The 71533-nt window shown below is 39.8% G+C and overlaps 5 protein-coding genes and 1 pseudogene across 8 annotated transcripts; 2 read left to right on the forward strand and 4 right to left on the reverse strand.

The window, feature by feature from the left end:
- Positions 1 to 7750: 7750 nt before the first annotated feature.
- On the reverse strand, positions 7751 to 10231 carry LOC144037753 (uncharacterized). The gene is made up of 2 exons (XM_077549509.1): positions 9753 to 10231; positions 7751 to 9348 (listed from the first exon to the last, which is right to left on the reverse strand). The coding sequence occupies exons 1-2, from the start codon at positions 9874 to 9876 to the stop codon at positions 7988 to 7990; spliced, it is 1485 nt and encodes a 494-aa protein (XP_077405635.1). The 5' UTR covers positions 9877 to 10231; the 3' UTR covers positions 7751 to 7987.
- Positions 10232 to 15557: 5326 nt separating this feature from the next.
- Positions 15558 to 19303, reverse strand: LOC144037752 (uncharacterized). The gene is made up of 2 exons (XM_077549508.1): positions 18698 to 19303; positions 15558 to 17734 (listed from the first exon to the last, which is right to left on the reverse strand). The coding sequence occupies exons 1-2, from the start codon at positions 18819 to 18821 to the stop codon at positions 15792 to 15794; spliced, it is 2067 nt and encodes a 688-aa protein (XP_077405634.1). The 5' UTR covers positions 18822 to 19303; the 3' UTR covers positions 15558 to 15791.
- A 481-nt stretch (positions 19304 to 19784) lies between these two features.
- On the reverse strand, positions 19785 to 39128 carry LOC144037754 (uncharacterized; annotated as a pseudogene). The gene is made up of 2 exons (XR_013289031.1): positions 38985 to 39128; positions 19785 to 21686 (listed from the first exon to the last, which is right to left on the reverse strand). The product of XR_013289031.1 is annotated as an uncharacterized LOC144037754 (transcript).
- On the reverse strand, positions 33438 to 38212 carry LOC144037751 (uncharacterized). Its single transcript, XM_077549506.1, has 2 exons — positions 37593 to 38212; positions 33438 to 35793 (listed from the first exon to the last, which is right to left on the reverse strand). Exons 1-2 carry the CDS (start codon positions 37714 to 37716, stop codon positions 33674 to 33676), a joined length of 2244 nt encoding a protein of 747 aa, XP_077405632.1. The 5' UTR covers positions 37717 to 38212; the 3' UTR covers positions 33438 to 33673.
- A 2432-nt stretch (positions 39129 to 41560) lies between the features above and the next one.
- LOC144037527 (transmembrane protein 106B-like) lies at positions 41561 to 44373 on the forward strand. The gene is made up of 4 exons (XM_077549064.1): positions 41561 to 41571; positions 41728 to 41907; positions 44100 to 44153; positions 44238 to 44373. Exons 1-4 carry the CDS (start codon positions 41561 to 41563, stop codon positions 44371 to 44373), a joined length of 381 nt encoding a protein of 126 aa, XP_077405190.1.
- A 2566-nt stretch (positions 44374 to 46939) lies between these two features.
- On the forward strand, positions 46940 to 51377 carry arl4ab (ADP-ribosylation factor-like 4ab). Of its 3 annotated transcripts, none has more exons than XM_077549412.1 (2): positions 46940 to 47036; positions 50426 to 51377. In XM_077549412.1, the coding sequence occupies exon 2, from the start codon at positions 50494 to 50496 to the stop codon at positions 51094 to 51096; it is 603 nt and encodes a 200-aa protein (XP_077405538.1). In that variant the 5' UTR covers positions 46940 to 47036; positions 50426 to 50493; the 3' UTR covers positions 51097 to 51377. The 3 variants fall into 3 exon arrangements, with proteins under 3 accessions (XP_077405538.1, XP_077405537.1, XP_077405539.1); XM_077549411.1 differs by lacking the exon at positions 46940 to 47036 and adding an exon at positions 49357 to 49523; XM_077549413.1 differs by lacking the exon at positions 46940 to 47036 and adding an exon at positions 49382 to 49517.
- The last annotated feature ends 20156 nt before the right edge of the window (positions 51378 to 71533 follow it).

A 71533-nucleotide genomic window follows, 5' to 3' on the forward strand; every position in this document is an offset into this window, starting at 1 on the left:
TGTGTTTTGCTGGACTTCAGGGGGAGGCAATAATCTCCGATACACACCCACCCGACATGTTGTTTTCTCGCCCGCTCTCCTCTTTGACTTTGTCCCAGATTCTGCAAACGTTAGTACTCTAAATTGTTCAAAGTCAAACTCACCAGCAACAAGCGCTATCGAGCAGAAAGTTGTCTAAACGTTGAGAAAAAGGAAGTGCTTAGACAAGCTAAAGAAAGTACACGGACAACATACCCAGCAAACATGTACAGTTGGGGCCCATATGGGCGGCACTTGGTCCAGTTGGGTTTTGGCTTGGCATGGGCTTGGAGTGGGCTTTGTTGTTGGGCCCCACATGGGCAGTAAATGGGTGAAACTAAGTATGGGCAATAAGTGGGCTCTGGCTGGGCTTCACTCCAAAATATTCCAATTTTGCACAATAACAGCATGCGCGATAGAGCATAAATGTCTTTACAATCTTACAATAAAGTAAGATTTAATGTTTGAAAACAAAAATCTATATTTCTATTTAATATTGACACCTTAAAATAATAGCCTGTCATTTTTTTCATATTTTTCAGGAAACACAAATGGAAGTATTTGCATCACAAAAAGATGATTTAGGCAAAAAAATATTGTTAATTTTTTGCAACAAAAAAAAATGACTAGGGCATTTCATACAAGTTTGATAGCACAAGATTAATATTCAAACCTAGAAGAAAGCGCTGCACAGCATTCCAAAAAGATATGGGGAAAACCCCTCCCCCTAAAAGCCAATTAAATGAAGTCTGCCAACTGGTAACATTTTGCCACCTCAACAACTACTTCAGGCTCCAGGTTGATTTGAGTTGGAAAATGAATAATTTTGTTTACGGTTTCATTCGAACAAAAGGAATTTGGCCACTGGAAGTAATTTGCACTTACAAAAGAGACTTCCCCAAAAACTGGACTATTAAAATTAGGATCTTAATGTGATCGGCCGATGTCACCTTAAATGTGTTTAAAACACCAACTTATTCATGTGGCTGTATAGCTCAGTGATTAGGGTATCTGGCTTTGGTTCCATGGTACTCTGGTTCAAATCCCTGTCATGGCACCCATCCCTTCGGAGTCAACTTTTGACTGGGACCCAGATGGGGCCCATTCACCAGCCATTCCAAACCCACGTGGTTTTTAGCTAGGGCCAATACGATGTCCACCTTTAAACCAATGTAGGCTTTAGCTAGGACCCATGTGAGGCCCACGTAGAACCACGTAGAACCCATCTTATCCTTGGCCAAAACTAACTCGGACCCAACTGGGCAGCCCAGATGGGATCCATTCACCAGCCCATATCCAACCCACATGGGGCCCACATGAGTGTCTTGACAGGGTAGGCTATTACCCTCAATTTCATAATGATAAAAAAATATATTGCTGTAGCTTTTAAGAAAGTTTGAAACCTTTGAAGACCACATAAAAAATGAAGACAGACAAACCACACACACACACACACAAAAAGCCAAAGAGCCATGTGAGTATCATCAGTTTTCGTATCCACTGTGTTAGCATCCAACTTTTGGGGCGCTGTTGCTAAAAGCTAAATAGCAAAGAACGATTTTAGCTAGCACTTAAACATTTGTATCATTCTTTAAAAAGTCACAGCAATAGCTTTTTTTCTATGATGTAAACTGAAGAAATGCGCACTGAATCATCAGATTTTGCATAACTTTTATCTATGTGTAATATTGACAGCACCCTGTCCAGACAAATCATTGTGTCGTTGGTAGCCAGTTCCAGGCAAAAGCAATACAATACGCCATTTGTCTTCACCGTGTAAAGGAAGCATTTGCATTGCGGAAATATCCGAAACGCCCGAATGTTTGGAATAGTCATAGCCTACTGCCAGCTTTTTTGTTCCTCTCCCTTTAGTCAAACATTTCCGTTCTTATAAATGTTCGTACTTAACCTATCATCTTCCAGGCCAATTGTTAACTCTTCCTATTCTTTTTATGTTGGTTTAATGATCGTTCATAACGCTGCCAGTTTGGTAATGATTGGAAAATTACTTAACTGGTTAGTCAAGGGTGAGCTGATTCGTTCGTCAGGCAAAATGACTCTGCGTTTTCAATCATTGTCAACGCCACAACACGATCTGAAGTGCTACCTTTGCCACTCTATATAGGTCATAGGTCGTAAAGTGCAGTATTGTATTGATGCACATTGTTTTCATCCTTAATGTAGCTTTTTTGTATTTGTTTGCAGGTTGTTTTTTTTTGTTTGCATTTGTATGACATTTCAAAGCGAATTGCACATTTTAAGTCTGTGTCCTACTGCAGCCTAATTCATGCCATCAATACCGGATTCCCAGATTGAACTTCAGCGGACAAAACTAATACTACAACCAGCTAAAAGCAAGTCTAAATTGCGGCATGGGTATCCTAACGCGATTTTGGCGGATTTGATCAATATCATATTTAATTTAGGAATATGACAACAGTACATCATGCGCTCTATCTCATTGAGCGTTTCGATCTTCTATATAGTCTATTTCTGCTTTCACAAAGAAATACTGTGCATGTCTCTCCTGTGCTGAATTTTAAGGGAAAAGTGGAGGCGCTTTCATTGGCTAGGAATTGAGTCTGCTGTATTCCCTCCCATGACGGCACAAGTACTAATAAAACGTCACCTACGTGCAAGGTTACTCTGCACTAAACTTGACTGGGCACAAAAATAACACAAATAAGCCACCAATTTCGAGCAAAATGCATTGTCCATGGATTTTTGTCTATATGCAACATGAATGACTAGTTCTGTATATGCAAGTTCTTGTGTGGTTATTTGAAAGTAAAAAAAAAAAAAAAGAAGGCAATAATAATAATGCGCCGAAAGCTCAACGGCTTAAACCAAATTACTTTGTCTGAGTCATTGAAATAACAAAAAAAATTAGTGACTTGTTAAATACTACTAGACAAGAAAACCACCATGCAATGACAAGAAAAAGTTTATATAAAATAATATAATCCCATGGGGCAACTATCTGCATTTAACTTGCATTGTAGGTCAATGACACAGCAGTGAAGTGAAGGCTTCGTCAACTCTGTATTTAGAACAGCCCCCTACTGGCAATAGAAAATGTTTATTTAGTAGTTACTGTATCTTTTATTCTACATTTGTGCAATTTTCATTGTTTAGTGATGAAATGATAATTTGATAAGAGTTGAATGATGAGATAGTTAAACAGAGAGGCAGCAGATGCTGGTGACAGGCCGATTTTCAATTAAACCAGCACCTTAATGTATTTTCACATAGGTTTTAGTTCTTGTGACACCACCGCCACCTGCTGGACAATTTAGATAGGTAAAGGCCTGTCAACAATTGTCACTGGTGTGATTTCAAATATGAATCATCCATCATCAATTTAAATCAGCAAATTCATCAATGGTTTAATCATGCCAAAACACCCATGAGTTAAGAAATTTTTATTTTTTAATTTTGGTGTTGGGTTATTACTTGTCAGGTCATATGAAGTTTGCTGTTAGCCATTTTGTTTATTAAAAAACAAAAACATCATTAAAGTCAATCTGCAGCATGAAAATTTTGAATTTAAGGGCAGAGCCTATTTATTTATTGATGTAAATCTATTTATGGATTGACTTGATTAATTATTCCACATCCATCCATCCATCAACTAACACTTATCCGGGGTCGGGTCGCGGGGGCAACAGCTTTTGCAGGGAAGCCCAGACTTCCCTCTCCCCAGCCACTTCAGACAGCTCCTCTTCCGGCTCAGCTCCTTCTTTACCACAACGGACCGATACAGAGTCCCACTGCATCACTGCAGACGCTGTACCGATCCGCCTGTCGATCTCCCGCTCCAACCTACCCTCACTTGTGAACAAGACCCCAAGATACTTGAACTCCTCCACCTGGGGCAGGATCTCATCCCCGACCCGGAGAGGGCACTACACCCTTTTCAAACTGAGGACAATGGTTTTGGATTTGGAGGTGCTGATCTTCATCCCAACCGCTTCACACTCGGCCACGAACCGCTCCTGTGAGAGCTGGAGATCACGGCTTGAAGAAGCCAGCACCACCACATCATCTGCAAAAAGCAGAGATGCAATGTTGAGGCCACCAAACCGGACCCCCTCAACGCCTCGGCTACGCCTAGAAATTCTGTCCATAAAAGTTATGAACAGAATCGGTGACAAAGGGCAACCTTGGCGGAGTCGAACCCTCACAGGAAAAAAATTGACTTACTGCCGGCAATGCGGACCAAACTCTGACATCGGTCGTACAGGGACCGAAGAGCCCGTATCAGGGGGCCCGGTACCCCGTACTCCCGAAGCACCCCCCACAGGACTCCCCGATGGACACGGTCAAACGCCTTCTCTAAGTCCACAAAGCACATGTGGACTGGTTGGGCAAACTCCCACGCACCCTCGAGGACCCTGCCGAGGGTGTAGAGCTGGTCCACTGTTCCACGGCCGGGACGAAAACCACACAGCTCCTCCTGAATCAGAAATTCGACTTCCCGACGGACCCTCCTCTCTAGCACCCCTGAATAGACCTTACCTGGGAGGCTGAGGAGTGTGATCCCTCTATAGTTGGAACACACCCTCCGGTCCCTTCTTAAAAAGGGGGACCACCACCCCGGTCTGCCAATCCAGAGGCACTGTCCCCGATGTCCACGCGATGTTGTAGAGGCGTGTCAACCACGAAAGCCCCACAACATCCAGAGCCCTTAGGAACTCCGGGTGGATCTCATCAGCCCTGCCACTGAGGAGCTTTTCAACCACCTCAGTGACTTCGACCCCAGATATAGGGGAGCCTACCTCAGAGTCCCCAGACCCTGCTTCCTCAAGGGAAAGCGTGTCGGTGGAATTGAGGAGGTCTTCGAAGTATTCTCCCCACCGATTCACGACGTCCCGAGTCGAGGTCAGCAGCACCCTATCTCCACTATACACAGTGTTAATGCACTAATATACTGTAATCATTCCACACTTATTTAAAATTTATTTGAGTGTCCTTTTTTAATGTTTTATTTATTTAGAGTAGACTCTAATGTATTTATTTGTATATTTGTTGAATGTACACTCATATTTATTTGTAGTATTAGAATTTAAAAATCTATTTAGATATAGATTTTTATTTTTGTAATAGTTTATTTAGGCATATTTATTCCTGTGATCTACTTTGAAAGGCAACAGTTTCTGCAGTAAGACCTGTCAATCATTAGGACAGGTCACCGGGTGGTGCTAACACGCAAAGCAGATTGGCGTCTGATCAGGCCTGCAGCTCAATGGGGTACCGCACAAATGCTAAAAAGTCATTAACCTTTTGTTAGCTTTGCCCTGGTGAATGACAAGCACTTATATATATAGATAGATAGATATTTTATTTACTGATCTGAATGGCATTCTTGGTTGATGCAGTGGGAACTTAATTTCCGTTGCATCTTTAAACAAAGAGCATCATTTAAAGGAGTAAAAAAAATATATATATAGCAAGGGCTTTGAGAAGCTATATAGTCAGTTAGAAAAGTTTTACGTGATTATTAGGAATTTATTAGGAAAACGGATGACAGAGAGGCATGGAGGGCCATGATCACTGATGTCTGTAGCAGACCTGGCACATGAAGAAATATACGCATATAACAGGGTTAAGTCAAGACACATACAATATACAATGCAAGTACACAGATCCTTCGTTCATTCAGCGGTAGACAGGATTTCTGCACCATTTTAAGTCAATCCATAAATGAGTTCATATCAAGCTTCATTAATCACGGCTATTCTCACCAGCACACCTGTGCCTCTTAGCATTCGCATTACTTGAATATAATTGACCACAAACGGAGCAGGCAAAAGGCTTCTCTCCAGTGTGGGTTCTTGTGTGCCTTTATAAGTTACTTTTTTGAGTAAAACTTTGACCACAAACCGAGCAAGCAAAAGGCTTCTCTCCGGTGTGTGTCCTTGTGTGTTGGCTAAAGTTTCTCTTGCTAGCAAAATTTTGACCACAAACCGAGCAAGCAAAAGGCTTCTCTCCAGCGTGTGTCCTTGTGTGTTGGCTTAAGTCTCCCTTGTGAGCAAAATTTTGACCACAAACCGAGCAAGCAAAAGGCTTCTCTCCACTGTGGGTTCTTGTGTGTCTGCTTAAGTCTCCCTTGTGAGCAAACTTGTGATCACAAATTGAGCAGGCCAGTGTGGGTTATTGTGTGCGTTTTTAAAATTCCTTTTCCTCCTCTTTAATATATAGTGGCAGCTGCCCCTCTTTATTTATGTTGGGAGGATGTGGCTGCTCCTCTTCTTTAACCTGCAGAGGCTCCAGGTTGTCCTCCTCTTTCACGCCAGGGAAGTCTGACTCCTGCCGCTCAGAACAAAGATATATTTCACAGACGTCTGCGGGACACAAGGTTTGGTAAAATCACTTTATTGTGAGGTTACATATTTTACATTTAAGATTATCACATGGGCCACGTGAGCGCAATAATAACAAAGCCGGGAAAACGTACGTGTGTGTATATGTGTATGTATGTACATGTATGTGTGTAGAAACAACTGATTTGCCTACGCTTGTTAAAAATAAAAATAAATTAAAAAAAGGCGCAATCGCTTAGTGCTGTGTACAAGTGACAGCGATGTGAAAATTTAAAAAGCAGTTCTGAGAAATTCAATTAAGATCTAAGTAAAGTACCAAAGCGACAGACAAAAACTGTAAACGCAAGGTAACAAAGTGGCCGGATGAAGATTCCTCTCAAAATAAATAAATACATATTGTTGAAAAATATTGATTAAGCAAGCGACAAACCTGCTCTGTTCAACACAACACGAGGCTGCTTGCACACAGCGTCCAGCAGGTGACGTTGTCGCTCGTTCGCCTCCTGTGCTCCACAAAGCGTTTTCGCACGTCACGTTCGTTGCAGCACACATATTCACGATATCCGCGACACTCTATGCTCACACTTGGCGTCTGCTGAGCCAATGAGTCGCTAACAAACGCGTCTCCTTTTTTTTGGGTAGCTAGCAAACTAAGCAAAGCTAAGCTAAACCGGGCCGAGAGATTTCGACGAGCACTGTCTGATCCGAATGTAACCAGACACGAAATGTAGTAAATATGTTTGACTTCTATAAAGTAGCAACGCACGCACAGTGTCGATGTTTAAGTCCATTCAGTCCGAAATCAATAAGACTCATATAGTGAAGCGCGACAGCGTGCGTGTAAAAGCGGCCTGGAAGGGGGTATCATCGTCACGTGAAACCTACTGCAATTCCAGTTGGACAAACCCCATGTCCGGGATAACCAAAATTTAATAATATACAAAAATAACACGCTGAACGATATATTTACCAGGAGAACAAAAGACACATAATAAATCTGCATTTGGACGAATAAGAAACACGTGTAGTAACTGTACAGCGGTAGGAGTGCCCAATCAGGAGGTCTGTCTCACTGTTGAGCCCACTGACCAGATGTATTTAATTGGCCTTTTACTTATTTACTGTTTTTTTGCAAATTATAACTTGTATCTATTTTTTAAAAGGTTTTATTGGGCAAAGTGCAATTTCAGAGTTTAGTGGCTGCCGTGAAGAAATTTTATTGTTTGCTGTGTGAATCATTTAAAGGAATTGTTTGCCCCTATACAAAGTAATTGCAGCCTACTATAGGTATATTTCTGCAAAGAATATCATGGCAAGACAAATTAAACGTGGCAAGATATGTGGAGTAAAAAAAGCAGAAGGCGGCAAAATATACAGACAACTTAAATAACTTTGCAACACGGAAGAAGAACCCCATTAGCGAATTTATTAGGTAAACGGATGACAGAGGCATATGGAGGGCCATGATCACTGATGTCTGTAGCAGACCTGGCACATAAAGAAGAAATATACGCATATAACAGGGTTAAGTCAAGACACATACAATATAAGGTGCAAGTACACAGATCCTTCGTTCATTCAGCGGTTGACAGGATTTCTGCACTATTTTAAAAGTCAATGCATAAATGAGGTCATATCAAGCTTCATTAATCACGGTTATTCTCACCAGCACACCTGTGCCTCTTAGCATTGGCATTACTTGAATATAATTGACCACAAACAGAGCAGGCAAAGGGCTTCCCTCCAGTGTGGGTTATTGTGTGCCTTTTTAATTTCCGCCTGTCAGAGAAACTTTGACCACAAACTGAGCATGCAAAAGGCTTCTCTCCAGTGTGGGTTCTTGTGTGTTTGCTTAAGTCTTCCTTGTGAGCAAACTTGTGACTACAAACTGAGCAGGCAAAAGGCTTCTCTCCAGTGTGGGTTCTTGTGTGCCTTTTTAAGTTTCTTTTTTGAGAAAACCGTTGACCACAAACCGAGCAAGCAAAAGGCTTCTCTCCAGTGTGGGTTCTTGTGTGCATTTTTAAGTATGACTTGTCAGAGAAACGTCGGCCACAAACCGAGCAAGCAGAAGGCTTCTCTCCAGTGTGGGTTCTTGTGTGCATTTTTAAAATTCCTTTTTGAGTAAAACATTGACCACAAACCGAGCATGCATAAGGCTTCTCTCCAGTGTGGATTCTTATGTGTCTGCTTAAGTCTCCCTTGTGAGCAAACTTGTGATCACAAACTGAGCACGCAAAAGGCTTCTCTCCAGTGTGGGTTCTTGTGTGCATTTTTAAAATTCCTTTTTGAGTAAAACATTGACCACAAACCGAGCATGCATAAGGCTTCTCTCCAGTGTGGGTTCTTGTGTGCATTTTTAAGAACCCTTTTTGAGTAAAACATTGACCACAAACCGAGCAAGCAAAAGGCTTCTCTCCAGTGTGGGTCCTTGTGTGCACTTTCAAGCTTGTTTTGTAAGAAAAACGTCGGCCACAAACTGAGCAGGGAAAAGGTTTTTCACCAGTATGGCTAATCATATGTCTTCTCAAATGAAAGCTGCAGCCAAAAAATTTTTTACATAGAGAACATTTCCAACGTTTGCTGCCAGTGTGACATGTCACGTCACCGTCAGACTGTTCGTCATCAGTGTGAGAAGAGTGTGACGCGTCTTCAGCATCTGACATTAGAGCTAACCGGCTGTCTGCTTGTGATCCTCCACGGTGGTCCTCCTCATCATCTTCAGTTGTTATCAGTTGTCTTGAGCTGCTGCTTGAAGGTTCCGCCCCTTTGTTGTTTTCAAATAGACATTCATCTTTAGTCTTCAGATGGACATCAGTCCCGGGCAACTCTGTGAACTCCTCTTCCTCCTCCTCTTTAATAAATAGTGGCAGCTGCCCCTCTTTATTTATGTTGGGAGGATGTGGCTGCTCCTCTTCTTTAACCTGCAGAGGCTCCAGGTTGTCCTCCTCTTTCACGCCAGGGAAGTCTGACTCCTGCCGCTCAGGACAAAGATATATTTCACAGACGTCTGCGGGACACAAGGTTTGGTAAAATCACTTTATTGTGAGGTTATATATTTTATATTTAAGATTATCACATGGGCCACGTGAGCGAAATAATAACAAAGCCGGGAAAACGTACGTGTGCGTATATGTGTATGTATGTATATGTATGTGTGTAGAAACAACTGATTTCCCTACGCTTGTTTAAAAAGAAAAAAGAAAAAGAAGCAATCGCTTAGTGCTGTGTACAAGTGACAGCGATGTGAAAATTTAAAAAGCAGTTCTGAGAAATTCAATTAAGATCTAAGTAATGTACCAAAGCGACAGACTAAAACTGTAAACGCAAGGTAACAAAGTGGCCGGATGAAGATTCCTCTCAAAATAAATAAATACATATTGTTGAAAAATATTGATTAAGCAAGCGACAAACCTGCTCTGTTCAACACAACACGAGGCTGCTTGCACACAGCGTCCAGCAGCTGACGTTGTCGCTGGTTCTCCTCCTGTGCTCCACAAAGCTCTTTTTCGCACGTCACGTTCGTTGCAGCACACATATTCACGATATCCGCGACACTCTATGCTCACACTTGGCGTCTGCTGAGCCAATGAGTCGCTAACAAACGCGTCTCCTCTTTTTTGGGTGGCTAACAAGCTAAGCAAAGCTAAGCTAAACCGGGCCGAGAGATTTCGACGAGCACTGTCTGATCCGAATGTAACCAGACACGAAATGTAGTAAATATGTTTGACTTCTATAAAGTAGCAACGCACGCACAGTGTCGATGTTTAAGTCCATTCAGTCCGAAATCAAGAAGAATCATATAGTGAAGCGCAACAGCGTGCGTGTCTAAGCAAAAGCGGCCTGGAAGGGGGTATCGTCGTCACGTGAAACCTACGGCAACTCCAGTTGGACAAACCCCATGTCCGGGGAAAACCAAAATTTAATAATATACAAAAATAACACGCAGAACGGTATATACACCAGGAGAACAAAATACATATTAAATTTGCATTTGGACGAATAAGAAACACGTGTAGTATCTGTACAGCGGTAGGAATGCCCGATAAGGAGCTCTGTGTCACTGTTGAGCCCCCTGACTAGATGTATTTAATTGGCCTTTTACTTATTTACTCTTTTTAGCAAATTATAACTTATCTATTTTTTAAAAGGTTTAATCGGGCAAAGTGCTATTTGGAAGTGGCCGGCTTCTAGTCTGGCTCTGTCAGAGTTTAGTGGCTGCCGTGAAGAAATATTATTGTTTGCTGTGTGAATCATTTAAAAGACTTGTTTGCCCCTATACAAAGTAATTGCAGCCTACTATAGGTATATTTCTGCAAAGAATATCATGGCAAGACAAATTAAACGTGGCAAGATATGTGGAGTAAAAAAACAGAAGGCGGCAAAATATACAGACAACTTAAATAACTTTGCAACACGGAAGAAGAACCCCATTAGCGAATTTATTAGGGAAATGGATGACAGAGAGGCATGGAGGGCCATGATCACTGATGTCTGTAGCAGACCTGGCACATAAAGAAGAAATATAGCCTATAACAGGGTTAAGTCAAGACACATACAATATACAATGCAAGTACACAGATCCTTCGTTCATTCAGCGGTAGACAGGATTTCTGCACCATTTTAAGTCGATCCATAAATGAGTTCATATCAAGCTTCATTAATCACAGCTATTCTCACCAGCACACCTGTGCCTCTTAGCTTTGGCATTGCTTGAATATATTTGACCACAAACGGAGCAGGCAAAAGGCTTCTCTCCAGTGTGGGTTCTTATGTGCACTTTTAAGCTTGTTTTGTCAGAGAAACGTCGGCCACAAACTGAGCAGGGAAAAGGCTTCTCTCCAGTGTGGGTTATTGTGTGCCTTTGTAATTTTTGCCTGTCAGAGAAACTTTGACCACAAACCGAGCAAGCAAAAGGCTTCTCTCCAGTGTGGGTTCTTGTGTGTTTGCTTAAGTCTTCCTTGTGAGCAAACTTGTGACCACAAACTGAGCAGGCAAAAAGCTTCTCTCCAGTGTGGGTTCTTGTGTGCCTTTTTAAATTTCTTTTTTGAGAAAAACTTTGACCACAAATCGAGCAAGCAAAAGGCTTCTCTCCAGTGTGGGTTCTTGTGTGCATGTTTAAGTTTCTTCTTTGAGCAAAACATTGACCACAAACCGAGCAAGCAAAGGGCTTCTCTCCAGTGTGTGTCCTTGTGTGTTGGCTTAAGTCTCCCTTGTGAGCAAAATTTTGACCACAAACAGAGCAGGCAAAAGGCTTCTCTCCAGTGTGGGTTGTTGTGTGCCTTTTTAAGTGTCCTTTTTGAGTAAAACTTTGACCACAAACCGAGCAAGCAAAAGGTTTCTCTCCAGTGTGGGTTCTTGTGTGCACTTTCAAGCTTGCTTTGTAAGAGAAACGTCGGCCACAAACTGAGCAGGCAAAAGGTTTTTCACCAGTGTGGCTAATCATATGTCTGGTCAAATAAAAGTTGCAGCCAAAAGATTTTTTACATAGAGAACATTCCCAACGTTTGCTGCCAGTGTGACATGTCACGTCACTGTCAGACTGCTCGCCGTCAGTGCGAGGAGAGTGTGACGCGTCTTCAGCATCTGACATTAGAGCTAACCGGCTGTCTGCTTGTGGTCCTCCACAGTGGTCCTCCTCATCATCTTCAGTTGTTATCAGTTTTCTGGAGCTGCTGCTTGACGGCTCCGCCCCTTTGTTGTTTTCATATAGACATTCATCTTTAGTCTTCAAATGGACATCAGTCCCGGGCAACTCTGTGAACTCCTCCTCCTCTTTAATATATAGTGGCAGCTGCCCCTCTTTATTTATGTTGGGAGGATGTGGCTGCTCCTCTTCTTTAACCTGCAGAGGCTCCAGGTTGTCCTCCTCTTTCACGCCAGGGAAGTCTGACTCCTGCCGCTCAGGACAAAGATATATTTCATCGACGACTGCGGGACACAAGAGACACAATGTTTGGTAAATTCACTTTATTGTGAGGTTATGTACAGTATTTTATATTTAAGATTATCACATGGGCCACGTGAGCGCAGTAATAACAAAGCCGGGAAAACGTATGTGTGTGTGGAAATGTGTATGTATTGTTAGAAGACTCCTTTGTCTTCCGCGTGTGTGTTGTTTTTCGGGTAGAGAGAATGTTGATTTTCTGAATACAGACTGGAGATCGGTGAACAGGACCTTCGAAGGATTTATTTTACAGAATATTCCTGACACAAGCAAACTCCCAGCAATGGTGGGAGTCTCTCGCAAGTGTGTCGATTACAGACACTTACAACCTTTTTATACTATCTTGAAGGGCGGTTCCAAACAGTCCACCTGGAGTTCACTGTACATGAGATAAGACTTTAAACACATCATTGATTACAGACACTTCAACCACAGACAATGGCCCATTGTTGTGGAAATTGATGAGATCCCAGTCATGACGATAAGATTTTAAACACATCATTGATTACAGACACTTGGCAGAAATAGCGACATCAATCACAAAGACACATCCACAGATAAAAGTTCTACTGAGGAAATAAATTAATTAAAAGTTATGACTAAATCTGGGCAGAAGACCCTCTTCAGTATGTATATGTAGTGTGTAGAAACAACCGATTTGCCTCAGCGTGTTAAAAAAAAAAAAAGGAGCAATCGCTTAGTGCTGTGTACAAGTGACACAACGATGTAAAAATTGAAAAAGCAGTTCTGAGAAATTCAATTAAGATCTGAGTAATGTACCAAGACAGACAAAAACTGTAAACGTAAGGTGACAAAGTGGCCGGATGAAGATTCCTCTCAAAATCAATAAATACATATTGTTGAAAAGTATTGATTAAGCAAGCGACAAACCTGTAGTGTTCCACACAACACGAGGCTGCTTGCACACAGCGTCCAGCAGCTGACGTTGTCGCTCGTTCTCCTCCTGTGCTCCACAAAGCTCTTTTTCGCACGTCACGTTCGTTGCAGCACACATATTCACGATATCGGCGACACTCTATGCTCACACTTGGCGTTTGCTGAGCCAATTAGTCGCTAACAAAACGCGTCTCCTTTTTTTGTGGTGGCTAGCAAGCTAAGCAAAGCTAAGTCAAACAGGGACGAGAGATGTTGACGAGCACCGCCTGATACGAATGTAAGCAGACACGAAATGTAGCAATTATTTTTGACTTCTCTAAAGTAGCGACGCACGCACAGTGTCGATGTTTAAATCCATTCAGTCAGAAATCAAGAAGGATTATATAGCGAAGCGCGAAAGCGTACGTGTCTGTCTACGCCAAAGCAGCCTGGAACGGAGTATCATCGTCACGTGAAACCCACGGCAACTCCAGCTGGACAAATCTCATTGCTGGGGAAAACCATGATGTAATAATAAACAAAAAAATCACGCAGAACGATATATTTACCAGGAGAACAAAGGGGACACATTAAAACTACATTTGGACGAATAAGAAACACGTGTAGTACCTGTACAGCATTGTTTTAAAGCTGTAGTCGTGCTCCTCAACAAAATTGCTAATCAGCGCAGCGCATCCACGAACCTGAGCACTTATGACACGTAAAAATAAAGCTGTATTCCTGAAGCGAAAACATGAAGTTACAACAGTTTGATGACCTCTAAATAAAGGTGTGTGTGTGTGTGTGTTTGTGTGTGCGCGCGCGTGCGCGTTCTCCTCCTGTGCTCCACAAAGCTCTTTTTCGCACGTCACATTTGTTGCAGCACATATTCACGATATCGGCGACACTCTATTCTCACACTTGGCGTCTGCTGAGCCAATGAGTCGCTAACAAAACGCGTCTCCTTTTTTTTTGGGTGGCTAGCAAGCTAAGCAAAGCTAAGCTAAACCAGGCCGAGAGATTTTGACGAGCACTGTCTGATCCGAATGTAACCAGACACGAAATGTGAAATGTGAAATATGTTTGACTTGAGTAAAGTAGTGACGCACGCACAGTGTCGATGTTTGAATCCATTCAGCCCGAAATGAAGAAGAATCATATAGTGAAGCGCGACAGCGTGTGTGTGTGTGTGTGTGTGCGCGCGCAAAAGCAGCCTGGAACGGAGTATCATCTTTGCGTTAAACGGCAACTCCAGTCGGACAAACCCCATCCGTCCATCCGTCCGTCTTCTTCCGCTTATCCGGGGTCGGGTCGCGGGGGCAGCAGCTTTAGCAGGGAAGCCCAGACTTCCCTCTCCCCAGCCACTTCAGCCAGCTCCTCCGACGGGACCCCAAGGCGTTCCCAGGACAGTCGAGAGACATAGTCTCTCCAGCGTGTCCTGGGTCGTCCCCGGGGCCTCCTGCCGGTAGGACATGCCCGGAACACCTCCCCAGGGAGGCGTCCAGGAGGCATCCGAACCAGATGCCCGAGCCACCTCAACTGGTTCCTCTCAACGTGGAGGAGTAGCGGCTCGACGCTGAGCCCCTCCCGGATGACCGAGCATCTCACCCTATCTCTAAAGGAGAGCCCGGCTACCCTGCGGAGGAAACTCATTTCGGCCGCTTGTATCCGGGATGTTGTTTTTCTTTCTTGTTTATCTTTCGGTCACGACCCACAGCTCGTGACCATAGGTGAGGGCAGGAACGTAGATCGACCGGTAAATCGAGAGCTTTGCCTTTCAGCTCAGCTCCTTCTTCACTACAACGGACCGATACAGCGTCCGCATCACTGCAGACGCTGCACCGATCCGCCTGTCAATCTCCCGCTCTAACCTACCCTCACTCGTGAACAAGACCCCAAGATACTTGAACTCCTCCACTTGGGGCAGGATCTCATCCCCGACCCGGAGAAGGCACTCCACCCTTTTCCGACTGAGGACCATGGTCTCGGATTTGGAGGTGCTGATCCTCATCCCAACCGCTTCACACTCGGCTGCGAACCGCTCCAGTGAGAGCTGGAGATCACGGCTTGAAGAATCCAACAGCACCACATCATCTGCAAAAAGCAGAGATGCAATGCTGAGGCCACCAAACCGGACCCCCTCAACGCCTCGGCTACGCCTAGAAATTCTGTCCATAAAAGTTATGAACAGAATCGGTGACAAAGGGCAACCTTGGCGGAGTCCAACCCTCACAGGAAACAAATTCAACTTACTGCGACAATGCGGACCAAACTCTGACATCGGTCGTACAGGGACCGAATAGCCCGTAGACAAACCCCATGTCCGGGGAAAACCAAAATTTAATAATATACAAAAATATCACGCTGAACGATATATTTACCAGGAGAGCAAAAGAGACATATTAAATCAATTTATTAGGGAAACGGATGAAAGAGGCATGGAGGGCCATGATCACTGATGTTTGTAGCAGACCTGGCACATGAAGAAGAAATATACGCATATAACAAGGTTAAGTCAAGACACATACAATATACAATGCAAGTACACAGATCCTTTGTTCATTCAGCGGTAGACAGGATTTCTCGCACCATTTTAAGTCGATCCATAAATGAGTTCATATCAAGCTTCATTAATCACGGCTATTCTCACCAGCACACCTGTGCCTCTTAGCTTTGGCATTACTTGAATATATTTGACCACAAACGGAGCAGGCAAAAGGCTTCTCTCCAGTGTGGGTTCTTGTGTGCGTTTTTAAGTCTCCTTTTTGAGTAAAACATTGACCACAAACGGAGCAGGCAAAAGGCTTCTCTCCAGTGTGGGTTCTTGTGTGTCTGCTTAAGTGTCCCTTGTGAGCAAACTTGTGACCACAAACTGAGCAGGCAAAAGGCTTCTCTCCAGTGTGGGTTCTTGTGTGTTTATTTAAGTCTCCCTTGTGAGCACACTTGTGACCACAAACTGAGCAGGCAAAAGGCTTCTCTCCAGTGTGGGTCCTTGTGTGTTTCTTTAAGTCGTCCTTGTGAGCAAACTTGTGACCACAAACCGAGCAAGCAAAAGGCTTCTCTCCAGTGTGGGTTGTTTTGTGCCTTTGTAAGTTTCCTTTTTGAGTAAAACATTGACCACAAACTGAGCAGGCAAAAGGCTTCTCTCCAGTGTGGGTTGTTGTGTGCCTTTGGAAGTGTCCTTTTTGAGTAAAACATTGACCACAAACCGAGCAAGCAAAAGGCTTCTCTCCAGTGTGGGTTCTTGTGTGTCTGCTTAAGTGTCCCTTGTGAGCAAACTTGTGACCACAAACTGAGCAGGCAAAAGGCTTCTCTCCAGTGTGGGTTCTTGTGTGTTTATTTAAGTCTCCCTTGTGAGCACACTTGTGACCACAAACTGAGCAGGCAAAAGGCTTCTCTACAGTGTGGGTCCTTGTGTGTTTCTTTAAGTCGTCCTTGTGAGCAAACTTGTGACCACAAACCGAGCAAGCAAAAGGCTTCTCTCCAGTGTGGGTTGTTTTGTGCCTTTGTAAGTTTCCTTTTTGAGTAAAACATTGACCACAAACTGAGCAGGCAAAAGGCTTCTCTCCAGTGTGGGTTGTTGTGTGCCTTTGTAAGTGTCCTTTTTGAGTAAAACATTGACCACAAACCAAGCAAGCAAAAGGCTTCTCTCCAGTGTGGGTTATTGTGTGCACATTTAAGCTTATTTTGTAAAAGAAACGTCGACCACAAACTGAGCAGGGAAAAGGCTTCTCTCCAGTGTGGGTTTTTGTGTGCACTTTTAAGCTTATTTTGTAAGAGAAACGTCGGCCACAAACTGAGCACGGAAAAGGCTTCTTCTCTCCAGCGTGGGTTTTTGTGTGCATTTTTAAGAATCCTTTTTGAGTAAAACATTTACCACAAACCGAGCAAGCAAAAGGCTTCTCTCCAGTGTGGGTTGTTGTGTGCCTTTGTAAGTTTCCTTTTTGAGTAAAACATTGACCACAAACCGAGCAAGCAAAAGGTTTTTCTCCAGTGTGGGTTCTTGTGTGCACCTTTAAGCTTATTTTGTAAGAGAAACGTCGGCCACAAACTGAGCAGGGAAAAGGTTTTTCACCAGTGTGGCTAATCATATGTCTTCTCAAATGAAAGTTGCTGCCAAAAGTTTGTTTACATAGAGAACATTTCCAACATTTGCTGCCAGTGTGACATGTCACGTTACCGTCAGACTGTTCGTCATCAGTGCGAGGAGAGTGTGACGCGTCTTCAGCATCTGACATTAGAGCTAACCGGCTGTCTACTTGTGATCCTCCACGGTGGTCCTCATCATCTTCAGTTATCAGTTGTCTTGAGCTGCTGCTTGAAGTCTCCGCCCCTTTGTTGTTTTCATATAGACATTCATCTTTAATCTTCAAATGGACATCAGTCCCGGGCAACTCTGGGAACTCCTCCTCCTCTTCTTTAATGTATAGTGGCAGCTGCTCCTCTTTTTTTATGTTGGGAAGATGTGGCTGCTCCTCTTCTTTAACCTGGAGAGGCTCCGGGTTGTCCTCCTCTTTCACGCCAGGGAAGTCTGACTCCTGCCGCTCAGGACAAAGATATGTTTCACAGACGTCTGCGGGACACAAGAGACATGGTTTGGTAAATTCACTTTATTGTGGGGTTATTTTATTTTATATTTAAGATTATCACATAGGCCACGTGAGCGCAATAATAACAAAGCTGGGAAAACGTACGTGTGTATACGTGTGTGTATGTATGTATGTACGTAGAAACAACAGATTTGCGTCAGCTTGTAAAAAAAAAAAAAAAAGCAATTGCTTAGTGCTGTATACAAGTGACATAGCAATGTGAAAATTGAAAAAGCAGTTCTGTGAAATTCAATTTAAGGTCTGAGTAATGTACCAAAGCGACAGACAAAAACTGTAACCATAAGGTAACAAAGTGGCCGGATGAAGATTCCTCTCAAAATAAATAAATACATATTGTTGAAGACATTTAACATTTTCTATGCATATTTTTACTGTTTATGAATTTACTTATAGTATATAGATGCCATATAACTGTGATAATGTTTGTGTGAAATATATTGGACATATAACTAGTGTAATGAATAACACTTTTCACTCCCTTCCAGCTGGTGAGATAGGAATGCACATGGGAGGCATGTTCTCAAATTGATAACACTGTGGGTCTGAGGGAGTCTAGGTCGCATGGTAGTACCTGTCTAATCATATATTTCCGCCTTTGGACGAAACTGGAGTAAACATGTCAATAAATCACTTGTCTGTCTATTATAATTGCTAACCCTTTGTCCAGCCTCAGAGGAGGAGTATGCTTTTTTCATCTATAAAGCGACTGTGTGTTTTTCATATGGACACACTGGAGGCTTAACATCACCTTTGAATGTAAGCATGTCTTGTGTCTTTTAAGAGCTCTTAAAATAAATTCTTTATAAAGAAGGCTTCTTCATCAGATCTCATTTTTCAATTATTTTGAACACGCAAAGATTACACTTAATATAGTAATCAAATAATACCTTCATTGTTGAAAAGTATTGATTAAGCAAGCGACAAACCTGTAGTGTTCCACACAACACGAGGCTGCTTGCACACAGCGTCCAGCAGCTGACGTTGTCGCTCGTTCTCCTCCTGTGCTCCACAAAGCTCTTTTTCGCACGTCACGTTCGTTGCAGCACACATATTCACGATATCGGCGACACTCTATGCTCACACTTGGCGTCTGTTGAACCAATGAGTCGCTAACAAACGCGTCTTCTTTTTTTGGGGTGGCTAGCAAACTAAGCAAAGCTAAGCTAAACCGGGCCAAGAGATTTCGACGAGCACTGTCTGATCCGAATGTAACCAGACACGTAATGTAGTAAATATGTTTGACTTCTATAAAGTAGCGACGCACGCACAGTGTCGATGTTTAAGTCCATTCAGTCCGAAATCAAGAAGAATCATATAGTGACGCGCGACAGCGTGCGTGTAAAAGCGGCCTGGAAGGGAGTATCATCGTCACGTGAAACCTACGGCAACTCCAGTTGGACCAACCCCATGTCCGGGATAACCAAAATTTAATAATAAACAAAAATAACACGCTGAACGATATATTTACCAGGAGAACAAGAGACACATAATAAATCTGCATTTGGACGAATAAGAAACACGTGTAGTAACTGTACAGCGGTAGGAGTGCCCAATCAGGAGGTCTGTCTCACTGTTGAGCCCACTGACCAGATGTATTTAATTGGCCTTTTACTTATTTACTGTTTTTTTGCAAATTATAACTTGTATCTATTTTTTAAAAAGTTTTATCGGGCAAAGTGCAATTTCAGAGTTTAGTGGCTGCCGTGAAGAAATATTGTTTGCTGTGTGAATGATTTAAATGAATTGTTTGCCCCTATACAAAGTAATTGCAGCCTACTATAGATATATTTCTGCAAAGAATATCATGGCAAGACAAATTAAACGTGGCAAGATATGTGGAGTAAAAAAAGCAGAAGGCGGCAAAATATACAGACAACTTAAATAACTTTGCAACACGGAAGAAGAACCCCATTAGCGAATTTATTAGGTAAACGGATCACAGAGGCATATGGAGGGCCATGATCACTGATGTCTGTAGCAGACCTGGCACATAAAGAAGAAATATACGCATACAACAGGGTTAAGTCAAGACACATACAATATAAGGTGCAAGTACACAGATCCTTCGTTCATTCAGTGGTTGACAGGATTTCTGCACCATTTTAAGTCGATCCATAAATGAGTTCATATCAAGCTTCATTAATCACGGCTATTCTCACCAGCACACCTGTGCCTCTTAGCTTTGGCATTACTTGAATATATTTGACCACAAACGGAGCAGGCAAAAGGCTTCTCTCCAGTGTGGGTTATTGTGTGCCTTTTTAAATTTCTTTTTTGAGAAAAACTTTTGACCACAAATCGAGCAAGCAAAAGGCTTCTTTCCAGTGTGGGTTCTTGTGTGCATGTTTAAGTTTCTTCTTTGAGCAAAACATTGACCACAAACCGAGCAAGCAAAGGGCTTCTCTCCAGTGTGTGTCCTTGTGTGTTGGCTTAAGTCTCCCTTGTGAGCAAAATTTTGACCACAAACAGAGCGGGCAAAAGGCTTCTCTCCAGTGTGGGTTGTTGTGTGCCTTTTTAAGTGTCCTTTTTGAGTAAAACTTTGACCACAAACCGAGCAAGCAAAAGGCTTCTCTCCAGTGTGGGTTCTTGTGTGTTTGCTTAAGTCTCCCTTGTGAGCAAACTTGTGATCACAAACTGAGCACGCAAAAGGCTTCTCTCCAGTGTGGGTTCTTGTGTGCATTTTTAAATTTCTTTTTTGAGAAAAACTTTGACCACAAATCGAGCAAGCAAAAGGCTTCTCTCCAGTGTGGGTTCTTGTGTGTTTGCTTAAGTCTCCCTTGTGAGCAAACTTGTGATCACAAACTGAGCACGCAAAAGGCTTCTCTCCAGTGTGGGTTCTTGTGTGCATTTTTAAATTTCTTTTTTGAGAAAAACTTTGACCACAAATCGAGCAAGCAAAAGGCTTCTCTCCAGTGTGGGTTCTTGTGTGTTTGCTTAAGTCTGCCTTGTGAGCAAACTTGTGATCACAAACTTAGCACGCAAAAGGCTTCTCTCCAGTGTGGGTTCTTGTGTGCATTTTTAATTTTCTTTTTTGAGAAAAACTTTGACCACAAATCGAGCAAGCAAAAGGCTTCTCTCCAGTGTGTGTCCTTGTGTGTTTGCTTAAGTCTCCCTTGTGAGCAAACTTGTGATCACAAACTGAGCACGCAAAAGGCTTCTCTCCAGTGTGGGTTCTTGTGTGCATTTTTAAAATTCCTTTTTGAGTAAAACATTGACCACAAACCGAGCATGCATGAGGCTTCTCTCCAGTGTGGGTTCTTGTGTGCATTTTTAAGAACACTTTTTGAGTAAAACATTGACCACAAACCGAGCAAGCAAAAGGCTACTCTCCAGTGTGGGTTCTTGTGTGCACTTTCAAGCTTGTTTTGTAAGAGAAACGTCGGCCACAAACTGAGCAGGGAAAAGGTTTTTCACCAGTGTGGCTAATCATATGTCTGGTCAAATAAAAGTTGCAGCCAAAAGATTTTTTACATAGAGAACATTCCCAACGTTTGCTGCCAGTGTGACATGTCACGTCACCGTCAGACTGCTCGCCATCAGTGCGAGGAGAGTGTGACGCGTCTTCAGCATCTGACATTAGAGCTAACCGGCTGTCTGCTTGTGATCCTCCACGGTGGTCCTCCTCATCATCTTCAGTTGTTATCAGTTGTCTGGAGCTGCTGCTTGTCGGCTACGCCCCTTTGTTGTTTTCATATAGACATTCATCTTTAGTCTTCAAATGGACATCAGTCCCGGGCAACTCTATGAACTCCTCCTCCTCTTTAATATATAGTGGCAGCTGCCCCTCTTTATTTATGTTGGGAGGATGTGGCTGCTCCTCTTCTTTAACCTGCAGAGGCTCCAGGTTGTCCTCCTCTTTCACGCCAGGGAAGTCTGACTCCTGCCGCTCAGGACAAAGATATATTTCATCGACGACTGCGGGACACAAGAGACACAATGTTTGGTAAATTCACTTTATTGTGAGGTTATGTATTTTATATTTAAGATTATCACATGGGCCACATGAGCGAAGTAATAACAAAGCCGGGAAAACGTATGTGTGTGTGGAAATGTGTATGTATTGTTAGAAGACTCCTTTGTCTTCCGCGTGTATGTTGTTTTTCGGGTAGAGAGAATGTTGATTTTCTGAATACAGACTGGAGATCGGTGAACAGGTCCTTCGAAGGATTTATTTTACAGAATATTCCTGACACAAGCGAGCTCCCAGCAATGGTGGGAGTCTCTCGCAAGTGTGTCGATTACAGACACTTACAACCCTTTTATACTATCTTGAAGGGCGGTTCCAAACAGTCCACCTGGAGTTCACCGTACATGAGATAAGACTTTAAACACATCATTGATTACAGACACTTCAACCACAGACAATGGCCTATTGTTGTGGAAATTGATGAGATCCCAGTCATGACGATAAGATTTTAAACACATCATTGATTACAGACACTTGGCAGAAATAGCGACATCACTCACAAAGACACATCCACAGATAAAAGTTCTACTGAGGAAATATATAAATTAAAACACTTATGACTAAATCTGGGCAGAAGACCCTCTTCAGTATGTACATGTATGTGTGAAGAAACAACCGATTTGCCTCAGCGTGTAGATTAGTAGTAATTAGTCGCTAACAAAACGCATCTCCTTTTTTTGTGGTGGCTAGCAAGCTAAGCGAAGCTAAGCGAAGCTAAGCAAAACATGGACGAGAGATATTGACGAGCACCGCCTGATACGAATGTAAGCAGACACGAAATGTAGCAATTATTTTTGACTTCTCTAAAGTAGCGACGCACGCACAGTGTCGATGTTTAAGTCCATTCAGTCAGAAATCAAGAAGGATTATATAGCGAAGCGCGAAAGCGTACGTGTCTGTCTACGCCAGAGGTGGGCATCGAGGGCCGAAGTCCTGCAGGTTTTGCATGTTGCCCTTCTCCAACACAGCTGATATATGATCAGCTCATCAGGAAGCTCTGCATAAGCCTGATAACGATCCTGTTGATTGGAATCAGCTTGTGTTGGAAGCGAGAAACTTCCAAAACCAGCAGGACTCCGGCCCTCGAGGACCGAGATTGCCCACCTCTGGTCTACGCCAAAGCAGCCTGGAACGGAGTATCATCGTCACGTGAAACCCACGGCAACTCCAGCTGGAACAATCTAATTGCCGGGGAAAACCATGATGTAATAATAAACAAAAATATCACGCAGAACGATATGTTTACCAGGAGAACAAAGGGGACACATTAAAACTACATTTGGACGAATAAGAAACACGTGTAGTACCTGTACATAGTGATGGCAGTGCGACACTGAAGCTTTGATACAAGCTTCAAACCATGAACTACAATTCCATAGAACCACTGCTTCAAAGCTTCTTTTGGTGCGGAAAAAAATCATGTGACATATGACGTCCGAAGCAGCGACTGATTCGTTGCCCGAATGAATCACATGCCTGGTTCGCGGTCCAATCACGTGATTCTCGATTCTGACAGGTGACAGGTTGAAACAGTTTTGAATTTGAGCGTCAACCCTTTATGACCGCTCTAAAAAATGTACTATTTGTGTGTTGTTGGTGCTGTTGAATTGTCATTGCCTTGCGTTGTTACATTTGGTCGTTCATGGAGCCAGCCAGGAAGAGAAGGTCGTTCTGAAATGTGGGAACACTTCAATCTGATCACTCCTGATAAGGTAGGTGTGCTGGCTGTTTAAAGTTATGTATATAGATCAGAATCAGAAAAAAACTTTAATTATCCCCGGGGGACAATTATTTATTGATTTATTTTTTCGAAGGGCATTTTTTTTTCCGAGGCGCAAATTAAATAAAAAACGTTTTGACTTGGACGGGAATGGAACCCGAATTACCCAAGTGGCAGGTGATCATTTTATCACTGAACAACCAATGTTTGGGTGTAAAGCTTATGTAAATAGGCTTTACCTTTTTTACTTTCTTCAATTGATTTGACCTCAGTCAGATGCATGTGTAGAAACAGTACAGTCCCTGACAAAAGTCTTGTCGCTTATCCATTTTGTAGAAACACCAGTTTATAACCTGACTTTTAATTAACCCATTGGTTTTGGAAATGGCTCATATAAAAGCTAAAACCCTCCCAAATGATGTTTAATATACAAAAATAAATTTGCTTCACTGAAGAAATTTTGATCATTTAATGAACACAGAAAGGTCAGATTTTGGCAAGACAAAAGTTTTGTCGCCTACAAAAAGTCATGTGAAAATGGAACAAATAATTGACTTCAAATACAAAAAAAGTTACATAACATCAGAGAATGAAGTAGTGGTGCTGTGAGATCCATATCTAATATCTTGTATGACTTCCATGAGCTTGAAGGACTGCATCCATGCGGTTCGGCAATGATTCATACAAGTAATCAGGAATAGCCAAGAAAGCAGTCTGGGTGTATCTCGGATCCATGCGGGCTCCAGTAGGTCTTCTGCAATATTTGCGGTGGCTGTGATGTAATTCAAGCGAAGATTTATCAGAGAAATCCACCTTCTGCCCAGAAAACAGTTAAGTTTTCTGGGGTTACATCCAGTATGGGGCCTTCAAGAGATTTGCAGGGTGGAAGGCAATATCAGTAGCCTAAAATATCAAGATGTATTGGCTACCTCTTACATTCCCAACTATAAAAGGGGTCAAATTTTGCAGCAGGATGGCGCTCCATCGCATACTTCCATCTCTACATCAAAGTTCCTCAAGGCGAAGAAGATCAAGGTGCTCCAAGACTGGCCAGACATGAACATCATTGAGCATGTCTGGGGTAGAATGAAAGAGGAAGCATGGAAGACCAAAGCAAAGAATCTTGATGAACTCTGGGAGGCATGTAAGACTGCTTTCTTTGCTATTCCTGATTACTTGTATGAATCATTGCCGAACCGCATGGATGCAGTCCTTCAAGCTCATGGAAGTCATACAAGATATTAGATATGGATCTCACAGCACCACTACTTCATTTTCTGATGTTATGTAACTTTTTTTTGTATTTGAAGTCAATTATTTGTTTCATTTTCACATGACTTTTTGTAGGCGACAAAACTTTTGTCTTGCCAAAATCTGACCTTTCTGTGTTCATTAAATGATCAAAATTTCTTCAGTGAAGCAAATTTATTTTTGTATATTAAACATCATTTGGGAGGGTTTTAGCTTTTATATGAGCCATTTCCAAAACCAATGGGTTAATTAAAAGTCAGGTTATAAGCTGGTGTTTCTACAAAATGGATAAGCGACAAGACTTTTGTCAGGGACTGTATATGTAATATGATGCACGCCAGCATCGTCGGTCCCGTGCGAGCGAGTTTTCTCTAAATGTGGAGAAGTTGTGAGCAAAAAAAGAAACCGTCTCAATCCAAAAACAGTGGAAAAAATAATGTACCTCAATAAAAATCTTTGAGTGTCCCCCATGGCCCCCTGTCAGTTACACAAGCACACCCAACCTATGCCATATTTTACCAGCACTTTCTCCTCAATAACAAAATACACACATTCATCAGTCTTTATTTGTCAATAGTACATGCTATTCGGTCTTAGTGTGAGTCCATCAAAGAATTTTCAAAGCATGCTTTAAATCCACTGCAGCCTTGCAGTTTACCAGTAGAGGTCACTGTAACTGAAGCTTCGAGTAATGAACCTATTTTCAAAACAATTGGCTCAAGTGGTTCAGTGCTTCACAAAAGCTTAATTTGCCCATCACTACCTGTACAGCAGTGTTGTAAAGCTGTAGTCGTGCTCCTCAACAAAATTGCTAATCAGCGCAGAGCAGCGCATCTACGAACCTGAGCACTTATGACACGTAAAAATAAAGCCGTATTCCTGAAGCGAAAACATGAAGAGTGAAGACATTTAACATTTTCAATTTGATGTTTTACTGTTTTTGAATTTACTTATAGGCATATCAATGTGATATAATCATGAGTGTTTAAAAGAATACAGTGGGATGGTGATTTTGTGAACTTTATTTGATCTTTGTACCCTCAAATGCTGTTAGAGGGGCAATGTGCATGATGTGTCAGAGTCTCTTGTCATTTAGGGACTGAAGGTCTGGGGTCAGATTTTGATTACTTCTGTTCCCCCAATCAAGAAGGGGAACTGTATAAAGATGTCTGTTTACCATCAACCTTACACCTTTGTTCAATCTAGGAGATGACATGTCTGCCCTTTGTTCAATCATGAGCCAGGAGGAGGAACCTTTTAGCTTTTTTGTATAAATGTGTCGATGTTCTGTAAATTGTCACACACTTGGGATCATATCGTTGCATTCTGATGTGATGTCCTGACTGTGTCTTTAGAGGCCTCTAAATAAATTCTTGCAAGAAAACTTCTTCATCAGATCCTGAATACAATTATTTGGACACGCAAAGATTACACTTAATATAGTAATCAAAATATTCCTTCAAAATGGTGACGCCGACGTGGACTTATTGAGACGTTTTTCAACAGCTGTGATTGATCCTGAACACCGGATTTCTAAAGCGCAAAAATATTAACAAGGTGAGTGGACATTTTATCCACGTAGAGAAATTCTGGTTGTTTGGGATCAATACAGTTGCATTTCGTCTGTGCTAAGTTGTATTTGGGATCTGTGAACAAGTTAGGGGGGTTGTAGTAGTATTTCTTACGGTGGGACGGAAAGTCCTCGATTTTGAAAATTACTACGACATTGAACCATGCATGGGAGTTTTTTCCGCGGTGGAATAGGTTGTGTTTTTTTATTTTTTCGTATGAATAAGCCGTCAGTATATGAACTACTGGGAGTGCGGAGTGGATTAGCCGCCTGTGTGTTAACAAGGTGTGTGCTGTGTGGAGTTACTGAACCGAGGGACATAATTCCTCGGTGTGTGTATGTTGTGTTAAATAAGAAGCCGGGAAAATATTAAGACGCGCATAGAGATGCCCCGTGTTTACGGAAGTGACGTCAAGTCGAAGCGCTTCGCCGTTTAAAACGGCATGAGACATTGAGTACCACGGAGGAATAGGCTGATTCTGTTGTTGTGGTGTTATAAGCAGCTAGTGGTGATCGCACTATGTGTTGCGGATGTGTGTTGTGAAATAAGCAGCTCGCGTTGATCACGCGTAGTGTTTGCTGAGCTAAACGCCCGTATGTCGCGTAGTTCGCTACGGTGCGTGGATTGATATATAAGGTAGCCTGCCGTTTTTTCGGTTCAGAGCTGTGATATAGCCGCCCGTGAAGATCCGGATATATTTGTTGAAGTCGCGCAAAAGGTATTTAATATCTGTTTCATTTTCGTCTTGTTTGTGTTTGTCTGAAAAAAAAAAAAAAGAAAATTTTTTTTTGGGGGGATTAATGAGAATACTTTTGATCTGTTATATCGTAGTATAATAAGTGAGACGTCACTGACTTTATAAATATTAAAAACGACTAATTACTACATATTATGGACGGAAAAAATTGACCGTAACTAAGGAGGTTTGCATAGACTTCCGGTCGAGAGTCAGAATTGGTCGCTAAGCGAACAGTGAGTTCATGATGCTGGACGCATTTCCACCACAGCGTCAACGTAAGTATGAAACTCTTTTAAATGTATGAATGCGCACGAATTGTGATAGTGGTTGGTTCTCACCGTTGTAAAATGTGGTGTGTTTGTGGAATTTGATTGTGTAAACAGCGCCAGACGCTGATTACCTCCGTGAAAAACACTTCTATAAGTTTCTTCGAATGGAAGAAAAGTTAGACGGTGTGGGGTCGTGAGCCAAATGTTGGTTTGTGCTAGAATGTTAGCGTTGGATAGCTCTGTGAAAGTTGCGCAGATGACGATGTTAAGTGATTTTGAGAATGAGGAAACTGATGCTAAGCTAGCGGCTCTGCCAGCGTACGAGTTTTGCGCAGGAGATGAGTTTTTGGTAAGATGCTACTGTGCGAATCTGTTTTTAAGGCTAAGGATGAGTTAGCTGCGGGCAGCCGCATCTGTTAAGAAATTGGAACATAAATTGGATGAAGTGTTGACTGTGAAAGATGACCCGGGGGAAAATTTGAACCAAGCGAGAGCTCTTGGCTTAGAAATGAATTGTTGAGTGAACGCGTTTGTTTGTTTGTTAAGCTCCATGGTGTGTTGTGGCCACGCGGTTTTTCGTTGTTTGTTTTAAATTGTGCGCGACGTGTCTGTGTCGCAGCCGTAACGTTGCGATGGATTGTGCGCGAATAAGTCGACCTTTGAGCTATAAGTACGTGGTGAAGTTATTATTAGACGAATAAACGGTGTATTTTACAAATGAGTGCGCACTTCAGAGAGGTTTGTGTTCGTCTGTGGTTCAACAACAGACGCCACTGAATTAAGTTGAGGAGTTTGTGTTGTGTGAGTGGTTGTTGAGCCCAGTTGGTGAAATGTTTGGAGCATGTGTGAATTGTGAGTTTAAAGGGGGGATTTGATTTCTTCTTGTTTTTGTGTTTTTTCTCCTCAATGCCTTTATGACAAGGGAGAGGAAACTGAAGTTACAGTAAGTGAAAGAAGGACTGAGTTTGTTGGAAGGCAGGTATTTTGTGTCTCCAAAAATGAGCGAGATAAGATAGGATGTATATGAATGGCGTTTTGTAGGAAGAGGAAAAGAGTAGATTTCAATGGAAAAGAGGTGGAAAAAATTTCCTCTCTCTCCAGTTTCTTTGTCCTCAAAAAAGGGTGAAAAAGAATGGTAGCAGGAAATCTGCATATTTTGAAAGGATGGGGGCCGTGAGCTGCTGTTTTAAGAAGGTGGTGATTTGTACTGTTGTCTGTTAAAATTAAATTAAACTAGATAAAAAAGGACAGGGGGGTGTGATACGTTTAGTCCTCTCTTCCATTGTCTCCATTTGGGAGACTTGTAGTCTGTTGTGTGTGTGAATAGCAGGGGTCGTCTAAGGCTAAATCAAATTGTTCCTGTTATGCGGAAGGACATAGAGGTCTAGGTGTTAACTACAGGCCACTATCATATTATTTTTAAAATCAGATCTGTGTAATATAGGTGAATAAGTAATAAAACCAAATTTTAATTGAAATAGACTTTTCATTTTTGATTTTTATATTTCCCCTGCATCTCTGATAACTTATTCATAGGTGTGAAAATGATTTAACCTTTGTCTTTATCTGAGTCCCATTCTAGAAATTCGAAAGGACTTCCATCCAAGTGGCCAGGGTGACTGACAGCTGTCACATTTTCTTAAATTTGAGGTAACACGTAATGAAGATGTCTATGGTAGACATATGCGTAAATATAGTTCTACTACTTGCTATAGTGTAGTGATCAAATTCAAATAAAACCACAAAATAAATAAATGAATAAATTAAAAATAGTTTGAAAACCAAAAGATTTTGGGGGAATTTTTTATTTATTTTTATTGGAAATTGTATGACAACAAGCAGTGTTCTCTTGCTATGATCTCATCTCCCTCTGTCTGTTCCGAGTGTATAAATGTTTCAAGCAGGTTCAATCTTTGACTGAAAGGTGTTTCACTTGGGTGACTCAACCAAAAAGTGCTGGAAATGGAATGAACAGCATTCTCCTGCTATGCTTGATGTTCAGAGTGGACGGCGAACTGAACAATGGTCACTTTCGGGGGGGGAAGTGACTACACGGACTGCGAAAAGGATGGTACACTGTAAATCCGCTCGTCCTGTGACTGTTCAATGACTCTTATGCATTGTTTGAGCATAATGTCCAGCAACTTTTTGAGCAGACAGGATTATCATCGATTCTGCCATGATGAACTTTTCCTGAGAACTCCAGTACACAAAGCCCAGTGCCCGCTTTGAACTATGCCCTGCATAAACTGCTATCGACAAGGACAGGAAGGAATATGAACTACAGTTGTGGACTCAAAGTTCTGGAATCATCTGAGTTTGGTGCCTGAGGTCGTATGTTGTATTCTGTTTGTAGACATTTGCACTCTGTACTATGTCAGAAAGGAGATGTGATCTATAGCAACGCAGTTTCGGAAATTGAGAACAGCTTATGTGAATTAGGGAAGTATAAAATTTATTCTAATCTTTAAATACTATATTTTCCGTTGTTTGATGCTTGTTGAATTTGGCCTTCTAGTTTTTTTTCCCATTTCTCTTTTATAACTTTGGCTTCTCAGAGTGGACTCAGATATGGAACACTTACGGCGAATTTGCTGGTTAAATTTTTAATTTTGATTAAGCTCAACAGCACTGATCTTTGGATTCCATGGGGAATGCACAAAGGCAAAGTTCCCTGCTGTGTTTTTACAAGCCCCCACTACTCTGTAAAAGAGGTGAGGTTAGGTAGCATTTTAAGAATACTTTTTGGTTGGTTTAAAGTAGGGATTTTGTTTTGTTTTTCTGATTATAACTCGTTCCTTTTACTAGTTGAGATGGCAGATATTTGGAAGATTTGTGACCTGCAATAGATTAATGGGGTTGTTTTAAAAAAAAAAAATAATAATAATAATAATAATAATTCTTCTCTTCCTGACCCTAAAAGTCCTCCGCTGCAGTATCTTAATTTACATCTGCTTGAGTTGTTTTTTTTTTCACTTTAAGTTCCCTGAACAGGATTTAAATTTACATTACAAACTCTTGCCTCAAAGGCTTTTGTTTTTATGGCTCCTGGCTAGCTCAGCTGGAGATCTTTTTATAGTTCTGGTGTTGGCCAAATTGTCACAATTTGGTTGTTTTTTAATCTACAGGACACAAGGTGTCTGTTTTTCCTCTTTGAAGCAGCAATTTGGAAGCGGCTGCAGTTTTCACATTCAGGTCTGAAATGATCAAAATTGATCTTTATCAGATGGGGGAATGATTGGTCTGTCTGAGTTTGTTGAAAAGGAAGTCTGATGTGAGAATGATTGGTCTGTCTGATGTGAGAATGACTGGTCTGTCTGTGTATCAAAAGGAAGTCTGATGTGAGAATGAAGTTTGGTGTGAGGAATTTACAGGCAGCGAATGGGGAGGATTTGACTTGGAGGAAACGTAAGTTCTACAAAGATGACAAAAGACGACCCTTATAGCAGAAATACGGTAAGTATGTTCCATTTCAGAAATGATTGAAAGGTATAATTTCTAGAGCCCATGGAATATGCCATTTAGGTGTGGAAGGAACATTGACACACCTGGGTGACATTTTTTCATGAGACAAGTTGTTAAAAATGAACTGCAGTGTTTATTTAAGGTATGAGTATAAATCTCTTCTCAGACTGTTCATGGCCCGGCCGGACATGAATAGTTCTGAGTTAAGATGATGTTGTTTTTAAATGATTTACACTGCTATAATAAGAAACCAGCGTTAAAAATACAGAAATTTGATGTACGACAAAGAGCACATTTATGCTAAAATCTACAACAGTAAATATCATGGTAAAATATTTGATTAATCATTATCTATCATCATAAGGGTTTCCTAGGAAGATTGGATCAGACAAACCCACTTGAAAAAACAAAACTTCATAAGATATAGAAAAGGCATTGAGATTAAAACATATTTGATTTAGTATATTATCTCTGATCTCAAGGACATTAAAGAAAAATAGAAATATTAAACAATTGGCCTCATAAAGTTTCAATGGCAACAAGACTTTCATTATTATGCCATTGAATGTACAAATGTCATTAAACGGATTCTGTTTGAATGCCACAACAAAAATAACTTTTTCCGTGTCCAACAGCATGTTTCAGGACCTACAGAACTTAAACAATTAACATTTGCTAACAAAAAACCAGGTGCTCTTTTCAAAGTAAAGAATGAAGACTATGTATGTTATGAGTGACTAAATGAAAATGATTTTGCACACAGATTGGTTTGCTGATCATAATGGTGGGGGCCACATCCACCACATGTGAGCCAAGAGGTCCCAGGCTCATCAAATCACATCAATTGAAACCGACTGAGGGGGATGACTAAGCTGCTGATCTGCGTCCACACCAATTGGAGCCATCTAACGGATCCCACCACACCCGGTTCCAGTGTCTACCTGACAAGCTGCCCAAGGACGCAGAGGAAAGAAGATTCATTGGAGTGCCTTTTCCCTGGGCACGGATTGACACAGTTGGAAAAGCTGATCAAGTGTCAATCTGCTGTTTGAAAGGGGGAAATCACTCAAATCCCCTTTTCATCAATTCACAAGGATTGAGTCACACTGGGAATGAAGTCCCGTGACCTTTCCTGCGATCTCTGGCAGAGAGCCAGGGTTCGGAAAAAGGCTGACAAACGCCTCTTTTTAAAAAAAGTTGACCAACTGTCGAACGCACTTTTCATTCAACAAGACCTTCATCAGGAGATGGCTTCGAGGGACGGACACATCTGCTATTGCGTCGTGACACTTAACCACATCACATAGTGTTATGCCTCACATTTATTATGCCCCTTCCACTGAATTTTTTAATGAATCAAACTGAATTTTGACTGCTAAGCCCCTCTATCTATTTCTCTATCTTTCTCTCTCTCTCTCTCTCTCTCTCTCACCTGCTATTCTTATTTCTAAACTCCACACATAAACATTGCTTCATTTTTGCGACGATCAAGATTCGCGCTGGACTTTCTCTCTAGACTATTGTGGGATTAAATGTCCGGTTTTTGAACTTATAGAAGTTCAATGGTAGGACTGAAGACATTTAACATTTTCAATTTGATGTTTTACTGTTTTTGAATTTACTTATAGGCATATCAATGTGATATAATCATGAGTGTTTAAAAGAATACAGTGGGATGGTGATTTTGTGAACTTTATTTGATCTTTGTACCCTCAAATGCTGTTAGAGGGGCAATGTGCATGATGTGTCAGAGTCTCTTGTCATTTAGGGACTGAAGGTCTGGGGTCAGATTTTGATTACTTCTGTTCCCCCAATCAAGAAGGGGAACTGTATAAAGATGTCTGTTTACCATCAACCTTACACCTTTGTTCAATCTAGGAGATGACATGTCTGCCCTTTGTTCAATCATGAGCCAGGAGGAGGAACCTTTTAGCTTTTTTGTATAAATGTGTCGATGTTCTGTAAATTGTCACACACTTGGGATCATATCGTTGCATTCTGATGTGATGTCCTGACTGTGTCTTTAGAGGCCTCTAAATAAATTCTTGCAGGAAAACTTCTTCATCAGATCCTGAATACAATTATTTTGGACACGCAAAGATTACACTTAAAATAGTAATCAAAATATTCCTTCAAGAGTTACAACAGTTTGATGACCTCTAAATATAGGTGTGTGTGTGTGTGTGTGTGTGTGTGTGTGTGTGTGTGCGCGCGCGCGCGCGTTCTCCTGTGCTCCACAAAGCTCTTTTTCGCACGTCACATTTGTTGCAGCACGCATATTCACGATATCGGCGACACTCTATTCTCACACTTGGCGTCTGCTGAGCCAATGAGTCGCTAACAAAACGCGTCTCCTTTTTTTTTTTGGGTGGCTAGCAAGCTAAGCAAAGCTAAACTAAACCGGGCCGAGAGATTTTGACGAGCACTGTCTGATCCGAATGTAACCAGATACGAAATGTAGTGAATATGTTTGACTTGAGTAAAGTAGTGACGCACGCACAGTGTCGATGTTTGAATCCATTCAGCCCGAAATGAAGAATCATCATATAGTGAAGCGCGACAGCGTGTGTGTGTGTGTGTGTGTGTACGCAAAAGCAGCCTGGAACGGAGTATCATCATTGCGTTAATTTAATAATATACAAAAATATCACGCTGAACGATATATTTACCAGGAGAGCAAAAGAGACATATTAAATCAATTTATTAGGGAAACAGATGACAGAGAGGCATGGAGGGCCATGATCACTGATGTCTGTAGCAGACCTGGCACATGAAGAAGAAATATAAGCATATAACAGGGTTAAGTCAAGACACATACAATATACAATGTAAGTACACAGATCCTTCGTTCATTCAGCGGTAGACAGGATTTCTCGCACCATTTTAAGTCAATCCATAAATGAGTTCATATCAAGCTTCATTAATCACGGCTATTCTCACCAGCACACCTGTGCCTCTTAGCTTTGGCATTACTTGAATATATTTGACCACAAACGGAGCAGGCAAAAGGCTTCTCTCCAGTGTGGGTTCTTGTGTGCACTTTTAAGCTTGTTTTGTAAGAGAAACGTCGGCCACAAACTGAGCAGGGAAAAGGCTTCTCTCCAGTGTGGGTTATTGTGTGCCTTTGTAATTTTTGCCTGTCAGAGAAACTTTGACCGCAAACCGAGCAAGCAAAAGGCTTCTCTCCAGTGTGGGTTCTTGTGTGTTTGTTTAAGTTTCCCTTGTGAGCAAACTTGTGACCACAAACTGAGCAGGCAAAAGGCTTCTCTCCAGTGTGGGTTCTAGTGTGTATTGTTAAGTTATTTCTTTGAGCAAAACTTTGACCACAAACTGAGCAGGCAAAAGGCTCCTCTCCGGTGTGGGTTCTTGTGTGCATTTTTAACTGTCCTTTTTGAGTAAAACATTGACCACAAACTGAGCAGGCAAAAGCCTTCTCTCCAGTGTGGGTTGTTGTGTGCCTTTGTAAGTGTCCTTTTTGAGTAAAACATTGACCGCAAACCGAGCAAGCAAAAGGCTTCTCTCCAGTGTGGGTTCTTGTGTGCGTTTTTAAGTCTCCTTTTTGAGTAAAACATTGACCACAAACGGAGCAGGCAAAAGGCTTCTCTCCAGTGTGGGTTCTTGTGTGTCTGCTTAAGTGTCCCTTGTGAGCAAACTTGTGACCACAAACTGAGCAGGCAAAAGGCTTCTCTCCAGTGTGGGTTCTTGTGTGGGTTCGTGTGTGTTTATTTAAGTCTCCCTTGTGAGCAAACTTGTGACCACAAACCGAGCAGGCAAAAGGCTTCTCTCCAGTGTGGGTTCTTGTGTGTTTCTTTAAGTCGTCCTTGTGAGCAAATTTGTGACCACAAACCGAGCAAGTAAAAGGCTTCTCTCCAGTGTGGGTTGTTTTGTGCCTTTGTAAGTTTCCTTTTTGAGTAAAACATTGACCACAAACTGAGCAGGCAAAAGGCTTCTCTCCAGTGTGGGTTGTTGTGTGCCTTTGTAAGTGTCCTTTTTGAGTAAAACATTGACCACAAACCGAGCAAGCAAAAGGCTTCTCTCCAGTGTGGGTTATTGTGTGCACATTTAAGCTTATTTTGTAAGAGAAACGTCGACCACAAACTGAGCAGGGAAAAGGCTTCTCTCCAGTGTGGGTTCTTGTGTGCATTTTTAAGATTCCTTTTTGAGTAAAACATTGACCACAAACCGAGCAAGCAAAAGGCTTCTCTCCAGTGTGGGTTTTTGTGTGCACTTTTAAGCTTATTTTGTAAGAGAAACGTCGGCCACAAACTGAGCACGGAAAAGGCTTCTCTCCAGTGTGGGTTTTTGTGTGCATTTTTAAGAATCCTTTTTGAGTAAAACATTTACCACAAACCAAGCAAGCAAAAGGCTTCTCTCCAGTGTGGGTTGTTGTGTGCCTTTGTAAGTTTCCTTTTTGAGTAAAACATTGACCACAAACCGAGCAAGCAAAAGGCTTCTCTCCAGTGTGGGTTCTTGTGTGCACTTTTAAGCTTATTTTGTAAGAGAAACGTCGGCCACAAACTGAGCAGGGAAAAGGTTTTTCACCAGTGTGGCTAATCATATGTCTTCTCAAATGAAAGTTGCTGCCAAAAGTTTGTTTACATAGAGAACATTTCCAACATTTGCTGCCAGTGTGACATGTCACGTTACCGTCAGACTGTTCGTCATCAGTGCGAGGAGAGTGTGACGCGTCTTCAGCATCTGACATTAGAGCTAACCGGCTGTCTACTTGTGATCCTCCACGGTGGTCCTCATCATCTTCAGTTATCAGTTGTCTTGAGCTGCTGCTTGAAGTCTCCGCCCCTTTGTTGTTTTCATATAGACATTCATCTTTAGTCTTCAAATGGACATCAGTCCCGGGCAACTCTGGGAACTCCTCCTCCTCTTCTTTAATGTATAGTGGCAGCTGCTCCTCTTTTTTTATGTTGGGAAGATGTGGCTGCTCCTCTTCTTTAACCTGGAGAGGCTCCGGGTTGTCCTCCTCTTTCACGCCAGGGAAGTCTGACTCCTGCCGCTCAGGACAAAGATATGTTTCACAGACGTCTGCGGGACACAAGAGACACAAGGTTTGGTAAATTCACTTTATTGTGGGGTTATTTTATTTTATATTTAAGATTATCACATGGGCCACGTGAGCGCAATAATAACAAAGCCGGGAAAACGTACGTGTGTATACTAGGGGTGTGGAAAATAATATGATATTAATGGATGCATCGATGCGCACATGCACGATGCGAGTGCATCGGCTTATTCACTGGGTATCGATGTAATTGACGTGTGAAATCTAGATTCATCTTGATGCGTTGGCGGGTATCGGTAAAATTCGATGCAAGCGCCGTTTTATTCATTGTAAACTTCATCCCATATGCTGTTCCCCAAAATCCCAGGGCGCAGTGAATGCACAATGCGGAAGCCGTGAGACACCCACAGTACACTAGCAAAACAACATGGACGTCCGAGCGAGCAGCAGCGAGGAGGATTATATGTAATTCACCTGCAACGTTTAAATCATATGTTTGGAAACACTACGGATTCGCAAAAAAAGACGGAAAGCTTGACAAAACGTCCGTCATTTACAAAGAATGCCGCGTGAAGAAGCCGTACAACGGCAGCATGACAAACATGCAGACCCACTTAAAAAGGATACACCACATTGCTAACAAGTGTACCGCCGCGTCCCCGTCTAGTTCCTCGTCGGACACCGGAGATGGACTAAGCAAATTAGGTCAGGATCAGAAAAGTTTCTCTGCAACAAGTGTCCCCTCTGAACGAGTGTTCAGGACAGCAGGTGACATTATAAGAGCAGAGCGCAGTCGGCTTTCTCCCGAACATGTAGACCAACTAATCTTCCTGAAAAAAACCCTGAAGCAGCACCATATGAAATGCATCACAAAGTGAGGTGTTGACAGTGAGTGGTATTTGCAGAAAGATGTTCTTTTCTTTTTAATTCTTATGGATATTTCGTAATGAGACACTCAGTGGGAGTAGTCTGTGTTTGCACTACAGCAGCAGCTGTGAGTTTCAGATGGCAAATTGTTTACATTTGATTTGCACAAAATCCAATTGTGAAAGGGTATAAGTTGTTTTGCACTTTCTGATCCTTAATACTGTATTAGCCTACCTCACAGTGAGTTCATATAAGCAGTATGTTTTGCAGACAGGAATATGAAGAAACATTGATTGCACTATTGTAAGTGTCACGTTAAGTTACTCATTGAGTGTTTTTAAGATGGCAAAAACTGCACTTTTGTTAAATCTACTGCCTATGAAGAATAAAGCCAGTAGTTTTGTACTACTAAACTGAATTTCAGATTTTTTTTATATATTTTTTTCATTTTCCCCTTTGCTTTTTTGCATCATGTTGAATCGCATCGTATCGCAACAAATTGCATCATATTGTTTCGGATCGCATTGATTTGAATTAAATGATTATCGTATCGCATCGTGAAGACGGTGAATCGCATCGCATCGTATCGCCAGAAAATTCCATGTATCGTTAAAGTATCGTATCGCTGGCAGTGCATCGAGATGCGTATCGAATCGTCCTCAGTGCTGATTCCCACCCCTAGTGTATACGTGTATCGATGTATGTGCGTAGAAACAACAGATTTGCGTCAGCTTGTAAAAAAAAAAGAGAGCAATTGCTTAGTGCTGTGTACAAGTGACACAGCAATGTGAAAATTGAAAAAGCAGTTCTGTGAAATTCAATTAAGATCTGAGTAATGTACCAAAGCGACAGACAAAAACTGTAAACGTAAGGTAACAAAGTGGCCGGATGAAGATTCCTCTCAAAATAAATAAATACATATTGTTCAAAAGTGTTGATTAAGCAAGCGACAAACCTGCTGTGTTCCACACAACACGAGGCTGCTTGCACACAGCGTCCAGCAGGTGACGTTGTCGCTCGTTCTCCTCCTGTGCTCCACAAAGCTCTTTTTCGCACGTCACGTTCGTTGCAGCACACATATTCACGATATCGGCGACTCTCTATGCTCACACTTGGCGTCTGCTGAGCCAATGAGTCGCTAACAAACGCGTCTCCTTTTTTTTGGGTGGCTAGCAAACTAAGCAAAGCTAAGCTAAACCGGGCCAAGAGATTTCGACGAGCACTGTCTGATCCGAATGTAACCAGACACGAAATGTAGTAAATATGTTTGACTTCTATAAAGTAGCGACGCACGCACAGTGTCAATGTTTAAGTCCATTTAGTCCGAAATCAAGAAGAATCATATAGTGAAGCGCGACAGCGTCCGTGTAAAAGCGGCCTGGAAGGGGGTATATCGTCACGTGAAACCTACGGCAACTCCAGTTGGACAAACCCCATGTTCGAGATAACCAAAATTTAATAATATACAAAAATAACACGCTGAACGATATATTTACCAGGAGAACAAAAGACACATAATAACTCTGCATTTGGACGAATAAGAAACACGTGTAGTAACTGTACAACGGTAGGAGTGCCCAATCAGGAGATCTCACTGTTGAGCCCCCTGACCAGATGTATTTAATTGGCCTTTTACTTATTTACTGTTTTTTGCAAATTATAACTTGTATCTATTTTTTAAAAGGTTTAATCGGGCAAAGTGCAATTTCAGAGTTTAGTGGCTGCCGTGAAGAAATATTATTCTTTGCTGTGTGAATCATTTAAAGGAATTGTTTGCCCCTATACAAAGTAATTGCAGCCTACTATAGGTATATTTCTGCAAAGAATATCATGGCAAGACAAATTAAACGTGGCAAGATATGTGGAGTAAAAAAAACAGAAGGCGGCAAAATATACAGACAACTTAAATAACTTTGCAACACGGAAGAAGAACCCCATGTAGCAGACCTGGCACATGAAGAAGAAATATACGCATATAACAGGGTTAAGTCAAGACACATACAATATGCAATGCAAGTACACAGATCCTTCGTTCATTCAGCGGTAGACAGAATTTCTGCACTATTTTAAAAGTCAATGCATAAATGAGGTCATATCAAGCTTCATTAATCACGGCTGTTCTCACCAGCACACCTGTGCATCTTAGCATTGGCATTACTTGAATATAATTGACCACAAACGGAGCAGGCAAAAGGCTTCGCTCCAGTGGTGGGTTCGTGTGTTTGCTTAAGTCTTCCTTGTGAGCAAACTTGTGACCACAAACTGAGCAGGCAAAAGGCTTCTCTCCAGTGTGGGTTCTTTTGTGCCTTTTTAAGTTTCTTTTTTGAGAAAAACTTTGACTACAAACCGAGCAAGCAAAAGGCTTCTCTCCAGTGTGGGTTCTTGTGTGCATTTTTTAAGTATGTCTTGTCAGAGAAACGTCGGCCACAAAACGAGCAAGCAAAAGGATATACAGCATCGTGAAGGAATTCCCCCTTCGCGAACGAACCGGCTCTGATAGCCGGATCTTTGACGTGAACGACGGGAGCCGGCTCCTGACTGGGAGTCGTTTTTTTTCTCTCTCTTTTTTTTTTCTCTCTAAAGCCGCATTTGATTGGTGAGTATGTGTGTGTGACGTCTCTGTTTCTGCGCTCAGCGCCGAGCAGCAGAGGGGGGGGGGCACACGACAGCACGCTGCAAGCAGTCACACACACTCGAACGCGAACGGGAGGGAGGAGACGAGAGATAGGAGGAGAGCGCTTGTATAAACGGAAAGGTAAAAAAAAAACAGTTAAAAAATGAGTGACAAGAGAAAACACAGCAATATATGGACACATTTCAATACAACAACTGACAAAACTAAGGCAGAGTGTAAAGTCTGCAAGACTAAAACTTCATATCGGGGAGGCTCTAGTGTGCATTGTTGCCACTTCAGTCCCATCTGAAAGAATCTTCTCAAAAGCAGGACAGATATTAACGGAGAGAAGAAATAGGATCAGCCCCTCAAAGTTGAGGCACTTGGCATTTCTGAATCTAAATCTAGACTGAAGAAAACTGTTTTCTGGATGCAGATTTTTATTTTATTTTTATTTTACACATTTCAATTTATATTTTGCTGTGCGATTCTGTTTGTTGTTTCACTTAAAAATTGTTATTGTTAAACCTTATTTAAGTTCATTTGTAAATAGTTAAATGTTTGTTTGCACTTTCTATTTGAGTTTATAGTCGAGTTTATAAATAAAAGTGTATTTTATACAACAAACATTTGATATAGTGCAATTTTTTCACATTAGTAATTCATATTGCGCATAGTTTTAAATTGTTGTTGGTAATATATTTATTTAAGCGACAAAAAATCTCTTTTTAGTGAACCGAACCAAAAGAACCGGTTCCCTAAAAAGAGCCGGAATTCCCATCACAATAGCTTAAGCCAAGAATCCTGCATCACATTGTGGACAAAGGTAGAATCTTGGTTGTTGTTTTTTTTGTGTCTTTTGGTGCTGTCAAGAGTAAAATCCTTGTGGTCAATTTATGAGTCACATTAAAGTAAATAGAAAATTGCGTACATGTTTTTAAGTTCTAAAAAGATCACATTTCTGCCCTTAAGTGCATGTTATGCTTTGATACTCCTTTACCAACTAATAGTAGTCCTCACTATACGAACACAATTGGTTCTGAGTGGTTGTTTATGAGTCGCATCACGTTAACTCATTTGCTCCCAAAAACATATAAATATGTACTATTTTAAATATTTCCATGCTCCTTAAGACATATTTATACGTTTTTTAATGGGGGGGTTTATGCAAGAGCATACAGAAGGCTTTGATGCAGCCTCTGAACTGAAGAGAATTGTTGAAGCAATGGTAGTTATTGCAAAAAATGAGATCAACCAGAACCATGTTGCAAAAAGCTCATTTACCCACAGTTTTAAACAGATTTGTGAATAATGATAAAACTTAGCTATATTTTAATGCTAATTGCTGCAGATACAAATATACTTTTTTTCCCTGATGAAAAAAGAGACTCTAATCTTTCTTTTGGTAGGTTCTATGTTTTTATAGCAATAGAACACAATATTCTGTGGGCCTTGCAATATCAATCGAAATCCAGTAAAACAGCCGGGAGCGAAGGGGGTTGTTTCAGTGAAAATGGCTGGCAGTGAATGAGTTAAGGGTGGACAATATAGCTAAAAAATTATATCACAATAGTTCAAGGAAACTTGTGGTGACGATATTTTTGACGATATGTGTAATATTTACTGAACAATATATTTGTGATTGGTGCTTCAGAATAACAACATTTTTATTGGGGTGGCCAGGTAGTGTTTATACCCTGCCGGATCTAATTGTCACATAACTGCTTAAAGATTAATTAATACAATACAAAGAAAACACAAACCTTAAGAAGTCAGTGGCCCCTATACCTGTTTATGCTCTTGCAAATTGCATGAGTCAAAGTCCATTATTTTCTTCTGTGTGATTGATCCTCGTGTTGTAGAGGCAAAAAACTTCACCCATGATATGATAGCAGCCAGTTTGGGGCATAATGCGTTGTGCATCGCAGGAAAATGTGTTGTTGAAATTTGTTGTTGAGATATATATGTATATATATAAACACAAATAAATTAACAATACATATTAAAAATATATATTGTTCCTTTAAAACAGCAATAATGTACAATTAATCGCAAGTTAACTCTAGAATTTGATTAATTGTGATTGAAAATTGTAATCAACTGACAGTCCTAATATATAAACAGTATATGCATATACTGTATGTGTGTGTGTATGTATTAGGATGTCTCCACAAATATATGCATTATTATTAAATTTATTACTGATAATTTTGCTGCGTTGCGACTGGAATTCCCCCAGTACTGGCTTTCCAAGTAAGCGCGTTAATTTTTCTTATTAATTTTGACACCCCTAATATGTATATGTGTGCATGTGTATACAGTACGACGTGGTCATTAAATTAGTTTTAGGGTGCATTAAATTAGACTTGCTGATTTCTGCAGAAACCCTGTATATGCAATGCATCCTGGTAAATTATATGTTAGCATCATAATGCCTTACTAGGAGACTCATGAAGTTGTTTTGTGTTGTCCACAGGAAGTTGTATGTAACAGCATCAGTTGTTGTGTGCCTGCTGTTATCCAGTCTGGCTGTCTTTTTCCCCTTCCCCCGATCCATCGATGTGACCTACGTCGGGGTGAAGTCAGTTTACGTTAGCTACGACAAGGAGAAGCACAGTGTCTATCTGAACATCACGGTAAGGAAGGAAGAGGTGTGGTGTGTGTAATTATGTACACTGTAAAAAAATTAAAATAAAATCGCAAAGAAACCGATAATTTTCCGGCAGCTGAAGCGCCACAAAAATACTGTGAAGTTACAGACAATAATGTGATTAATCTTTCAAAATATGGCCAATATTGAGTTTAAAAATGCAACAGTTTACTGTTAGGGTAATTCATTTATATAGCATTTTTCCTCACGAGGCTTTCAAACCGCTTTACTTTTTGACTAGTCATTCACCTATTTATTTATTTTGACTAGTCATTCACCCTCTGATGACACAGCATTAGGAGTTCAGTATTTTGCTCAAGAATACCTCAACATGTTCACCAAGGGGATCGAACCCACAACCCCAGGGATACCAAATGGCCACTCTACCACTGATCTATGCTGTCACCAGTGTTTATAATTTTAGATCTCATTAAAATATATCCATGGTAGTGCTGATGCTTCAGCAAAAGCAGCATCCGTAAATCCAATTGTTTGCTTTGCATATTTTTCCCCCTGTTATATCGTACTGTTATATTACATACAATCTAGTTAAAATTACAGTTAAAAACTGTACCTCAAATATGGAAATTTTTGAATAATAAAATAATAATACTAAAATAATTTTCTGCTTTTTCACAGTATTTTTCTGGCGCCCTAGCTTCCGGAAAATTACTGTTTGTTTTTTTAACGTGAAAGTAATTTTCTGTTGTTTCACAGAGATACTTGACTATTTGAGCCATTTTCAACAGTAGGAAGATAATAGTTTGCCTAATGTGATAACCTCATTATTTTTCATGAACAATTAATATCTTTAAAAAAAAAATGTTCAATTTGCTGTCAACTGAAGAAGACATCACCTGTGCTGAGGAAGTATGTAACAACCAATCATGGCTCAGTTTGCTGACCAAACCCAGAAAACAGGTGAGCCATGATTGGTCGTTACCTACTTTCTTATTTCTTAGCACAGGTGATGGAAAAATTTGTTTTTAAAGGTATTAATTGTGCATGAAAAATAATAGTTATCAAATTAATTCTGGACCAAATATTAACTTTTTACTGCTAGAAATGTATGCCTTTACAGTATTTTTATGGCGCCCCATCTGCTAGAAAACAAAACTAAAACCGTTTTTTTTTTTTTTTTTTTTTACAAATGTTTTTATTTTATGTGTGTACTGTATGTGTCTAGCCAAACCACACACAGGTAGAAATGTCTTAGTTATAGGGTGCTTTTGAATCATTTGATTAATTGTTCATTGATGAATAAGTATTGCACTTAAACAGAAAATGGAATGTATGGTTTGTTCTTCCCCTTTGTGGTCATCACAGGATCCACAATGATATGGATATTATAATAATAAGGTGTTGCTGTTTTTTTAATTTATTTTTTTAATACAAATTCCAATCTTGATTTTGTTGTAACGGCTTAAAGCATGTTTGTTGAACAATTTTTCAGACTTTTCGAAATGTAGAAGTATTTGGGTTTTTTTCATTTTAGACGAAATCCTTTTAAAGGTGAGGTCTTTAGTTTTCACTCAGGAATAAACACTTCTTAAACACTGGATGTATACACATGTAATCCTTCTCAATCGACACCTCTGGGCTTCTGTTAATGTATGGTGGTGATTTTGACATCATCCAACCAACACCCCAACCTGTATTTTGCCACTTTGTTGTGTTTTGCCTTGAGAGGGACATTTGTGGGGGCGAAAAGTCTATGTTTACCCCTCCAGCCAATCACAGAGCGGGGGGCGTGTCGCTGAAGGCAGGCGCAATGTTGATGAGAAGAGTGGGGGTTGAGCCATGGGAGGAGTCAGTTTTGAATTGGTTGTTTAAAAACACAAACGACAAAACTAAAGACACGCCTTTAAATTTCTAACAAAATGTTCAGGGAGCTCCTAAGGTTATCAATATGTCTTAAAAAGTTAAATGGAAACTTAAACAGTACCTTACTAGTAGAACATATTCTAAATTCACTTTACTAATGCCAAAGATTAACTTTTTATTGTGGTTTTGCTTTTTGTACATTCCCAAGACTGTACCAGTTTACTACAGCAACTGTTGATTCATTTATAATAAAAGTATAATAAATATAAATAAATAAGGAAATGCTCATGCGCCCGACATGTAGTTCCTGAGCAAATATTATATAAGATCAATTGCAGTAGTCACTTACTTGACTATTTTGTTAACATTCACAGTGACTACTGTACTCTGCAATCCATCAAGGTGCACAACATTGTCTTCATGATGCAGTAAGTTGTCTTGGATATCAACTCTGTAGATTTCAACATTAGAATAGGTGTGACTGTGCCCTCATTTCCACCCCCGCTCTACAGAGTGACGGTCACCACCACATACTTCAGCCATGCTGAGCAAGTGTCACAGGAAATGTACCAGTATGTCGATTGTGGAGGGAACACCCCTTCCAACAGCGGGATGACTAAACCGTTTAGCATCCCACATCCCGAGTAACAAACCACCTGACACTAACACTTGAAGTATTTTGAGTCTCGCATGGTTCTTTTTTGTCACACCTCAGATAAAGGATCACGTAGTTTTTATATGATTTCCACAAAAGAAAATCCAGACTGAATCAACACTGGAAAGCTATTTTTGTAAATTTGTAATGTCTTTCGTGAACATCTGACTACCACTGTCGTACTTACAAAAAACGTATGGTATAAAAGAGGATTAGGACCAATGAAGTGTGTGTGGGGGGGGCAGGATTTCAACTTTATTCTCAGAATTCTGACTTTAAAGTGAGAATTCTTACTTTGTCATGTAGAGTTATGACTTGTAAGGGGAAGTCAGAAAGTCAGAATTCTGAGATCAAAGTCAGAATTGTCACTTTAAAATCTGAATTATGTGATGAAGTCAGAATTGCTCACTTTAAAGTAAGAATTCTGAGACTAAAGTTAAAATTCTCACTTAAAAATCTGAATTCTGAGAATAAAGTTGAAATTCTCACTTAAAAGTCAGAATTCTGAGATTAAGATCCTAATTCTGTGGTAAAGTCAGAATTCTCACTTTAATGCCAGAATTTTGAGAATACAGTATAGTCAGAATTCTCACTTTAAAGTCAGAATTATGTGATAAAGTCAGAATTGCTCACTTTAAAGTCAGAATTCTGAGAATAAAGTTTAAATTCTAACTTTAAAAGTCAGAATTCTGAGATTGAAATCCGAGTTCTGTGATAAAGTCAGAATTTTCACTTTAAAGTCAGAATTTTGAGAATAAAGTGAGAATTCTGACTTTAAAGTCAGAATTATGAGAATAAAGTAAAAATCCTACCAACCTTTTTTCCCACTTCACTGGCCCTAATCCTCTTCCATAAGGTTTGTAGAAAGTAAAATAATGAATATGGAAGCAAGGGGTTAGCATGTCTGCCTCACAGTTGAGAGGTTCTGGGTTTAAGTCTTGGTTCAGGCCCTTTGTGTGGATTTTTGTCCATCTTCCACTCAGACGTCTGCATCTACTGAAATTGATTCAATCTCCTAATGAACGTTTCGAAATGTATTATCATCCTCTACTGGTGGAAAGTTGATACTGCAGTTTAACTTTTGTGACTGAATCGGCCTCAAATGTTTTGTGAGCTGTTTTCCCCCCTAAACCTGTGTTTAATACCCCCACCCCTCTATTTTGAATGATTATTCTTTTTATTTTGGGGAGTTGGGGGAAAGATGAGTGACTAGCCATTTTAATGGCAATTTTCCTGCATATTTTTTTTTACACTCAAAACCCTTTTTATAAGTACAATAACGTGTTGACTAATGACATGGCACTAATGACATTATTATTATTATTGTTTTCCTGGGGGTAAAAAAACAGTTGTGTTCTACATTTTTGCTTTTTGTTCCCTGTTTCAAAAGGTATTCATGTTGCGCTATAATTGAATCAACAGTAAATACGTAAAAAATAAAGTAATAATAATAATGATTTAAAAAAAAAAAATCCGGCAGTACATGTAGACACATTTAAGCGTATGATTCATTCATTCATTTTTCATTCATTTAGCCATTATTTATGATTTATAGTTTGCCTGCTGGTAGCGTGTAATGGACAATATATAGATGATTGTTACATTGCAAATTCATCTATTGGCATTAATGCACTTTAAGTATTTCTAAGTTGCACTCTCAGCATTATGTTCTCTCAAGCTAATTCTTCAAGCACATTCTATTGGTTAGCAAAGTTGCAACATGATGAAAATAATAAGCAAACAATGTTTATTTAACTGCACATTATCACTGGAAGTTCTGCTTTGTGCACACTACTATACACTACGTATTATCATTTTGGTATTTAAAATACTTCTCAGTTATGTCAGTTATGACTTTTTGCAGTGGGATTACTTAACACAACTGATTGCAATGGGGGAGAGTGCCAGAAGGGCGATGTTAACGTTTTGTGGATAAATATAATTGAAAATGTTTTCTTTATACAGTATTTCAGCGCACTGTAGATGGTATTCTAACTTTTTTCTTATTGTAAAGATTGTTTTTGTTGAGTGTCGGAAAATTAAACCAATGTAATCACTGATTATCACCAGCTCATTTTAAAATAATTTCACATTGTGTTTTTCCCATACATTTTCACGAATATACTTTCCATACTAAAAAGAACACCAACAACAATAAAGCAGCTTGAGATTTTCTCCTCAAAGTTGTCGTTTTAAAGCATTTGACTCGAGGATTGTACAAATTGATTTAAAGAACACTTTTTATCCTAACATACACAGTATGTTGCTAAATGAATGCATTAGGCAGTTGCTTTTTATTTTTATTTTGAAAATGTTTATTTGATTTGTGATCGTGTTGTATGTGATTTAACTGTGTTCCAAATTGTTGTGTGTGTAGAATTTAAGTTTGAATAAACTGATTTAAAGATTTAATTATTGCTGACGTTAGGCAGAATCATCGCATCTGTAAATGACCCTGCTATTACTTTTGGTATTTCAACTTGGTATTTCAGAATTGTTTTGTTTTATTGCGCTATTATAATATAAAATGCTTTTATTTTGAAAGATACAGGAAAAGGTCTCAAAACCAGGTAGGAACTGACGATGTACCGCCCGCCAGTAGCAGCGCCATTTTCCAAGTCTACGCCACAGAAAAACAGGAAACTAAAGTTTACAAGTAAATGACTGAACGATTCTTTAGTACCTGGTTGAGAAGGGAACGTGGTTCGGATTAGAGTAATGTTTCATTGTTTAACTAATGTTGCTATAATTCACGGTGTTTGTGTGATTTAATGCAAAGTAAAACGATTCCATTTTCACCCACTTGCGTGTGCTAACGCACCTTGGTAAATATTTAGCAACGCTATTGCTCAAGATTATGTATTGTTTACTATGAATCTGCATTTCTGTGTGGTTTATTTTTGTTTAAGTGCAAAGAGCAAGGTTAAAATGGTTATATGCAATGTCAATTGTACTCCAAGAAGATATTGTCTGTCAAGGTTATAAACCATAATCATTTAAGGCAATTCATTTATATTTTATAGCTTAAATACGTTAAAAGGCTACACAAAACTTACCGTTTGAGTTATTAATGGCATTTTCTGTTTATTTGTATTGTAGCTCTTATGGTGTGTTCAGTTTACACAAGGAAGGTTTAGTAAAAATTGTGAACCATCAGTTGGAGAGACCACTTTTATTTCAACCGAGGATGCTACAGCATCTCCAAAAACAACACGTTTCAGGAAACAGGAACAAAAAGCGAAGGTTTATTGAGCAATAAACATTGCATCAACAAAGAGAGCAAGCTACTTTAAACACGCCGCTTCATTCAGTGACACCTCTTCAATTTGCCTGTTTTTTATTCCATTAGTATCTTATTATATCAAAAGAGAGAATAGGAAGTTTGAGCCTCCTAGGTCAAACAGTTTTTGAGTTATGGTCCCTCAAAGTTTGGGTGCCACGCCCATTAAATTATGGGCCATATTTGGAGGTCCATACCTTTTGTTATAAGATAGGTAAATTGCTATATCTATATTTTCTGACCATTTAGTCTATTAGAATCTGTATTTAAAAATAACATTAGTGTACTTAAAAAAAATAATTTTAATAGGTATAAGCCCTTTAAAAGTGGGTTTTTCATGATGCAGTACTTTTTTTTGTGGACATTTTGAGGGTTTGTATCTTATCTAATCTGATTTACTGTAGCATCATATTTGGAAACTATTTAGTCGTGGTCTTTGGTGGGGGTACAGAGCGCTCCAAATATGGCTGCGGCCTGCGGGACATAATGAACGTTTCGGACCCCCTACTTCAGGCCAGTGGTTGGCTACATGGGCACATGATCAGAGTGAGTTTTTTGCCCCATTAACAGTCACCATTCATCAGCATTTGATGAGCCAATTTATATAAAAATAAAAAAAGATTTTCCAACTCCTTCACTATGAACTAAGCCTTTTCATATGTTACTATTTTTTGATATTTTCAGAAAAATCCAAAGTCCGGAAAGTAGGTCAACTGTTGATTTAACTGCCTAGTATTCATGTTTCTGGCAGTACAAACAGACCCACAAAATCAAATACAGATTAGAACAAGGAGGATATCTTACTTGATTCCATGTGTAATTATATGCACGTTAACCCTTTCTATACCGTACACAACGTTGGCAAAATACATTTTACTACACTAGACTATCCAAAAGCGAAATTATCATCTTTAGAGAATATGTTGTAAATCATGACACTTTATTTGGATAATGTAACAGTAAAGGCATTGTGGCAACATCTGAAATTTGATTTTCGTCCACTTCCAGCCCTTAGATCGGACACATTTGAGAGTAAAATACAAGTATTACTTTTGTTAGTGCTGCTTAACGTGTTTTTCGTTCCAGCAGCTGCCTCATGAAGCTACAAATTGTTTTGATTGGAGTCTAGCAGACATTCTAACACTTCCTTGTAACGTCCACACGAGGGCAGCACCAATATGTGAAAATTGCGGTTAACGTTTCTGTAAACTCTTTGTATTTGTTTTTCCCACAATAGGTATGGGTTCATTATTATTATTATTATTATTATAGGGAGCCAAGTTTAGAGAATTAAAGCATCTAGCAGAGAGACAAATTAAATTCGCCTTTTAGGCACATAGCTTGAATTATTTCAGTCGCGTATTTTAGAACGTTTCTGTTCAGGTGGTGGCATTCAAATGCAGTAGTACAGTATTGCGTTTTTCAAGGTTTGTGCGTGTCTATAGCTGAATCGGATATTTGGAACTGTCGTTACCATGATAAAACGAGAAGTTGTCTTTAACGGATAATAGTCATTCAGAATAAAACTTTATTTTTTTAATTGACGTTTGAAAATAGAAAATAAGACCTAGTTAGTAAAATCTGATTTAAAATATGCTTAAATGGCAGCTTAAAAGTAGCATCGATTGTGTTTCTTCATTTACGTGACACCAGCTATGGCTTTATAGGCAGTTTACTTTGAAAATCCTTACCGAAAATAACCATGTTTATTCAGTATGTTTGACGTTTCCGGGGAAGGTGGGGACTCGGGAGGCTCTGGTTTCCTCTTGAGATATCAGAACGTAGATACGCGGAGAGCGAATTACATTTATAACTCCTGAGCACCAGCGACCAATTAATAATGGACTAACAATCCCTGTCAGTGTAAGTTTTTCTCCAATTACATAATTTTATAAACGTTTCATTGTACCAACCGTTAAAAGAACGTTAGTTTAGTAGGCTGCATTTGTGATTGTTCTCTGTCTATCGCAGTAAACATGCAGCATTGTTTATTGGTTGTGACGTACCCTAATGGGACTTTTGATTGGGTTTTTAATAAACAACTTTTACTACCAACTTGTGGGGAAACAGGCGAAAAAACACGCCAATCTACACCTAAAACTCTTCTAAGTTAAATTTATTTAAACAAATTTCAGCAATAAAAAAATACAGCCTGTTGTGAGTGCATGCTGTGATTATGGATCTGCTATCAACCTCCACACGCTTTAAATGTTTTTAGTTTATGGGAGAAAGAGAAAAAAAATGAACGCCATCTCCGTTCGCCATCAACCATGAGCTTGGGTGTGGAAATTATTTGTGTTTGTGCGTTTAGGGTGCATATGCACCAAAATCAAACCGTATATATTGTTTGAGAACAAGTATCAACTGACAGTTTAGTATGACATCTACCAATTTGCACATTTGAATAGATGTCTTCTGTTGCTGAGCAACACGTTATGTGAAAGTTAGCGCTTTATTTTCTCTGCAAGATTATAGAAGCAGGATTTCAGGACAAATCTAAAGCCTTTTGTTTTTACTTTGACCCTCTGTATAAAAATTAGCGTATAAATCCCCCTTTGACGGTGTGGGACTACATGTGCAAATGAGCTGCTATCCACCCTGCTGTTTTATTTCCCATTAATCTCTCTGCCAGGATTATTTGAGGATGTGTAGTCTAAAAGAAAAGGCAGATACACCTGTTGGGTGTTTAGTCTTGTTGTAAATCATTGGAGTACTTGATGTTTGTATGCTTTGACTCATTATACATCCCATCTTGACCCCCGCAGGCTCCCGGCTGCTGCAGAATGAAAGCAGCCTGCTGAATATTAAGTGACCTTCTGCTCCAAATACCAAGATGGGGAATGGATTATCCGAATCCACCTGCCTCCAGTCTTTCCAGCCTCTACACATTGTCATTCTTGGCTTGGATTGTGCCGGTAAGACCACAGTGCTCTATCGGCTGCGATTCAATGAGTTTGTCAACACCGTCCCAACAAAGGGCTTCAACACAGAAAAGGTGAAAGTGTCACTTGGAGATAGCCAGCGGACAGCGTCCTTTCACTTCTGGGACGTGGGAGGTCAAGAGAAGCTGCGACCTCTGTGGCGTTCATACACCCGCTGCGCCGACGGCATCGTGTTTGTGGTGGACTCTGTGGACGCCGAGCGCATCGAGGAGGCTAAAACGGAACTGCACAAGATCACCCGGTTGGTAGAGAACCAAGGAGTTCCCGTGCTGGTGGTGGCCAATAAACAGGACTTGAGGAACTCGCTGAGCATGACCGAGATGGAGAACATGTTGGCCCTCGGGGAGCTTAGCGCGGCCACACCCTGGCACCTGCAGCCGGCTTGCGCCATCATCGGCGAGGGCCTGCTGGAAGGCCTCGGGAAACTGCACGCCATGATCACAAAGAGGCGGAAGATGTTGCGACAACAGAAGAAAAAGAAAAAGAAGAGATGATGCTCGTGTAAAATGCGGCGTGCAAGCCATCCATTTCCCGTCAACCACTGGTCTGGTCTCCTGGTGGAACGTTTGTTCAGGTCAGTTAGCATTAGGCTCCAATAGAGGACAATCGGATCAATTTTGCCCTGTGGACTTCCTGTCAATCCTGTCAAAAAAAATTGCGACAGTCCAGTGGACGTACAGTATTAAAATGAACTAATATGTCAAGTTCAAATGTTAGAGATTGCGAGTGCACTGCCAATCTCATGTTGCCAAAACAATAAATTTTTGTGTTTTGACTTTACCAAAGCTTTTTTGGAGAATACTGAGTGTGCTGTCAGCCAATTAAATGTATATTTTACTCAAAGATTGTGTGCTTTACAGGATACAAGATGCACAATATGAAACAATAAGAAGCACCATATATATGTTGTAATATGTTGTCATGAGAGCAGAAGCTTAAACATTGTGTCCATTTACACAAAAAAAGCACACAAACTCATGTACCAGCTATTGCTGGTGTACTACTACAAACAAATTAATTTAAGACACTATTTTTCATTAACTGTTATGGTATGATCATGACTGACCATTCAACATTAACATCAACTTGTGACTACTGGCTCGTTAGCATAACAAATTGTTAAAATTCTGTTTTAAAAAATATATATTTCCTGCCAAAATAAGTTTACATTTTTTATCTCTCTCTAATAGGCTTTTCCATCCAAATTAAGCAATGCAACATAAATATATTTTCTTGTTAACAAATGCTAATTTTAAAAATGACAGTTTACATCTCGCACAGTTAATGGCAATTGAGTGGGCCAACATTATTTTGCTGACCTGTTAGCATTTCTAATCGCTAAACTATTTTAGGCAAAGCTACACATGCTTTTTGTTTATTGATATTTTACGAAAGCGTGAAACTGCCAATGTGACATGATCTTTTTTGACTGGCAAATTCCTTTAAATGTATTTGCTAATACGTTTAAACGTATTTCAATAAATTTGAACGTATTTGCAAGTACATTCAAACGTACTTGAAAACATGTTTAAATTTAAAGGCATTTTCAAATACAAACGTACATGCAAATATGTTTGAACATATTTAAATACGTGTAAAATATATTTGGAAATATGTATAAACGTATTTGCAAATACGTCCGAACATACTTGAAAATATGTTTAAACGTACTTAAAAATAAATTTAAAGGCATTTCCAAATACAAATGTACTTGTAAATATGTTTGAAAGTATTTAAATATGAGTAAAACATATCTGGAAATACGTATAAACGTATTTGCAAGTACGTCCGAACATACTTGTAAATATATTTAAATGTACTTAAAAATACGTTTAAACGTATATGCATGTATGTTTGAACATATTTGCAAGCACGTTCCAACATACTTGCAAATATGTTTAAATGTACTTGTAAGTACATTTAAACGTGTTTGCAAATATGTTCAAACGTATTTAAATGCACTAAAATGCGTTTGCAAATACATTTAAACATAAAATACGTTTGAATGTACTTGTAGGCTAAATGCTATAAATCTTAAAAAATATGAATAAACATTTACTTAATTTTCTAATGTATGGTATAATGTAGGCCAAATGCTTTTTAAAAAAAATTGCTTTTTTTTTTCAACTTGCAGATGCGCAAGTCAATAGTCTGTGGCATTATCGGAAAAAATGCTAATATTTTAGCTTTATGCCTACAAGTACATTTGAATCTACTTGCAAACATATTTAAAAACGCTTGAATGTGTTTAAAAATACGTTTGAACTTACAGGTATTTGCCAGTCAAATATGGCAGTTCCACAGTTCTTTAATATTGCTCTAATATATTAGTCAAATTGTAATTGGTCATTAATTTTACAAAATTCTGACTCATGATCATTACAGGTTAGCTTGGAAAAGGAGCTAAAACCGACGTTCAAGCAATAGTGACTGCTACCTTTTGTGAGGACCAATTACTGTTCCACATTTGTTCAACATGTTCTGGATTCCTGAGTCTGCACTGATTTACAACTGTACCATTTTATAACTGTGACATCTGACTTGGCATTTTAAATGTGACCAAGTGCCATGTCTTTATTGCCAGCACAAAGCCACCTTTGGATGTGTCTTTTCTTGTCTAATGCCTTTACATGGCAAGCTTTGTTGGCTCTGTAAGAACATCTCTAGGTCAGCCCATCAAGCATCTGGCATTGGATGCGTCACCACCGTCTGAAAAGACAGTTGCATGTGTCTCTATGCACTTTAATGGGTCCTATTTATGACTTTGTAAAATACTTTAACAGCATTGTTAGGACATAAACAGTATTGATTCAAAAGAAGCATTTGATCATGTTTGTGTTTGTTTCATGTTTGGAATAAAGAAAATAAAAATAAAAGACACCGCTGCTATTGTTAATTGATTAAATTAATTAATAATAATGTTTATTAATTGATTTATTTTATTTGTTTTATTTTAATTAATTTAATGTTATAATTAATTAATTTATTATTTATTTATTAATGTAATTTAATAATATTTATTTATTAATCAATTAATTAATTGATTGATTGGAGTGTTGAGAAGAAGCATATTTCTCCTTACAAGAACCCAATTTTGTAAAAGTGTGAGCATATAAATGACAGAGTCACACTTGCGGTATAGAAAATGAATGGATGGCATTAATTATGCAATATATAACCCAAAATGGCTGATGTAGCATTTGTGGAAAGCAGAGGCGTCAAACTCATTTTTGTCACGAGCCACTTTGTAGTTATAGCTTCCTTCAGAGAGCCGTTATGACGGTGAAACAAAATAAATGTTTAATCACCTCATCGTTTCATATTATAATATGATTCATTACTAGTTTGGAAATAGAAGTCAATGATAATAGTTTGTTCACTTATTTTTCAAGTGACTGTAAAGAGGGTAACAACACAAATCTTGCAAAGTCTCAACATTATTATTTATTGAAATTTTGATAAAAAATGTTAGCAATTATCATGGAAATTGACATATGATTTGCTTTCACGGGCCACATAAAATGACATTTGGCATTTGGCCCCCGGGCCTTGAGTTTAACATCTGTAGTTTAAGGTGAAACAAGAACATGCTCATGTTACATCTGTGCGCTTTATCTGTTCCAACCAGTCTTGAAAATATGTGCAAATATCAAAGCATCTTGAATTTTTAAGGATATTCTATTTGTTTTGCACACTGTACCTGGGGACACAAGTCATGCATTATCAGCTCTAGTGTTTATTTATACAGTGCCAATTCAGAGCAAAAGGCATTTTCTTCACTCGTGAATGAGTCATTGACCCATAAGGATTTTACTAGACCCAGGACAGTTAATGTATTATAAAAAACAAAATAAAAAAACAAAAAATATGTATTCTTTATCATTTACTATTATCTACAATTTAGGCCATCTATAATTTAGGACATGCATCTTGCATGGAAACCTTTATACACTGGTCACACCAGATGATAGCTGGTCGTACCACACAACATTTTAAATTTAAAGTTATGAGGCTAACAATGAAGCCATTGAAATAATCAAGCTAGCTAGCCACAAAAGTAAAACTAAAATTATAATGAAAAAATATATTTGTTTGACATCATTCATATTATTTTTTTACCACATGATGTCCAAATATGACCATTACATAACATTTTGGGGTTTGGCATAACTTTTTGACATATTTGTGAGATGGTCCAAACCAATTATTTATTTATTTATTTTTCGAGAGAGCTCAGTATTGTTCATTCGGTAATTTAACCGATGATGTCATCATCATTGCTCTCTCTCTTTTTATTTATTTTTTTACATTTTTTTATTTTGTATGTAAGTGTGTACGTGTGTGTGCGTGTGAGTGTGTACTCAGATTGTCCAAACCTTTTAGCTGCTCCTATTTGTTCTTGACTGCCTTGTGGGTGATACAAACTCCTCTCATTAAATGTATTTCAAAATAAAAGTCCCAAATTAGTTATTTATTTTTGATCGCATCACATGATAGTTCATAAAATAGGCATCAAAGTTACCATTCACTGACCCATGATACTGACTAATGCAAGCATTACACCAACTACATTATGACTTTGAATTGAAAAGTAAAGCATATTTGATTGAAAAGGATAGCTCTCCATATCTCGATTTGCCCCGTCCTTTGCAGCTATTATTTTTTTCCTCAAATGTTTCAGCAAACAGGCAGATTGAATCAGTCATGGAAATGGCAGACGCAATGTTTTTGGACAAATGTTTTGTTTGTCATCTACATCAGGTGCCAGACTACATTGTCAAATATAAATAGTTGTTTTCCTGTTGATGCCAGTCAGTACAAGAGTGAAAACATCCTTTCTATTTAGGAAAGCGCTCAAGTGCTGTTCTTTGTCCAATTGTGATAAAACTGCTAAAGAACAATAGCTTCCACTTGCTTAAACCACACCCGTGTTTTGATTGCCACAAACATAAACGTTTGAATTTTAGCAAGAAGAATTTTGGATTCCTGCATTGACTCATTTTATACCACAGCTTTTTTGATTGTGTGCTCTATTGGGTTAAGGTCCGGTGACTGAATTAGCTAATCTAAATTTAGCTGCCATTTGTGTTTCTTTTAATGCCTTGAGCTTGCGTCATACAAATGCATATGTACATTTGAGCAGTGATCGGGCCAAGCAATTATTTAATGCCAATTTGCAACGGTTACTGTTGGCCACGTCAATACACAACACGCTTTCTTTTTCTATCACACACACATCCACACAATCACAGACAAACGTGGTCCCCTGGTTGGCAGAGGTGGCAAATCCAGGTCCAAAAAGTAAAAATCCTGCCACAGTTTGGCTTTAGCCCCGGAGCTAGCTAGCTAGGTCACTAACAGGTAAACGAGCACCCTGGGAGCTAATTAGGGAGCTAGCTAACTAGCACCCGAGGCTAAAGCCAAACAGTGGCAGGGTTTTTACTTCCTGGACCTGGATTTGCCAGCGTATTCGGCCGCCTGCGCTTACAAACACAGTTGCCTTCCTGGAAATAAGAGGGGAAAAAAGCTGATTATGCCATCACAGCATGTCACTAAACAGACCAATCACGAGCGATGTTACGCCCTGCCCCTACAGTATACAATAATTGGTGGCGTGCAAGCAACACCCGGCCGCAAACTACGGCGCTCTTCTTGGTGTAAATCACGTGATGTCCGCCGGTCATTAACGCAAGAGCAAACTTAGTAGTATAAATAGAGATTTAACGATAACGGCAATACCGTGATATCGCAATATTAAAACGGCCACGGTATTATATTAAAAGCAGCACATCTGTTAAAAAAAAGAGTCAGGTTGATTTCCATTTGTGCAGTTCTAGTACCCTCTGGTGGCTAGTATTTTAGTGCAGTTTAATTTTCACAAGGCATGATTTGGCCCTTCTATGTCTAAAATCCATGCTAATGGTCAGATGAAGGTTTTTTTCTTTTTCTTTCTCCTTTTATTGGTTGCTCTGTGCATTTATCATTTGTGAATTTGAGGTGAAAAATCTCGGGTTAGTTTTAAACCAAGTTATCTAGTTCCCCGAATGCGCTAGCTACTAGCGCTAGCATGTCACATAAAAAACAACAACAACATTGTTGATTCATCACTTATTTTCGTACACTTTAACAACTTAAACACAAGAGCAAAACCAGTAGTATATTAAGACCTTGCCCCCCCCTGATAAAGTCCTTTGATGTGTTGGCCGTGTGTTTTGGGTCATCATTGTCTTGTTGCATGATGAGGCGTCTCCCATTTAAGCGGGCTAGGGAGTGTCAGGAACACGGTCGTTTAGCTCTGAGCAAGAGTTTTAATTGTTTTTCATTGTTAACACTAGGGTAACGACAATAAAACAAGAGGCAGAAACCACATCCATACGAGTGCTGGGATTTCACTAATATATGATTTCCATGCCCCAAAAAGCTCTAAGCAAACTTTAGTGGTATGTCAGGTTATGGTAAACCTCCTACTTTCTGCGGCAACAACTAGCACAGGAAAGTACACTGGGAAAGGTTTCAGGGGTCACATGTTCCCAAACAGACCGTCTGACTTCCAGGGAACACATACGACCCTTTTTTTTTTGCCTTAAAGTCAACAGCATGTGTAGCTGATGTGTGTGGCTATAAAATAAACCAAATTGTTTGTTTATTGCATCCCCTCCCTTCAGTGACCAGTGTTTGAAGGTTCGCTGTCTTAAAGCTGAAACAAGTAGACCAAGTAATTACTCCCATCCATTTGAGGAGTGTGTATTGATCACAAGGGCTGAACATTGAGACGTTTGCTCAAGTTGATTGATGAGAGTATGTTCCCCCGTTAGCGTCAGATCGTGAAGGGTGTGAACGCTGTGGTCGTCACAGCGAAGGGTGTGGATGTGCTAATAAGGGAGGAGGAACCGCTCCCTGCCTGACTCGGTTTCCTGAGAAGAGCCTGGCAGTCTGCCACTGTGACCCCACCCCACTAACGGTACCAATGAAGTCGTCCAAAAATATATGGGTAAGAATTTAATTTGTTCTTAAGCTTTTTAAGAAGAAATTAGAAAAAAATTATATATATATATATATATATATATATATTAGGGATGCACAATAATATCGTATCATCGGCAATTATCGACCAATTTGACGTCAAACAAATCAACCAGATAATAAAGAAATCCGCCGATAATAATAGACATGTCACGTTTGTCCATCTATTGTGGTTGTGGCTCAAGTTGTGCCCAACTCCTCAACCCCTCCTCTCCCCTATGTGATGTTGCATATTTGTGATGTCATAATGCACACGACCTTGTGTTCACAGAAGATGCATCATGGCAGTCGCCAGTGTGGGCTTTCTTTTGTGTGTTGCATTTTTAAAACATGACTGTTTTGTTTTGGCAAACTCAAAATGAGTTACTGGTTGTCTTTGAAGCAGAGATATCAACAAAATGCTGCTTCCTGGTTCTTTACACAATGTTTCAATGTATTTGTACACGTTAGGATTTGAAAGTATATTAGTATTCAAGTTCATTTTGCAAACAATTATCGGCTTACTTATCGGTTATCGACATCGGCACTTCCTAAATTATTGGTTTATCGTATCGGTTGAAAATAGCATTATCTTACATCCCTAATATATATATATATATATATATATATATATATATACACAAGGTGTCCATAAAGTCTCTTTACCATTTCAAAATTTTTTTAAAAATGCAATTGATTAGATATTTTATTTAGATTTGTTCTATTGTATTCAGCGTTTATTAAAGTTTTTTTTTTTTTTTACCTCTTTTAATGCACTTCTACATGGGCACCATTAGTTGCACGAAGCACATCAAGACGTTACTCGATTTCTTGCCATGTTCACTGTAGCATAGCCTCATCAATTGTGGCAATGGCATCAGTAATCTTTTGCTTAAGGTCAGTAATGATAAACTGTGTGGTTTTTTAAACACTGAATACAATATAACAAATCTGAATAAAATATTTAATCAATTGCATTTTTAATAATTTTTTAAATGGTAAAGGGACTTTATGGACACCCTGTATGTATGTATGTATGTATATATATATATACATTTATTTTTAATATGTTTTCAAAATGTCCCCTTCTATTGCGCAGACTGCAAGAACATTTACAATCAAGCTCTGAAGTGCAAATGTAAGCATAAACAGGAGAGTCACTTTTGTGTACTTGATTAGATTCCAAGTGGGATATGTCCAACTTCCCACCTTCCTAGAGTGCAGCAATTGTGTTTGCTGCTTCTGTTGCTGTCAGTCACAATTTCCCTAAGTCATGTCTTAGTTCCTTTTGTATTTAGTGTATGCCAGGTTTTGGTTAGTTAACTTTGGTTTTCTCTCTCTGTCTCTCTTCTTCTTTTTTTTATCCCTCCTGGTGCCTAATTTGCCATTTTGGTCTTTTGATACTGCATTGGGATCAGTTCAAGACGAGACTCAAAAATTATGATAGAAAGTTTTATGGTCTGCTGAGACAAATACAAACCTTTATGAAAGTTTTGGAAAGGAGTTTGTCAAAATGAAGGATCTGCTTGATCTCAAACATGCAAGCTCATGAGTGAACACAGTGGAGATAATGTTATGCAATTTATGCATGGCTGTAGCTAGCATGGGATTTTCCAGGGCGGACTCTATAATCTTCATTGATGATGAAGCACATGACCACAGCAGTAAAATTACCCAAAAGAGAGTCAGACACAAAAAAAACAAAAACAGAAAAACTGGAAAGGTATTTCAAAAGAAGAATGCAAAAGGTTGTTGATGAATGGGTCTTTCTTCATGCAGTTATTGCTAAGGGTTGTAACTAATTATGAAGTCTTCATTACTTGTATCAATTTTTGTTCCAATCTATTTGCTCACCTAAATAATATATTTGGTGTTACATAAAAATATATTTTTAAATAGATCTTCTTAATTGTGTATTGGACCTATGTACTTGGAAATAAGAAAGAGCTCAGATTGCATCATAAATGCTTGGAGGGGAGTGTTTGTATGTCTGTAACAACTGCTTTCTCGTTAACAACTGTTTTTATCCTATTACACATTTGACTCATCTGCTTGAGTCAGCCGTGGCCACATTATGTAAAAAAAGAAAAAAACACTGAGGTTAAGTTTAACTGTAAGCAGCCCGACAAAATTCAAGCTGTCAGTGTAAACACTTCTGCTGTCAAGCTGTTACATAACTTGGCACATGTTCGGCACAGATGCCGGAAGTCCTTTTTGTCCAGCATGGCCCTGTTTGCCTTAGATAATCTTTGTGGTGCACAATTTTGTAGCCTGAATATCTTAACAACAAATGGAACGCACTGTATGTTTTTTATTATTTTTTATTTTTTTATTTTAGCCTATTCGGCAATTGAAGCAAATTAAGTAAGTGGAGATGATGTTTTGGTCCTCTCTGTGGCTGACACACATAAAAACTATATTTAAAAACGTCCTGTCCTACTGTAGGCACAGAGGATATGATTCATATTAAAGCTAAATATAGTGCAGTAATGTTGTATATTCCCTTATCACTGCAGCCTTGCATGCAGAGAAGTACAAACTGTAAAAAGTGGCTACAACTTCCACTTCATTATTGTACAGAACAGTGCTGCCAGAATCCTGATGAGGGTGTGGAAACACAAACACATCACTCCCATCCTTTGCACTGGCTCCCCATTCATGCCCGTATAGAATACAAGATTATTTTACATACCCATCACTGTCTGCACGGTGCAGCCCCCACCTATCTCATTGAACTACTCACACCACACACCTCTAACCGGACCCAGTCAGGCCAACAGCACCGTCTGGTCTCGCCCAGGACGCAGCTTAAAACGATGGGCGATAGGGCCTTCCAAGCCACAGCTCCTCGTCTGTGGAACGCTCTCCCGGACTACCTTAGGGCTCCTCAGATTGTGGATGTTTTTAAGAAAGGACTTAAAACCTTCCTTTTTAGAAATACGTATCAATTGTGATTTTTAGGATTGGTTTATCTTATTTATAGTGTGTGTGTTTTTTTATTTGGTTTTGACACATTGGTCTTATTGTTTTATGTTTACTCACTGTAGCACTTTGAGGATTACATCACGGAATTTTAAGCCCTTCCACAGTTAACTGTAGGCATATAATGATTAAATCTTACTTTTGACACCATGGCGATGTCATTTTTTATGAAATATTAGGTATTTTGCTGGCTATTTTTCTAATGCGGATGTAAAACACCCGGTTCAGTAAAACCCTGCCTCTCCCCGTGTGGTTGCCGTGCCCCCTCTTGTCCAAGCCGCCTGCTGCCAAGGCAAGACCGGCCCGCCGTTGTAGTACAACCGCGTCTTCTTTACATGTGGCAATTGGATGGATGTTCAAATCTTCAATAAACATTTGAAAACAGCAGCTCCTTGCTGCAAGAAATCGTAGTGGAGGAGGAGGGAAGGAGAGGGAAGAGAGAAAGAAAAGAAGGGGGGGAAAAAGACAACCCTAAGTGGGTCGGAAACCGCAGACCTGAGGCGTACAACTACTACACCATTCATTCATTTAGCCTCAGCAAAAAGTTTTACTTGTAGTTTACACAAGTGTCAGCCAGAAGCCTTTCTGGGATTTTAAGACGGAAAATTGTCATTGCACTTTGGTATTGCAAATGTGAAGGATAATTGATTGCTTTGAATTCATTTGGACAGAATGTTTACTGATAAAGGCTACTTGTGTCACTATTCCATGGAGGTCTCAGAGAAAGTGGACGTGCGTTTAGTCCGCAGAGGCGGTGCAGGGGTGGGGCCGCACTTTATGACGTCAAAAAGTTCAAACAGGTTGTTTTCTTAGGTTGGGAGGGGCTGGTGCTGGGAGAGCAAAATGACCAGAGCATGGCTAAAAGTTCCAAAAAGTTGATTTTTCATGTTGCTGTCCCTTTATAGGGAATGAGGGCAGCCAATTTGACTGGCCGGCAGTCATCTGTGTTCCATCCTACAATGGCGCAAACGCTGGGGAAAGAAAAGTCCACTTTAGAATCTATAATGTTACTCACACCATTTTAGAGTATTTTATTATTTCGTTATTAACTCTTTCACTGCCATGGACGTTAAAAGACGTCAAGTAAAAACCTACGGCGGGCCGCCAATGACGTTAAAAGACGTCATACAATTATTATTTTTTATTTTTTTGAAACGGGTGGAGGAAAGCCTTGGCCAGCTGTGATGAAAGTTTCAAGCAGATCTAGTTAGCCTAATGACTATTTTTGGCCCCTAGATGGCAGCAATGACTCTCTTTTGACAAGATTGGGTAGGCGTCAGTAGAAGACGTGAGGTGGAGCTAGAGGGGACAATGGCTGGGGAAGGGAAGAGAACATGGCGACCGGTTGCAAGCAGCTCACGCTCGAGCAGTTTTTTTCAAAGACGAAAAGCATCGACCAACGCTAAAGAGCACATTGATGACGACGATGATCATCATCGATGATGATGATGGTGACTCCGAGGTTGGAAGCATTGACGCGGCAGTAGAAGACGTGAGGCGGAGCTAGATGGCTGAAGAAGCGAACAATGGCGACCGGTTGCAAGCAGCTCACACTTGGGAATTTTTTTCAAAGACGAAAGGCATCGACAAACGCTAAAGAGCACATTGATGACGACGATGATCATCATCGATGATGATGATGGTGACTCCAAGGTTGACGCCAAAGTTGGAAGCACTGACGCGGCGGCTATGACTACGTCATAAAGGTTCACGGGCTAGCGATGCTAACACCGGAAAACGCGGAGCACAACCGCCGAGCACACTCAGGCGGACGTTCAAGCGGACGGCGAAGAGTGCCCCGAGTCCAATGCATATTAATCGGAGTAGTGGGTACAGTCTGCTACTTGCTATTCCCCGGAAAAAAAGGCCGTCAAGAAAGTGTAACGTCTGCACGTGAAAGGGGCCATCGCAGTGAAACTACTCTGTTGTGCAAATCCTGCTCCCTCTCCTTGCACGCAGGGGAGTGTTACAAAAAGAAAAACTGTATTTGAAACATCCACATAATTGTAAATAGTACCACAGTTGCACACATTTGTAAATAGTTTGCCAAATTGTTTTGTCAAATTGTTACACTGTTGAATGGAAATAAATGTATTTTGCAATCTAAAAACACCTTTTCATTGTTGGTGGTAAGTGTTTTACAGAAGTAAAGCACTGTTTAGGTGTTTGTGGCATCATTCATGGACAAAAAGAAGTGTACAATTCACTAGAGTGCATGAAATAACATTGTTTCACAAAAAGCTCTTTTTCTCCGCTTTTTGTTTCAAAACAGAGCATTTCGGTGGAACTAACCATTTTCTATTGTTGATTACTGAAGAACGGAATAAGGTAGAAACAAACTTTTTTTTCTGATGAAAGATGAGAGTTGAGAGTTTTTCCATAGTCCAAACACAACATTTTCTGTGGACCTTGAAAGATCAGTCAAAATGCTTAAATCGGCTGGCACTGGCGACATCCCGTTTCTGAAAACGTCTGGCAGTGAAAGAGTTAATAGTAGTGGTGCAACAGATTATCATTGATCTGTGATCGGTTCGATCTGTGACTCAAATCCTCGATCCGATCCGAACCGTGACTTTTGCGATCCGTTGCACTAATTAATAGTAGTTAATTTATCTTTACACTTACTATGTTACTTGATAAGTCCGTAAAGGTTTGATGATGCCGTTGACCCAAAAAACTGTGATGATTTCTATTCATATTACGTCTACAAATCCAAACAGTTTGTGTTTTAGAAGCGCCCTTTCTGAAAATGTACTGAAACAGAGGCCCATCGTTCAGGTCTAAGTGACCTCGGGATGTTAAAGCTGAGGCTGTACAACAGGAAACAGATAAAAAGTCTAGTATGGAAGGTGATAAAACGAGGGCAGCCTTTCTCCTGAAGCTGTTTCCTCCTGTTTTCCTACATGTGATAGTCATCTGTTAGAAATTTTTTTTTTCACTTCTACTTTGCGGGAATCATTTTTGAGTTGATAGAAAATAGCTTTTTGAAACCACTCTCAAATTTGACCAGATCAATATTTATTCAATGTTTCTCATGCATGTAAAATTTTAATTGAGCATCAAAATCCATTAAGGAATTATTAAGGATCATTCGTTTTATGTAGGCATAGGTATTAAACATGAAATTGGATCTTAAAGTATAGTATAGTATAGTATAGTATAGTATAGTATAGTATAGTATAGTATAGTATAGTATAGATAGAACTGCCTAAACATTATTACAATCCACTTCAAGTGATTATTAGTGATGCTTTCTGAAATCTGGTTATTTGCATTAAATCAGACCTTAAATAATTTAGCTTTCTCCATCCAGTGTCATGATATTATATCGTTGTCTAATATTAAGTGATACACATTTTATCACATTGTGAGGCACTGAACATCAAGAAACCATCCATCCATTTTCTTAACCGCTTAGTCCTCACAAGGGTTGCGGGGGGCACTGGAGCCTACCCCAGCTGGCTTCGGGCAGTAGGCGGGGTACACCCTGAACTGGTTAACAGCCAATTCAGTCCTCAAGAAACCATATGGCAGAAAATATTAAGTTAAAGATTAAAAATTTGGTTTGGCCTTGGTTAAAAGGGGTGGGCCATTACAAGGTCAGGTGGTTTGTTGTCATTGATGCAGCAGCAAATATGGTTGTATGTACCCAAATGTTGCAAATATAGCACACTATTTGTATTGTGCATTCCATGAATTTAACTCAAATGTAATAATAATAATAACTAGACTAAGTGCAATTTCTAGAGAAATTGCTTGGGAACGCTGAAAGCTGAATGCTAATAGCTGAACGCTAAGATTTGAATACTTGTAGAATGCTTATGAATTAAATTGAGGGATAAATTATGAAATTATGACCTCCTGGGTACTAGACCATGCACTTTACCAACTGTGCCAGTATCAGATATCTGGTAATGATGATAAGTTATATGTATGGAAGTGGGCGTGGAAAGTGATACTTAGTTAAAGTTCAATGTCTGTCCCATTGAAAATGAATACGAAAAAGTTGATATTTAACGTTAAATTGTGCGAATACTGTAAGTAATGTGGATTTAGACAATATATACCCCGGGATGTGTGAATACTTGAAGCAAGTTGAATGCTTCAGCATTCCCACAGTAATAATAATAATAATAATAATAACAAGAAGAAGAAGAAGATCAGATAACAACCATAACATAAATATGCAAAAAAAATATGACAACCAGGGGTCTATTTCACAAAGCAGGTTTAGTGAGAACTCTGGGTCAAAAAACCCTGAAATGTGGGAAACTCTGCGTTTACCGTTTCAGAAAGGGAGGTAATTGAAACCAGAGAAAAATAGGTAACTCTAGCCTGTTTCATAAAAAGAGGTCATTTAAGCTCTTGGTCAGTTACCGTAGTAACATGTTCCATGAACCAAACCTTGTCGGTTGCAGGTTTTTCACAATGAACCTCGAGGTTTTCTCTGTCCCCGCCCCCTTTCAGCCACATGACATTTAATTTCGTCATTCATAAAGTCCGCCGCAGCGAGTTTTTTGCGTAAATACGCCTATAGTCTATAGCGTCTACTTTTGTCACGAACATGGCATGTTCTTTTGACAATTACCCTATTGATGAAGGTGCTGCATTATTGCGCATGGAATTAAATATTCGTCGTTAGATTGTTATCAGACCGCGCATAGATATGCTGGCATTTCCAGACAGTTATCTTTTTGAGCGGCACCGTTTCACATCGCAGTCCATCATCTACATACACAACTTAATCTGTCTTTACATTTACAACATTACCAGCCGTATAGTCATGCGCTCACATCACAACATATATTGTGTGTTGCGCTCCTTTTTGTGTGAGTGTGTTATAACCGTTTGAATAATGTTTTCATATTTCATCTTAAATCAAGTGCGCTTCTCCCCCGCAGGATTGCACCTAAATGAAATAAATTAATGAGTTACCATTCAACAGGTTTTCCCTGTAATATTATTGTGATTGCAAAGGACTACATTAAAATGTACTCGTTGACCGGACACTCGAACAGCAACGTTTTCCCATGCCGCATTCCTCTGCCGCTGCGATGTTGCACTATTTTTCTAAAGACATTTGCAAATTCGCCATATAATCGCATTAACATTTTCAGTTGAGAGGCGTAAAAAACAAAAAACGTGGAAGCAGAGGGCGGTGCCGCGCTCTGTGCTTCCCCATTGCCATGGTGACTCGACAAATTGGGGCTCCATTGATGTGGACTTTTTAGTGTAGTAGCAACGCCAGGTGAATTTACTCTGCGTTGGTATAACTACCTCAAATCAGTTGTCCTGAAACCGAAAATGCGTTTCCTCTCTCAGTGTATGTCAACTCACTGTTCAGGGTTATTCTTGGTGTTTGTTGAACATGCTTTGTGAAATGGACCCCTGGAACATGCCACGGGACTGCACTTGTCATGATAAAAACAAACAAGCTCATAAAGGTCGTCATCATAAAAATAAGACTAACAAACTAAAATATCACAACAGTTGTATCACATTACAACACTGTCAGTGTTGTAACACTTGCACACTATGGCATACATAGTAGTCTTCAATCGCTTGTGCTTGTTCGAGAGTATGAAAAATAAGATACATGTGGATAAGCATAGAGGTTACCCTTGTATCGCTAGCTTCAACTATTCCACAATCACCACTGAATAGTGACAATAAAAAACTCGTAAGGTAAAAAAAAATACTAATTGTATTTTTAGATGTCCATTGGATTGTCAATATCTATTTGTCTACAATGCCAACATTTATTTTCTATGTGCAAATTTATGGGTTCTGTTCATACACGTGAAAGCTGGGCTATTTTTATCCTGGCCCCCGGCACTCCAATCTGACAATCAGAAAGTGTGTCTAATACGATATATGCACCAGTACTAACCTCACATGCCCCCACTGCAATAGAACATGTGGCTCTCGCATTGGACTCTTCAGTCACCTCAGAACCCACAAACAGAAGAAGTAGAAGTCATCATCGGACTCGAGGGACTACCATATTCTAATACGAAATGTAAGGAGAGACATTATGTTGTTGAGACCAGGCTCAGGTGTGTGACAGTGATGCCAATTCTTTTATTTTCACTGACTGAGAACATTTTGACAATAGAACATTTCAGTTTTATTTACAGGTATATGCATCTGGGATATAATACACAAATTGGAGGCCACCATTATTTGCAGCTAAACACCACATACTGTATGTAAGGATGACATCATATAGAAAATTTACTTTTTAATTGCTTGCATATAAAAATAATTAGATATATTGATAGTTGCATCTGTGAGTGAGATCGTCTGAATTATGGAGTACATCGGAAATCATGTTTAAAAAAAAAAACATAATGATAAAAGACCAAACGTGTTTATAGTAGCAATACAGTACAAAATGTGCTCAATATACGAAGAGGTATTTGAGAGCGCAATACAGCATTTTACTAACTTTTTTTATATTTATGGACTGCTTGCTAGCCTGTATATGGAACCTAGCCTGTTAAACTGTGTGTTTGCCTCGAGCCTTGCATTTATGGCCTTTCTCACATATTCACATCAGACTCCAGGTTTTCTACTCATGGCTGGATATACGTTTTTTTCCCCCCTTAACCATATTTGATGTCTCCACATTTTTAATCACACTTCTGCATGTGACTCAAAACTAGAGATGGGCGAGTACCGATACAAGGTATCGGTATTGGGCCGATACCAGGCCACATTTCATGGTATTGGTACTCGTGACAGATATCGATACTGGTATCGCCCCCCGCTCTTGTGGCCATTTTTCGGTCAGGAACTGTCAGACTGGGGGGAATGAACGTTTTGTTCCGTCTCGTTGGTTTCCTGTGTGTCTCCTTGAGGTAACACTTGTTCATTTCATTACTTCTGGCAGCACCATTTCTGTGTGCGTTACTGAAAATAAGTAAATACTCCTGTTTTGTGTATAATATCACTTTCATATATGTTTGTAGCTCACGTAACTTCGCGGTGTTTAATTGCCTCGTTTACGTTTGCCGCACGCTTAATTGCCTCGTTAACGTCGAGCTGCGGTGCTAAACATAGAAGGGTGAGGTTTACGGTCCTCACAGACGTTAATTATAGATCTTATACACACTTTATTTCATTTGTAATGTAATCTTTTTCGTTTCCCTTTGGGTTTTATTCATACTAATTCTTATAGCCTTCCAATTTAAAAGCATGGATTTCAAAACAATATACAATTAAACATCACACACTAAACAGCTAAAATTCTTCTTAATGCTTATGGCAGAAATTACTAAATTACTTGAAACATTATTACATTGAATTGAATTTTTTGCACTTCACTCTATTTCTTAAAAATAAGTTGTACAACCACATATTTTGATAGGGACTATTTTTCTGGCCACTGGATTATTTGTTTCATTTTATTTATTTATTTATTTTTTAAATTCATTTATTGTGTGCTATATGCAAAATGACTTTTATGAGCAAATTGAAAAAATATATATAATTGCCATTAATTTCATGTAATTTTAAAGGTGAGGTCTATAGTTTTCACTCAGAAATAAACACTTCTTAAACACTGGATGTATACACATGTAATCCTTCTCAATCAACACCCCTGGGTTTCTGTTAATTTGTGGTGGGGATTTTGTCATCATCCTCCACCACCCCAGTCTGTATTTTGCCATTTTGTTGTGTTTTGCCATGAGAGGGACGTTTGTGGGCGGAAAGTCTGTTTACCCCTCCAGCCAATCACAGAGCGGGGGGCATGTCGCTGAAGGCAGGGGCAATGTTTACAAGAAGAGTGGGGGTTGAACCATGGGAGGAGTCAGTTTTGAATTGGTTGTTTACAAACACAAACGGTTGTGTTTACAAACAAACAGACAAAACTAAAGACCCCACCTTTAAAGAAATTTGCTATAGTTGGGCTATATATTTGTCATTTGAAAAAAAAAATATTTCATTGTTTTTTGGGGAAATTTTATGTATCATAAGTACTAGTGGTCTCGGCACTTGGTATTGGTGAGTACTGGAGATTTGGTATCAGTATCGGTCTCAAAAAAAGTGGTATCACATCCCTACTCAAAACCATTATAGAATATGAGTGGGGTGTGGGTTAATCTGTCAGTGTTGGTATTTGCACATTCACAGTTGTATCCAATTGGGGCCTCGTGTGAGCATAAAATCTAATTGGGTCATTTGGATCAGAGATAAGTGTGGCCTACAGTGTTTGTTTAGGACACCATTTGTTGTTTACAGGCAACCGCTTTTGGGTAGGGAATTTTGCTCAAATATCTCACGTGGAATCAAGATCATTCCAAGTAAAAATGTGCTCTGCGATTGGTCATGTCATTTTTCAGGTAGATCATTTTTTTCCTCTTGTGTCCTACTTGCTTCACTACCGTATCTAACAGCTTGTCCTCCTGTTTCCACCTTGATGGGGTCTAGGCACAGTCAGTGCAGCTACATGCAGCCTCCAGGGAACTTATTTTTATACAACCATACTGTTTCAAGCATGCCAATACACATGCTTTTCAGCACCAGGCAAGAGAGGAGGGAGAGAGAGAGAGAGAGAAAAAAATCCCCCGCTGTCAAAACTAATGACATACACATATGTCTGATGACATACACACCCCCGAAGTTCCTGCCCATGCTTTTCAAATGGTGGGCGGGAGGAGGAGCGGGGGGCTGAACCCACCCTGGTATAGTTGGTTGCCTGTGAAGGTCATGAGGAAAACACAGACAGAGTATAAATCGGGTCAGAGGCTCTCTCAGGAGAGCAACACAGCTGGTAGTAGGAGATGAGATTGGCCTTGCTCTGATGCTGAAAACCAAGTTAAAATGTACCGTAAACTCCCAGCCGATGCTATAAATGTAGGCTGCAAGCATTTGCTATTACTCAACTCATGTCAGACCATCAAACCATTTCAATCAAAGGGGGTGTATACTGTATTTTTGTTGTTTAAATGTTACTTTTAAACTCTATGGTTTATATATCTATTATATCTATAAGTGTCTACCTTGTTAAAAAGAACACACAGTAAAAAAATATATATATATATATAATTTTGGGGGTGCTGAAGCACGACTTTCTGCATTCACTCTCTCCATGTTGCCGAGAAAGGGTGGCGAATCTCCTTAAACTGAATGTGTCAGGAATTTTGATGCAGATTTTTTCCCCCTTGCCGTTTCCACCAGCTCTGGTGATGGGTAAAGGACAGAGATTCCTCTCGTTTGTAGCTTTTGCTCAGGTGGTTCTGTTTTACACCATCCTGCTCTACTCCATAGCAACAAGCCCCCTGGAGAGGCACAATGTAGGTCAGATTTGTGTACATACTTCATGCGTGCTCCCCTAGTCTCCGAGTTATGTTTTCTCTCAGACAAGGTGCTTTTTAGCATCTTAATTTGTTATCATCCTTTAATAATTGATGTCCATGCACAAATTACACCCTTGAGGAGTCAACTGATTTGTATGATACTAAAAATACTAAGCAGTTTCTTGGAGCTCCAATAGGTTCTTCTTCCATTTTCGTGCTGCCACAATGTCCATCAGTGGATCTATTTCATTATTGTCAAATAATTTAGAATCCTAAAAAGGTTCTTCAGCTTTAGGTCAGGCAAGCTATTTTCTCAGTTGAAGCACGCACACAATGATTAGTGCATTTTTCTATAAATACACTTACTTTCTGTTGCTTAGCCTGTTCAGTGTCATAGGTAAATTAAAGCCTATTCCAGCTGAAAATCAAATGGCATCAGCAATCAACATTTACCAGTAACTTGTGACGTTTTTACAGTTGTTGTTTGTGTGCAGCTAAGAATGAGGTCAGGTCATTGGATAAGAGCTGTTCTCAAGTCTCTGTTCAAAGTTCATCTTTCCTGTTTTGTTGGAACATTTCAGTTTAAGGGGGACTTTGCAGTGTTAAAACTGCAAGTGATATTTGAATAGAGTATTCAAGGATCTTCTCGAAAAGTCGAAGCCAAATGTCCGTTTGTCACTTTTATTTAAATGTGCATGCGGAAGACCATCCTACCAGCTCTTCTGCTCGTCCAGGAGAAACGCCTATCAAATGTCGTGAACGTGCAAGCTCATCTTCATCAGTCTCTGCAGCAGGTCTCACTTCATGTCAGATGCAGATGTCCTCTCGCAGCTCTAAGCTATTTTCAAAGTATGCGGTGGGATCGGTGGAGCTATAATGATGAATGGCTGAAACCGAAGCTCAGCGGCTACATGTTACAAACACTCAAAGTGTGCAAGCGCAGTTAGGAACAAGCATACAAGACGTTGTTACGGCAGATTGGTTGACGGGATCAAGAAATAATCATTAAGATCATCCACCTGGATGACGCAGCGACAAAAGATCCTTGAATACACGTTTAACTTTATTTACTACATGTAAACATAGTCATAGTTTTGGTTGCAGCAAGTTGTTAGGTTTGTGAGTCACCAACTGTAGTTCGTTTGTGATTGTTCTGTCTAGTTCATCCACATCACTCAATGTGCATCGGAATTTAGCCTGATGGTAACAGTCGTGAGATTTAATTTAGGTCCTACACTGTAGAAAATGTACACTTGTTTGATGTAAATTAGAAGTGTCCAACTAAGCTCCTGTAAACACACAACTTAGCCCTAGAAGAGTTTATAGGCAGTGTGTGTTAGAATCTGGTGAATACATATGCATCCCATCCCTCTCAGAACTGCCTCCACGTTTTAATACGCCCTATTACGTACTTTTAGGCTTAGTTGCGTGATGCATCAACCCCATTTTACTATTTTTGGGGACAATTCAAACCTCTCAATTAGACATCCACAGCAATCACAGCCTGTCCCTTTTGCCCCTTTTTCTTATCCCCCCACGTTGTCTCATGACTATCTCATTTTGTCCAGGTGTCCTGAAACGGGGCTGCCAAGACACAAACGTTTGTATTTTGGCATTTTCAGACAGCTAATACATTCAATGAAAT

This window comes from Vanacampus margaritifer, chromosome 17 (assembly GCF_051991255.1).
Source record: "Vanacampus margaritifer isolate UIUO_Vmar chromosome 17, RoL_Vmar_1.0, whole genome shotgun sequence".
In the NCBI taxonomy this organism is placed as follows: domain Eukaryota; kingdom Metazoa; phylum Chordata; class Actinopteri; order Syngnathiformes; family Syngnathidae; genus Vanacampus; species Vanacampus margaritifer.

Coding starts and splice junctions, on each gene's coding strand:
- LOC144037752 (XM_077549508.1), bottom strand. CDS start 18,821: ATGTGTGCTGCAACGAACGTGACGTGCGAAAAAGAGCTTTGTGGAGCA. Junction 17,735..18,697: donor TGTTGTGTGGAACACTACAG/GTTTGTCGCTTG, acceptor TGTGTCCCGCAG/ACGTCTGTGAAACATATCTT.
- LOC144037527 (XM_077549064.1), top strand. Junction 41,908..44,099: donor GTAAGGAAGGAAGAGGTGTG/GTGTGTGTAATT, acceptor TAACATTCACAG/TGACTACTGTACTCTGCAAT. Junction 44,154..44,237: donor AACATTGTCTTCATGATGCA/GTAAGTTGTCTT, acceptor CCCGCTCTACAG/AGTGACGGTCACCACCACAT.
- LOC144037751 (XM_077549506.1), bottom strand. CDS start 37,716: ATGTGTGCTGCAACGAACGTGACGTGCGAAAAAGAGCTTTGTGGAGCA. Junction 35,794..37,592: donor TGTTGTGTGGAACACAGCAG/GTTTGTCGCTTG, acceptor TGTGTCCCGCAG/ACGTCTGTGAAACATATCTT.
- LOC144037753 (XM_077549509.1), bottom strand. CDS start 9,876: ATGTGTGCTGCAACGAACGTGACGTGCGAAAAAGAGCTTTGTGGAGCA. Junction 9,349..9,752: donor TGTTGTGTTGAACAGAGCAG/GTTTGTCGCTTG, acceptor TGTGTCCCGCAG/ACGTCTGTGAAATATATCTT.
- arl4ab (XM_077549412.1), top strand. CDS start 50,494: ATGGGGAATGGATTATCCGAATCCACCTGCCTCCAGTCTTTCCAGCCT.